General features: G+C 47.9%; 1 long non-coding RNA gene across 1 annotated transcript; it reads right to left on the bottom strand.

Annotated features, from left to right (window-relative positions):
* Positions 1-41,464: 41,464 nt before the first annotated feature.
* Positions 41,465-52,958, bottom strand: LOC135896657 (uncharacterized). Its single transcript, XR_010562769.1, has 4 exons — positions 52,762-52,958; positions 43,936-44,253; positions 42,550-42,608; positions 41,465-41,637 (listed from the first exon to the last, which is right to left on the bottom strand). It is a non-coding gene; the product is annotated as an uncharacterized lncRNA (long non-coding RNA).
* Between the last annotated feature and the right edge of the window lie 19,131 nt (positions 52,959-72,089).

Raw genomic sequence — 72,089 nt, 5'->3', positions numbered from 1 at the left:
GGCCCGGGAATATAAATATCTAGGAGTCTATTTAGCGAGTGATTTCAGGTGGTCTAGGCCCTTTCACCATATCAAAGTTAAGGCTGCACGTGTTTTAGGTGTTTTGAGACGAAATTTCAGCGAACTTTCATTTAACTTAAAATAACAACTGTATTTCACTCATGTGCGCTCATTGTTAGAGTACGCATGCCGTTTGCGGGGATCCGTATAGCTAAGAGCTGGCCGATGCGCTTGAAAAAATACGTAATAGGGCAGTGCGATTCGTTCTAGGTAATTGGCATCGGCAACTTAGTATGAAAGAAAGCAAAAGTAAATTTAAATTGGAAGACTTGAAAGATCGTAGACGAAACCTCAGGTTGAAATTTTTTCATAATACCTACCATTCTAAAACGGGAATCGATAAGGAGAAGTACATCCAAGAGCCGTCCTATATATCCCAAAGAAGGGACCACAGTCTCAAAGTACATGAATTTTCCTTTAAATTTCGCTATTCATTTTTTGTTAGATGTATAAGAGAGTAGAACGACCTTCCGCCTATGATTGTATCCATTGTGTCGAATGATGATTTTTACCACGCTTTGTGTAATTAGCATCTGTATTGGTCTCAAATATCATGCTTATTTTATGTATCCCCCCGCTGGTAAGGCCTGTAAAGGCGAAGCAGGTATTAAATAAATAAAAAAATTACCGACGATTACGTTACTTCCTAATGCGAAATTTGAGCGCAGCAAATAAGCTGTTTCACCTTTTCGATAGATTGAGGCAAAGAAATCGAGCGACACATGTATGCGCTATCACAGAATTTTTTTTTTATTTTTCACACGTATTCCTTTAACAAAGACTCCACTAACAGTTCTTGACAGTCATGAAGGAAGCTTTGTGGTCGGAGAAATAGAGTGATATATGTTCGACTTGGTATACCAATGCTTGATTCTCAAAGACGAGATCTATACAAGTGCCTCGCGAGGTTGTCACAGCCGTGGGACGCGTTACGGGCGAGAGGAACGGGATGTTCTCCCGCATAAGTGTTAGGAAATTGCTGTTTGTCTTTATGTCAACATTAAAGTCCCCCACTACTAACATCGGTGTGGATCGATGGACGGTTAATGCGAGTTGCAGGAAGTGCACGACGTCTTTCGTGAGTGCGGTAGGGGCGAAGTAGGCAGCTACTACCAGCAAGCCGTTGGGCAACCTTGCGGCGCACTTTCGCAGTGGCGAACGGCAGCGGCAATTTCGGCTCGGGCGCTGCACATATACAGATCCGCCGCCACCGATCTGGCTCTCTGATTGCCACCGCACAGGGCGAACGGCAGCGGCAATTTCGGCTCGGGCGGTGCACATATACAGATCCGCCGCCACCGATCTGGCTCTCTGATTGCCACCGCACAGGGGTTGCATTGGAGGAGGAGCGAAGAAAGAAATTAAGTTCGAGCCGGCGCTTTGACAACAGGAGACTCGCAGGAAGGGGGGGGGGAGGGGGCGGCGTGTACACCCAGCGGCAAACGATGGGGGCAGAAGCGCGCGCAGCAAGCGGACAACACGATAAAGGGAGGAGGGAAGAGATAGCAGCGACTGAGTGATGCCGCTGACGCCGATAGTGAGTCAACCCCAGCTGCGGAGTTGGTTTCAGGGACAACGCCGCCGATGCCGACACAAACAATATGATACCCTCGCTTCCGCAGCGCTAAGAACCAGGTCTAGCCGTGGGAATGTGGTCACGTATTCGTCGACGTGCTGGGGCCTACGTGAAATAACCGGCGCGTCGGCAACTGAAGAGCACCCTATTCGCCACACAAGAACAGGGGGGGGGGACCCTTTCCTCCTCTTTCTGCATGGTGGCGATGGTGTTCTATGCAGTCACATTATCTTGACTCTCTAGCGGCGTCAGCGGCATCCAGCGGTATCAGTCGGTCGCTGCTAGCGCTGGGGGGATGAAAGGGGGGTGGAGCTGGTTACGAGGCCGACGACAACGCCGACGACGACGCGAAACCCAGGAACGGACGCCAAAGAGCTGCGCTCTAAAAAATAAATAGTGTGGATAGGCGACCTATCGTGTTGGAATATATAGTCGCCTTCCGGGAACGGGTCGTCAAGAACGTATGGAATCAGTACATCGTCTATGACTGACCTGCACCTTTCAGCGATGAACTTACCTTCAAGGCACATCAGCGGGCGTCGCACAACGCTTAGTAAAGAATACCGGCTCATTTCACGCAGTAAGGATGAAATATGCGCAGTAGCACGCTTCCCGACAATGCGGCCAGCGTGCGCCGCTGTAGCAGACGACGCGGTTCAAAACCCCATAGCTCGAGCAACTGCGCCTGCGCGAACTGCTGCTCCCGGCTAACTCGAGCGCTCGCCGCATCGCGATACAAGACGCTCCGAAATTTCCCCTAAGTGTGAAACAGACTGTACATACAGGATGTGCTGGCCCTCTGTCGCAAGGCTGATAACAACATGAACGAGGCAGACAAGATTGGTCACATACTTAAAGGTATTGCAGAAGATGCCTTCAATCTCCTGATGCGTAATGATTGTGCCACTGTGGAGGCAGTTATAAAGGAGTTCTGGCGCTTCGAACAAGCGAAGGGCCACCACGTCGCTCAGATTTTCGACAGATTGCCCAATACCACCGCAACATCTTCTTGCGAAGACCCACCACGGTTCGTTCAGCCGACAGGACCGGAAGAAATAACGCGCATCGTTCGCCGTGAGCTTGAGGCCATGGCTCCGCCTCCAGTTCATTCCGACTGTCGGGAAAGCATGCCCGCTCTCTCCCTTATACAAGCAGTCGTTCGAGAGGAACTAGCAAGTTTTTGCATTCCATCTCTCTGCTCGGTCCACCATACAAACACTTACCCAATTTATCAGGCCGCTTGCTCCCAGACGCAAAGCTTCCCGCCATTCCGTCGCAACTCAGCTGACTAGCGCACAGCGGATAATAAACCCATCTGTTTTAATTGTTCTAATATTGGACACATCGTCCGTCGTTGCCGTAACCACTGGTCTGCCTTCTCGGTGGTCGTCTCCGGGTCACTACCGCCAAGTGCCAGACAATTGTACTTTCTCGCCCTATACGCCGACTAGGAACATCAACGCTCACAGATCTGCACCAAGATCCAGCCGCCCCCCGTCTCCGCAAGTTCGTAGGCCCCGTTCGTCTCTCGTTCACCGCTCTTCGTACCCTTCTGCAACCAGTCGCTTCGCTTCACGAAACTAGGCGGTGCAGCTCCCGGAGGTGAAGCTGCAACTCCGACCCGGCCCACAAATCCTCTGTTGACCCTGCCTACAAGCTACTGAACATTGAAGTTGATTGCGTTCATGTTACATCTCTCATTGACGCAGGAGTGCAGCTTTCAGTTCTGACGCCCGCCGTACCATGCACTGTGTGAGTCGCCGATGGGAGAACTTCACCTGTTCTTGCAATGTGCACAGCATGTGTGAACATTGGGGGCCATTATACCATGGTTTTATTTATCGTTCTTGAGCACTGTCCGCCCGACATAATTCTAGGTCTGAACTTCCTTTCGAAACACTCTGCCTAAATTGACTGCTCGGCAGGTGTTGTACAGCTGGATCTGCCGCTTCCTGCCGACGCAACAACTTGTGCCCCACACCGCTTATGTTCAGCTGAGTTTGCAAGGGTGTCTCCACAGGGGGCTACAAATTCCCTCCTCACGCCCTGTCCTCCCGTACTTGATAGCCAGTACGTCGCGTCGCCGTTTATTGACGTGGTTTTGTAGCGCGATATTGCCCTACCGAGCGCCTTAATCCGGATCCGCGAAAACTGCTCTCGCGTGCCCATCCTAAATTTTGGATTTTCGTTGCATGTGCTGCCACACGGTATCGCCATAGCGCATATCACTTCTTTGGGAGAATTTGAGATTTCTTTTTTGACCTCTGAATCCTTCCTCAGTACCGACGGATCTTTCTCACCCACTGCTTCGTACTCGACGCCTGCAGACGATGTTTGTAAAATGATTGCCCCTGACATTTCTTCGAGCAAACAACAGCTCATCGTCTCCATCTGTCATCTTATCGCGATATCTTTGATTTGGACGACCGTCCACTGGGCCAGACATCAGGGGTGCGATCTTGTACGCGTTCCGAAATAGAACGGAGGCGGTTCGTTCTTTACGTCACGAAATAGGCGGTATGTTCCGTTCCGTTCGTCCGATACCAGACGACACGGAATGATTGACAGCAGATATCACGTCACAATTGACGTCATGGCGTTCGGCACGGTTCAATTTGACGAATTGTATTTGGCTCGGTGGAACGAACCACCTCCGTTCTATTTTGGAACGCGTACAAGATCGCACCCCTGTTGTCACGCATCGCATCAACACCGGTGACGCCAGCCCCATTCATAGGCGGACATATCGTGTCTCCGCAACACAAAGGGCCATCATACACAAAGAGGTAGACAGGATGATGGACAAGGACATCATTGAACCTCCCAGTAGCTCCTGGGCATCACTGGTTGTCTTATTAAAGAAAAAAGAGAACGCGTGACGCTTCTGCGTTGGCTATTGTCACCTCTACAGGATAACAAAGAAGGCTGGCTCCCATCACGGATCCCAATACTTTTCATTATTTGACCTCCGCTCCGGCTAGTGGTAGATTAGCGTCGATGAGATGGGCCACGAGAAAGCGGCCTTCGTCACACCGGACGGTTTGTATCAATTTAAAGACACGCCTTTTGGATTATGCGATGTGCGAGCTACATTCGAGCGCATGATGGACTCTCTCTTGCACGGCTTGAAGTGGTCTACATGCATCGGTTACCTCGACGATCTCTGAGAGCCCCCTGCGGCGCCTCACAACCATACTGACAACCCTCTCCGTGTTTCGCAGGGCTGGTCTCCAGCTAAACTCTTTCAAGGGCCATTTCGGTCGCCGTGAAATTAACATGCTCGGCCATCCCGTAAACGTCACCGGAATCCAACCTAATCCACAGAAAGTTCACGCCATGCGAAATTTTCCTGTACCGTGTTCAACAAACGATGTCCGTAGTTTTCTGGGCTTATCCTCTTATTTCCGGTGGTTCGTGAAACTGTTTGCCGACATCGCTCACTCTCTCACTTAACTTCTTCAAGAAGATGTATTTTTCTCTTGAGGACAAGTGCAGGAGGAAGCCTTCTCCACCCTGATTGAACTGCTCACAATTTTCCCTATACTTTCACACTTTGACCCGTATGCGTGCACTGAAGTACGAACTGACGCGAGTGGTCATGGTATCGGCGCTGTCCCCGCTGAGCTCCAACAGGACCAAGTCCTTGTCATCGCTTATACCTGCCGCCTTCTTTCCATGGCCGAACGAAATTACCCCATTACTGAGGGCGAATCTCTCGCCCTCGTATGGGCGGTCGCGAAATTTCGACCGTACCTTGCCGGTCGGAGCTTCTGCGTCGTAACTGATCTTCACGCCATCGGCTGGCTTTCCTCTTTGAAGGACACAACTGGACGACTTGCACGTTCGGCATTGCGTCTACAAGAATATACATTCTCTATTAAGTATAATTCATATGTACACTGACCACCAGCTTACGCAATGCCTCATGACCTCGAACGTACCAGAATCTTGGAAGAACGCTAACATAATCCTAATCCATAAGAAACGGGACCCAAAGAATTAAACATTATAGACCGATCAGCTTACTGTCCGTTGCCTACAAAGTATTTACTAAGGTTCTCGCAAATAGAATCGGGAAACCTTAGACATCTGTCAACCAAAGGAACACGCAGCATTCCTTAAAGGCTACTCAACAATATACCATATTCACACTATCAATCAGGCGATAGAGGAATGTGTGAAATATAACCAACCCTTATATATAAATTTCACTGATTAAGAGAAAGCGTTTGATTGAGTCGAAACCTCAGCAGTCATGGAGGCATTACGGAATCAGGGTGTAGACGAGCCGTATGTAAAAATACTGAAAGATATCTGCAGCGTCTTCACAGCAACTGTAGTCCTTCATAAAGAAAACTAAAAAATCCAGATAAAAAAAAGGCGTCAGGAAGGGAGATATGATCTCTCCAATGCTATTCACAGCGTGTTTACAGGAGGAATTCAGAGACCTGGTTTGGAAAGAATTCGGGATAAGTGTTAATGCAGAGTACCTTAGTAACTTGTGATTCGCTGATGATATTGCCTTGCTTAGTAACTCAGGGGGCCTATTGCAATGCATGCTCACCGACCTGGAGAGGCAAGCAGAAGGGTGGGTCTAAACATTAATCTGCAGAAAACTAAAGTAATGTTTAACAGTCTCGGAAGAGAACAACAGTTTACGATAGGTAGCGAGGAACTGGCAGTGGTAAGGGAATACATCTGCTTGGGATAGTTAGACTGCGGATCCGGATCATGAGACTGAAATAATCAGAAAAATAAGAATGGGCTCGGTTGCGTTTGGCAGATATTTTCGGATCATGAACAGCAGGTTGCCATTATCCCTCAAGAGAAAAGTTTACAACACCTGTGTCTTACCAGTACACACGGACGGGGCAGACACCTGGAGGATTACGAAAAGGGTTCTACTGAAATTGAGGACGACGCAACGAGCTACGTAAAGAAGAATGATAAGTGTAACATTAAGAGATAAGAAAAGAGCAGATTGGGTGAGGGAACAAACGCGACGTAATGATATCATAGTTTAAATCAAGAAAAAGAAATGGGCATGGGCAGGACACGTAATGAGGAGGGAAGATAACCGATGGTCATTAAGAGTTACGGAATGGATTCCAAGGGAAAGGAAGCGTAGAAGAGGGCGGCAGAAAGTTAGGTGGGCAGATGAGATTAAGAAGTTTGCAGGGACAACATGGCCACAATTAGTACATGACCAGGGTAGTTTAAGAAGTATGGGTGAGGCCTTTGCCCAGCAGTGGGCGTAACCACTGCTGGGCAGCAGCAGTGGTTACGCCCAGCAGCAGCAGCAGCTGCTGCTGCTGCTGATGATGATGATGATGATTATCGAGGTACTGGAAGTGGTGAAGGAATACATTGACTTAAAACAGGTAGTGACCATGGATCCAGATCATGCGACTGAAATATACAGAATAAGAATGGACTGGGGTGCATTTGGCAGGCACTCTCAGATCGTGAACAGCTGGTTGCCATTATCCCTCAAGAGAAAGGTGTATAACAGCCGTGTCTTACCAGCACTCACGTACGAGACAGAAACTTAGAGGCTTACGAAATGGGTTCTACTTAAATTGAGGACGACGCAACGGGCTATGGAAAGAAGAATGGTGTGTGTAACGTTAAGGGATAAGAAAATAGCAGATTGGGTGAGGGAACAAACGCGACTTAATGAGCTCTTAGTTGAAATTAAGAAAAAGAAATGGGCATGAGCAGGGCATGTAATGAGGAGGGAAGATAGCCGATGGTCATTAAGGGTTACGGACTGAATTCCAAGGGAAGGGAAGCGTAGCAGGGGGCGGCAGAAAGTTAGGTGGGCGGATAAGATTAAGCAGTTTGCAGGGACGACATGGCCACAATCAGTACATGACCGGGGTAGTTGGGGAAGTATAGGAGAGGTTTTTTGCCTGCAGTGGGCGTAACCAGGCTGATCACGATGATGATGATGATGATGTAGATGATGATGATTAAGTAAAAGTCAGGGTGCCGGCATAAAGACGCTGACTGCCTGTCACGCAATGCTGTGGATCAACCTCACGATACCGATGCATACTCGGACATCAGCATTCTATCCCTCTCCGGCTTCCTCCATATTGGCAACGAGCAATACAAAGATCATGTTCTTCGAACAGTTATGCAACGTCTAAGTTCCTCGCACACTGACCCGTCCCTCCCGATGTTCACCAGGCGCGATGGAACTTTATGCCGTCGTGGCGTTCGTCCTGATGGCCCGGAGCTCGTCCTAGTCGTTCGCAAACACCTGCGTCTGGCCGTGCTCCAGCAACTTCACGCTGCTCCTACTGCTGGACATCTGGGCATCACTGGTACTTACGACCGCCTGCGGCGCCACTTCTTCTGACCCGGCATTTATCGCTCTGTGCGCCGTTATGTCGCTTCTTGCGACCTGTGTCAGCGCCCGAAAACGCCTGCTATGCCTCCTGCTCATTTGCTTCAACCAAATAGTATCCCTCCAGAGCCCTTCTTCCGTGTGGGCCTCCACCTCCTTGGCCCCTTTCGAAGTTTCATTGAAGGAAACTAATGAATTGCTGTAGCAACAGATTATGCCACGAGATATGCCATCGCACGAGCGATGTCAACCGGCTGCGCTACAGATGTCGCCGACTTCTTACTATGCGACGTCATCCTGCACCACGGCACCCCTCGCCATTTACTCACGGATCGCGGCCGCTACTTTCTATGGAAGGTCGTCGATGATCTGCTCCGCTCTTGTTCCACAGAACACCAGCTTGTTACCGCGTACCATGACCCTCAAACGAATGGCCTCACCTAGGGCTCAAGCACCCACTAACTGAAATGTTGGCCACTTACGTTTCCGCCGATCACTGCGACTGGGGCGTCGCTTTACCATACATCACTTTCGCATACAAGTCGCCCCGTAACGACACTGCCGGATTTTCACCATCTTACTTTTTGAATGGCCGCGACCCCACCTTGCCCTTCAACACGTTGCTACCTTCCGCATTACAATCACTCAACACTGGTTACGCTCGCTATGCTATTGTTTTAGTCGGCCAGGCACGAGAGGTCGCCCGTCATCGCCTCATAGTCACGCGAGCTTCTAAAAAGCGAAGCTACGACCTTCGGCACCGAGGCCACCATTTTTCACCTGGTTCTCTTGTCCTTCTCTGGACGCCTTCACGGTGGGTCGGCTTGTCGGTAAAACTACTTTCCCGTTATTCTAGTCCGTAACAGACCTTACGTCAAATGTCCGACATGAAGTACGAGATCGCGCCAGTTGGTCAGCCTTCAGTGCCTCCCAACGTCACCAGCGATGTTGTTCACGTCGCCAGGCTCAAGCCCTATGTCCCCCCATTAAGTGAGCCTGTATAACTTGAAACAGGAGATAGCTAACCCCGGTGGGAAGGTGATAGTACGGCGAAGGGAAAGAAGAAGGTGACATGAACTAGAGGAAGACGAAGACTTGCCTGAACGCCATATACACCATTTGCAAATATACGTTATTTACACTCGTGGGTCTGCTTTCTTCCGGCAACAATATCTTACATTACTTCATTACGTTGTGTACAACGGTTCTGCAAAATCTGTATTTCCTTATTACTAAATTTTTTGAGATTCACGTGTAATATATCAATTTTGTGCACTTTATATTTACTGTTAGATGCAATGCACATAATTCTGATATCATTTTTCATTGGCTAAAGACACAGTTATAAGCTTTACAATTTAGTTTCCTAAAAATTTGCGATTTTCGCCAATTTTTAATAGGCAAGTGATGACCTAAATCAAAAATTCGAAACAAGAATAGTCCCTAGATTTTAAGTTTTTTCTCTTAAGTGTAACAAACCTTGTCAAATTTGGTGCAGTGGTTCCCAAGAAAAACGAATTCTTCTTTCGCATCTATTCACATACGAGCACTCGAGCTAAAGCTTCCTCTTAAGTACTTTCACGACTATCGTGTGCGCGTGTAGAACAAAATCCCGAAGATGATACAATTCCCGACCTACCCACGACGGATTTCAAGCAGGCAGTAAGCACTCCCTATACGTGGGCTGATCCCGAAGATGTTGCGATACCGTGCCGACCCGCGGCGGAGGTGATGCAGGCGTTCAGTACTTCCTATACGTGGGCCGGTCTCGAAGATGGTGCATTACTGCGCCGACCCGCGGCAGAGGTGATGCAGGCGTTAAGCACTCCCCATACGTGGGCCGATCCCGAAGATAGTGCGATGCCGGGCCGACCCGCGGCGGACGTGCAGTTCGCCATTAAGGGGCACACATATACATCTTCGCTGGTCGTACTTCTTCACAGAACGGAAGTGAACTGCGTTTTCTTCTTCTTGCATTGATTTTGCTTTTAGAAAGACATAATGCTGTAAACAAAATGTCATTCGTTCTCGTAGATCTAATATGGGTTCAAACTCTCAATCCCCTTCATCCGCAAGAGTAGACGTGAGAGGGAAAATGCTCACTAGCCCGCTAGCTCGGTTACACATACACACGCGCGTTCAGGCGCCCGCACGTTGGCACACACTCACACAAACGCACGCACACAGAGGTATTACAGATTCTCGCCCGCATTCACATTTACACGTGCCCACGCAGACATGAGCAAAAATGTATACGCACGCACGTTCGCGCACACTCTGACAAACGCCGCACAAAGAGGTACGGCACATGCTCGCCCGCATTCACATTTGCACGCGCCCACGCAGACATGCGCGCTCACGCACGCACGTTAGCGCACACTAAAACAAACGCACACACAAAGAGGTGCGGCAATGCTCTCCCGCATTCACATTTACATGAGCCCACTCATGCACGCAGGCACAAAAAATGTGCACACGCACACACACACGCACGCACGTTCGCAGACACTCACACAAACGCACACCTACAGATTACGGCACATGCTAGCCCGCATTCACATTTACACGAGCGCACGCATGCACACAGCTACAAAAACGCACGCACGCACACACACATGCACGCACGTTCGCAGACACTCACACAAACGCACACCCACAGATTACGGCACACGCTAGCCCGCATTCACATTTACACGAGCGCACGCATGCACGCAGGCACAAGAATGTACGCACGCACGCACGGTCGCACGCACTCGCAAAAACGCCCACACAAAGAGGTACCGGACATGCTCGCCCGCATTCACATTTACACGCGCCCGCGCATGCGCACACGCATGCACGTACGCACACACTAACACGAACGCACACCCACAGATTACGGCACGTGCTCGCCCGCATTCACATTTACACGAGAGCCCACGCATGCACGCAGGCACAAAAATGCACGCACACACGCACGCGCGCATGCACGTTCCCACACACTCACACAAACGCACACCAACAGATTACGACACATGCTCACCCGCATTTACATTTACACGAGCCCATGCATGCACGCAGCCATAATAATGTACGCACGCACGTACACACACACTCACACAAACGCACACACAAAGATGTACGGCACATGCTCACCCGCATGCACATTTACATGCGCCCACGCATGCACACAGGCGCAAAAATGCACGCACGCAGAACTGAGCGCACACAAACACGCGCATGCACGCAAACGCATTCAACCGCTTGTGCGCACGCATATTCAAATACCGACACAAACACGCGCGCACACGCAAATGCAAGTACACACGCACCCACGTTCACATACACATCCACATCCACATACACTCCCTTTCCTTCCCTGTTGCCTCACAAAAACATACGCGTGCAAACAGACTTAATGACACTCGCTCTGCAATTACCGTGCAAATCTCCAGCTGTAATAAATCGCTTTACTGTTTCAATTTAGCGCCCCTTCAAGCTGAGAGGGTACAAGACCATTTGGTCCTTTCGTGTGACATAATCGCCCATCCCTGACCAAAACACTGCTTGAACGCACTACCAATATTGGTCAGTGTTTTGCTCGGGGATGGGTGATTAAACATGTATTAAACAGTTGCAAGCATGAAAATTCACCCATATTTCGTACTTGTTGGTACCAAATGTTCTTGCTGTTCAGTTTGGTTTACCGTAGCGCATTTATTTTTGCAGTAGTGAAACGGTGCATCACGTTCGTGCAGAAAAATAATGCATCAGTTCTAATAGCTTCCTGACTTGAATGCATTTGCTTGTGTAACCTGCAGTGTGATCTGTTCTAGTGTATAAATGAATGCACAAATATTCTCATTTGTGATCTTAATAATACCTAGGCTGTTGACATGCATTGTAGTTAGGCAGACATCAATTTTATGGACAATAGCAATATTTCTTTAACATGCTGCTTAAGCACCCTCGAACAGACAGTGTACATTTGCATGTGTTCTGTAGTCGCAAATCATTACAACATATATGTCACACATTTTTGCATTTCATATTGCAAAACTTTGCTTTTTCCTTTTCTGATTCAGTCAAAATTTCTGTTCCAGACATGCAGTAACAAGGACGGCACCAGTATAAAGCAACACACTCCACGCACTAAAGAGAAGCCGCTGCCTGCTACAGCAAGGTCATTATGTGGACGTTGGCTACTACTACAAGGTAGACAACACATGGTTCAGAAATAAATATGTTTAATATACGCTGTATTGGCTTGCTGTTTGCAGCAGATATGAATGTTTGTTCATAGTTATGGTTCAGTATGATTGGTTCGAACATAAAAGAAAACACATATAAGTTTGGCTAATCTGAGCTGTATCTTATGTGTCACCGTTTTGCCCCAACAGAGTCTATGCCAAGTACCTCTTGGTCATCGGAGGAGCTCCTATCTGCGCTAACAGGAAGGGGCTGGAGCCGAATTTGCAAGGCTTTTACACCAAGAACAAAGAAGCGCATGGAGAAGAAAATGGATGAGATATGAAGTTTGCAGAGGACTGTGCCAAGACTGAAAAGAGCTTCAGCCACCAATCCACCAGCACGCACATTTGGCTGAGTCATCCAGGTAACTCAAAAAGGACTTTCTAGAAATTCTTCGTCTTCAGATGCACCTGCAACATCTGACCAAGCATGGACGACGCTGGAGAAAAGATCCAGTTCCGTCAGTTTGCCCTTAATCAGCTTCCTAGCCATGTCAATTCCGTTTGTGCCAAGTGTAATTTTTCTTCTTTAAATGCAAGCTTTCTCATTGCCCATTTTTGTTAGAGATCATTCATCCTCATCCAAACATAAAGGTCAACCGATTCTTCGCTGATACTTAATACCAGTCACTGTCTAGTAGCCTAACATATCTGTAGCAGTATCTTCTAGTGTATGTTGTCATGCGCAATTCCTCTCCTGAAATAGCTGATGCAGCATCGGCATGTGTCTTCCATTAACCTATGCACATGTGCTATGCACCATTTTACTTTTCTTGATGTTTTTAGCCTTGAATGCTTGCAGAGCAGAGTGGCTTTTCTCTTGAATGCAAGCTTTCTCATTTTCCATATTCCTAGTCTCGATGAATGCTCCTGTTCCTTGATAGCCTGGGTGTTTGTGCAAGCTACACTGAAGTGATTAATTGCAGAATCTGGTTTTGCTGCCCCACTTGGTGGTGGTCACTGTGTTACGTTTCTCGGATGGTTTCTCGGGGGCCTGGTCAGTTGCATTGGTAAGCAGTCCCTGAAGGGGAGCATTTGCTCCTACAGTCCGCAAGGCAACATAGACTCCCTGTATACACACACCGTAACTGGTGCACCCCGTTCGTTCTGGCCTGCTGCAGCCATGGGCAAATTCTGCTTTTGGCCTACCTGGGCCATGATTTGCTGAAAACGAAGACCAGCATATGTGCTTACATGGTTCTAAGTGTATGAAGTTGATAGCCGTATGGGTGGAAAGGCCCGCAAGAATGGCTGCTGAAGGTGATGCCCCAAAAGCGACTTGTCCACATTGCGTCAAAGCGGGACACAAAGTGTGAGCCACACATAGCGGCCCTTGAAAGAAAATAACTGTTGCAGGTTGGAAAGGAGTTAACGCTAAAATGCCGGGTAGTCCATGTGGCTGTGATGGTTGCGGCAGCAGATGCCTGCGTCACCTGACTGCTTCGCAATGGAAGTTGCTCATCTTCAACGGCAACTGTTGGTTAAAACAGGTGCGAGGCTCTGTCCAATCTGTTTGTACCGCTGGCCGTCGCTCGTTACCAGACCACCACATGCGACAAAGGCAAGCATTATGCCTGTAAGATGGTTCGTGGCCAATGTATAATGTATTGTCCGAACCTCATGCGGTGACTGCTGTTTAAGTTTGCTGTTATGTCACTTGGTTACGGTCGCGGTGTTATGTTTTTCGAATATTGCGGCCTGGTCGGTTGCACTGGGAAGCAGTCTCTCGAAGTAAGCATTTGCTCCTGCAGTCTTCACAGCGACATAGACTCCCAATTTACACACACCGTGATTCGTGCTCCCCGTTCGCCCTTTCCTGCTGCAGCAATGGGCAAATTGTGCCTCTGGCCTTTCTCGGCCGCGATTAGGCATGAACGGAGACCAGCATACGTGCTTACATGGTCAGACGTGTATGAAGTTGGGTGGAAAGGCCCGAAAAAGTGGCTGATAAAAGTGATGCCCACGAAAGCGACTTGTCCATATTGAGACAACGTGGGACGCCAAGTGCGAGCCAGGCATTAGCGGCCTCCGAAAGAAAAGAAACGTCCAGGTTGGAAAGGAGTCAATGCTAAAATGATGGGTAGTCCATGTCGCTGTATAGGCTGCAGCAGCAGATGCCTGCGTCACCCGATTGCTTCACACTGCAAGTCTGCAAGTTGCTCATCCTTAACGGCGACTGTAGCTGCAAAGAGGTGGGTCACTCTGTCCAATCTGTTTCTGCTGCTGGTTGTCGCTCATTACTAGACCATCACGTGCGACGAAGTCAAGCATTACACCTATAGGTAGGCGGCTGAATGTACCGTAAGAGACCCGTGTTTGTGAATGTTCACTGTTGCCATATGGTTCGTAGCCAATGTATAATGTATTGTCTGAACCTTATGTAGTGATTGATTGCTGTTTAATTTTGCTGTTATGTCACTTGGCTACGGTCGTAGTGTTATGTGTTTAGAATATTGCGGCCTGGTCGGTTGCACTAGGAAGCAGTCTCTCGAAGCAAGCATTCGCTCCTGCAGCCTGCACAGTGACATAGACTCCCAGTTTTCATGCACCGTGATTCGTGCTCCCCGTTCGCCCTTTCCTGCTGCAGCAATGGGCTAATTGTGCCTCTGGCCTTTCTCGGCCGCGATTAGGCATCAACGGAGACCAGCATACGTGCTTACATAGTCGGATGCGTATGAAGTTGATAGCCAGATGGTTAAAAAGGCCCGCAAATGTAGCTGATGAAGGCGATGCCCACGAAAGCGAATTGTCCTTAATGACACGTGTACTTACCTTTACTAGCGACCACGTTTCGCCGCCTTACAAATGTTATCGCACAGCGCAGGACGCGCCTGCATGTAAAAGAAGTTTCTGGAATGTTATCGATGGTCCCGTCCACTGTCTTTCACCGCAACTTGTGTAATCTGATTGCATGTATGCGCGACCTGAAGAGTGTAGAATTTTGTGGAAGACACGCAGGTCCCAGCGGTTAATCTGGAACATTCGATGACGGATCTATAAAAGCCGACGCGCTTAACCCACTGATCAAATTTTCTACAATCGCCGACCGTGTTCGCCGCTATCGTTGTGCTATAAGTGTAGCCTGTTTTTGTGGGCACAGGTTCGCCCAATAAAAGTGAGTTTTGTCCTTCACAGTATTGCTACTGTGTTCTTCAACGTCACCACGACGTGACATCTGGTGGAGGTCCTTTTCGTTCATGTACCGGACGCCCCCGACAAGCCGTGATCCAAGCCCGGACCGTAAAGGGAACACCAACGTCGCAAAGAACCAGCGAGGTAGTCGCAGGCTGCAAGGACTGCTCCCGGAGCACGCTCTTCTGCCTGAGACGACCTAGAAGATTGCCACCAAGTCCAGCCCAATGGCAGCCCCGGCGGCCCCCATCGTGCTGCATCAGCCCAGGGAGCCCCCTACGTTCCGTGGTTCAACGTTCGAAGACCCGGAAAGCTGGCTTGAGACATACGAGAGAGTCACTGCTTTTAACAACTGGAACAGCGACGACAAACGTCTTCTTCGCATCCGAAGACGCTGCCAGGACGTGGTTCGAGAACCGAGAAGCCACCTTAACGACCTGGGAGCTGTTCCGAAGCGGCTTCTTGCAGACATTCGCAAGCCGAAGTGTTGTTATAAACCCGGGTGCAGCTACCTAATGAAACAACCGCAATCTTTACAGAAAAAATGAGCCGCCTATACCGCCACGCCGACCCGGAAATGTCCAAGGAGAAGAAAGTCCGTCTCTGATGCGTGGTGTAAAGAAGGAACGTTTCGCCGGAATTGTACGAAGCCCACCGAAGACCGTCGACGAGTTTCTTCACGAGACCACTAGCATCGAGAAAACACTGAAAATGCGGAACCGGCAATTCAACCGCCGCACGAATTCGACAAACTACGCCGGAGTTGCGTCAATGGCCACCGACGACCTGCGCGAGACTATCCGAGTGGTCGTGCGGGAGGAACTACAGAAGCTGATGTCTTCATCACAGCCTCAAGTGGCTTCGATTGCCGACGCCGTACGTGAGGAGCTCCAACAACAACTCGGAGTACGCCCTGAATCGCCTCAGCCGCAAGCAATGACTCACGCCGCTGTAACCCGCCGTCACGTTCCCCCTCCGCGCCCACGGCAGGGCCCAGTGACGACACAGTTCCGTCGCCCAGCACCACCCCCGCCGCCAGCACGCCAAGCCGTCACCTCACGCGGCGTTGCAAGGAAGACTGACGTTTGGCGCGCCCCCGACCACCGTCCGCTTTGCTATCACTGCGGAGAAGCCGGGCACATCTACAGCCGATGCCCGTACAGGGAGATGGGAGTCCGAGGGTTCGCCGTTAACGCGCCACGACCACAGATTGGCGAACGAATTCGTGATATCGCCGACTACCTGGCCGCCACTCAGTGGAGCCCTCGACGACCGTCCCATTCACCGTCACCAGACCGCTACGTGTCGTCGCAGCGCCGACCATACACCGGCCCAGCCCGGGACCGCTCTGCGAGCCCATATCCGGAAAACTAAAAGCAGCAGCCGATGGAGGTGCAGTTGCTGTTCGTCGAACTGACGAAAATCCTCCGACGCCGACGAAGACCACGAAGAGACCATATCAACGACATAATGACACGCCGCCGTCCCGACGAAGTCAGGAAGTCAAGACAGCACCGACGAAAGACGACTTGACCACGCGACATTCCAGCTTCAGTTCAGCACGACGCAGCCATGATCCTACGCCAAGACCTAACTGCAACGCCAGACAAAGAACCGCCGACCTCGACGTGCTTCTCGATGGCCACGCAGTTACCGCCTTAGTGGACAGAGGGGCTGATTACTCCGTCATGAGTGGACACATCGCCACCCAGTTGAAGAAGGTTAAGACTGCATGGGAAGGCCCTAAAATTCGACCGCTGGAGGACACCTCATCACGCCGACTGGAATCGGCACGGCAAGAATAACCATTCATGACCGGACTTACTCTTCCACCTTTGTTATCCTCCAACAGTGTTCACGAGACGTCATTCTCGGCATGGATTTCCTGAATCAACATGGCGCAGTCATCGACCTGAAGCCGAAATCGATAACGCTGTCGCAAGATCAAGCGATATAGCGCGGGAGAGCCCTCGTAGTCACCACGCCTTGAGTGTGCTCAAAGATCAAGAGAGCATCCCGCCTCGCTCCAGCATTGCTACTTCGGTCGGCACCGAAACACCCGCTGACGTAGAAGGCATCATTGAAGGTGACCAATATATACTGCTAGACCACGGAATTTGCGTCGCAAGAGGGATCGCTCGACTGCACGGAGGGAAAACGGAAGTGTTGCTGACAAACTTCAGCCAGGAGTTCAAGCACATCAACAAGAGCACGACGATCGCGTACATCGAGGAAATTCTGGAAACGAGTAATGCGTGTGTCCTCTCGGATTCCGCCGCATCTACGCCGACGACCATGATCCCCGAACCAGACTACGACATTAATGCAAATCTCCCTATGATTAGGCAACAGCAGCTCAGAAGTCTTCTCCGACGATACAAAGGCTGTTTTTCGACGTCGTCGAGGATTCGACAAACACCACTCGCCAAGCATCGCATAATCACCGAGGAGTGCGCTGGACCACTCCGCCGGAGCCCTTACCGAGTTTCGCCGCGAGAACTTGAAGCTATAAGAGAACCAGTCGACGAAATGCTGCACGACGACACCATCGAGCCGTCGAAAAGCCCGTGGGCATCCCCTGTGGTCCTGGTAAAGAAAAAGGACGGAACCCTACGTTTCTGCGTCGATTATCGTCATCTGAACAAGATCACGGAGAAGGATGTATACTCCCTCCCACGGATTGACGACGCATTGGATCGGCTCTGCAACGCTAAATACTTCTCGTCGATGGACCTCAAGTCTGGCTATTGGCAAATAGATGTCGACGAAAGAAATCGCGAAAAGACCGCCTTCATCACCCCAAATGGCCTCTACAAGTCATTGGGGCTGTGCTAGGCGCCTGCAACGTTCCAGCGCGTGATAGACACGGTTTTAGCAGGATTGAAGTGGCAGACCTGTCTCGTTTACTTGGACGACGTCGTTGTCTTCGCCGGAAATTTTGACGATCATCTTAGGAGGCTTGCAACAGTACTCGAGGCCATCAAGTCATCAGGGCGCACTCTGAAGCCAGAAAAATGCCGGTTCGCTTACGATGAGCTTTTGTTCCTAGGCCACGTCATCAGGAAGTCTGGAGTCCGCCCCGACCCGCGGAAGACAGCTGCCAAAGCAAAGTTCCCACAGCCCGGGCGTCGACTTGAGTGGTCTGTTCAGGATGGGCTCTCATCCCTTTCCGCCTTTTGAGAGTTATCTTTTGCTGTGACCTGAACTTCGAGGACTTCACGAGGTTCGGCAAGCTGTGAGGACACTGTGGACATCAGACTTTCCGGTGAGCACCTCGCCAAACCTTTGTGACGGGCCAAAACGTGTGTGAAGTGTGAACGCTAACGGCGGCGGTGAGACGGCGGCCGCTGGTACGCGGAACGCGTAGGCGACGCGGCCGCGACAGATTGCGACGCTTACGACGAGTCCAGCTACGGAAGCGCCGATAACGCCGACGACAACGTTTAATGAGACAGCAGGCCCCGAGAAAACAGCCAACGCGCAACTCACCTCCTCGGACGTGGACGGAGATGAGATGGAATACCAAGAAACCGTTAGTGAGGATTGCATCGTCCTCCAGAGTACCGAAGAAACTGGCGGACCCCATGGACGCCAAGACGACGATGGAGATTGCCAAACGGTTTTGACCGTGCGCTAGAAGAAAGCGCTCGCACGAGCGGGCAAAAAGGCCACTTATTCCGAGGGTGGCTACGAATCATCGGGCCCATCGTTCAAGCCCCCGGTACAACCAGCTAATAAAAGGAAATTCAAGACAAGGCGGCTTCCACCACTGCCTAAGGACGACTTTAAAGTGATCGTGCGCCCTCACAAAGGTCTCCCTATCAGGGAACTCACGGCGCCACAGATCGCAGAAGCAGTTATAAACGCCTGCCAAGGCAAAGTGAATGGAAACCAGTTCCTGCTGAGATTGAAACCAGGATCAAACATTTTTATTATCTGAACCCCTAGAGAAGAGGTGGCGGATATTGCAAGAAGAATTACAGGCCTCACTTTAAACGGTCGACTGCACGCAGTGAGTGTGTACGCAGCAGTAGGCGAAGACACAAAGAAAGGAGTGATACATGGCATCGCTCCTCACACAAGCCCTGAAACCCTGCTAGCCAACCTGCGTCTTCGTGCGCTAGGCGTCGACATACTAAGAGATAGGATGTTGGGTGAAACGAAAACAGCGGCAATTACCTTCTTTGGCCCCATCATACCGCGATACGTCTATTATATGGGAGGGGAGCGTCCCTGCTTCCCATACAAGAATACCATACAATTCTGCAAGACTTGCAAGCAAACGGGTCACAGAACGGACGTCTGCCCGAACCCCCACCTGCCGGTATGTCACAACTGCGGCACCCGGGAGTCACAACCAGACCACGACTGCAACCCTGTTTGCGCCACCTGCGGAGAAAAGCATCTCACGGGATCCAAGGAGTCTAAACGTCGCTTCAAGCTGCCACCACAGCGACCGCAGCCAAAATCACCAAACCGGATGGCCGTCAAAAGCCGAGCAAGACGATCAAGTCATCGTCGCCAAAACGGAGATGGTCTGACACAGACGATACGGACGATGACGATTGGCCTCCACTGCGGACTCAAGGGAACATTCCAACGTCGCAACCCCAAATTCGAAAATCAAGATCACAAGAACGACAGAAGAATCGAGACCAAGGGCTATCTGACCACTCCGCCTCCAGACACCACCGAATGTCCTCCAGATCCCCTACCCCATCCAGGACTTCAGTGGCAATGGGAGACTCGACCCAACATAAGGTGAGCTGGGCGGGGATGGCACGAAAAGGGGCTCCAATAACCGCCCACCCTGAGTACCAAAGAATCCTTTCTGAAAATTGTCAGCTTAAAAAAAAAACAGTAGAAGAACCAAAAATAGAGATGACAACGCTGAAGGCACAATTTGAGAATACCAAAATTGGGCAAGCTAAACCAGCACAAGGTGATAAACCTGCCGCCCAACAGACAACAATTAGAAACATTGAAAGAATGATGAATCAGGTAGTAGAACAAATTCAGGCTCTGCAAACGTTTCAACAGCAGTTATTTGCTGAGGTGCAGAACCACAAAGTTTATGTAGACGAACAAATGTCTAAACTGCAGCAAACATCACGCAAAAGAGCCAGCAGTAACCCCGGAACACCGACGGTGAGAAAGGAAAAAAACGGGGCTGTTTCCGATTCGACGGATACCGAAATCGTAGCTAACCATGGCCAGTAAAACAAACCGAACCACGGACACCGCTGAGATATGGCAATGCAACTGCCGCTCTTTTCAGAAAAGAGCGGCAGCGCTACAAGCTTATTTAGACGCCGCCATTATTCAACCGGACGTCATTTGTCTTCAGGAAGTTGGAAAGGGAGTAGTTAAGCTTAGAGACTACTATACCTTTGAAAATACCATGTATCCTAGAGTGGCGACGCTGGTGCACAAGAATATCGCGGCCAGTGAACACTATTATCCCCAATGCTCAACGGAGCACCAATTGGTCGAATTACACACTACAAAAAGGAGTAAAACCAAAACGTTTATTGGCAACGTAAACAGCCCACCGAAAGAACGGCAGACTGCGTTTCCCGAGATGCTTGAATGGGCGCTTGGACATCTGGAAAAAAAGACAGGTTTATTTTAGTCGGGGATTTTAATGCTCCCCACACCAATCGCGGTTATAGGACCAATACAAAAAAGGGCAGAAACCTAGTAGAAGCAGTAGAGAAATATAACATGCAACTAGAGACCTTACCCCTCGCCCCCACGAGACTTGGAAATAGCGTCTGCGGAGACACCTACCCGACCTCACCTTTACATTTAACGTAAAAGAGGGACAGTGGAGGAACATGGATGAAAATCTGGGAAGTGACCATTATATTTTTAGTTTCTCCATTACGACTCCCAAATTAAAAAAAGCCTTTCAGAAACGCGAAATTTACAGACTGGACTGCATATAGACATTACCCGACCCCTCAGCATCCAATAGATTCAATAGAAGAATGTGCAGACGAAATGATGAAGGCATACCAAACTAACACAAAGCACGTCGCGCTAAGCGAAAAAACACCGGTAGTGGATCCCCACCTCGTTCATATGTGGGAAGACAGGCGAAGTCTTACTATACGATGGAAGAGACAGCGCTTAAACAGAAAGCTCAGAGCTAGAATAGAACAACTGACAGAACAAGCAAATGAGTATGCTAGGCAACTACAAGCAAACAACTGGATACAATTTTGTGACTCGTTACGAGCAACGCTCTCAACAACCAAAACATGGGCAATTTTACGGAGCATGCTTGATCCGTAGAATACAAAAACAGTCACTACTAGAGCATAACGCACATTGGTAGGATAATTTAAGTGGGATGACGCATCCTTAATCCAAACCCTGGCAGACAGATACATCGGGACAGGAGGAGATAACATCGATAAAAGAGAGTACAAAGGCATGGGCAATCTCCAGCTTGATGCACCCATAACGAAACAAGAAGTATATGCAGCCGCTCTAGCATTAATACGTAACTCAGCCTCAGGCGAGGACGGCATCACGAATGCTATGTTAAGAAATATGAGTGATCAGCAACTGGAACGCCTAACCCGGTACTTCAATGAGAAAATCTGGGAAACGGGAGAGCTTCCTAATCAATGGAAGGAAGCGACCATCATATTAATACCTGTCTTTGGTTGTAGTTTCTTTTCTTGTTACTGTTGTCATTGTTATCGGTATACTTTATAGTTCTTGTATCCAGTTTTTCCATATGTATAATGCCAGCCAATATTTTTTATTATTATTTTTTTTCTCTCTTCGTGTTATCCTTTTTCCCGCCCGACCTTGTACTTGCCGCCATACCACATTATCATCGATTCCTCTCCTGTATGTTAACCTGCAAATTTGAGCCGTACGTTGTACACCGACAAGTCCCTTTGTACTTTCTTTATTACCCCCCTTACTCAATGCCCTGTAAAGGGGCCTGTAAGGTATGTTCAATAAATAAATAAATAAATAAATAAATAAATAAACCGCGGAAAGCAAAAACATTGCAGAATCTCAGGCCAGTATCTCTAACCTCCTGCTTAGGCAAACTTTTCGAAAAGGTCCTTCATATCAGGCTTACCAGCTATATTGAAGGGCACGAACTTTTCTCGCGCAACATGTACGGCTTCAGACAACATCTTTCTACACAAGACATATTCGTAAGGCTACGAGATGACGTGCTGCAAAATGTCCCTACAGGGGGAGAGAACATCATAGCAGCGCTTGACTTAAAAAGCGCTTTTGATACGATCTCCCATACCCTCATACTTGAAGAGCTCGAAAGAATGGGCTGTGGAATTAAGATCCACAATTACATCCGCTCTTTCCTTACTGAACGTAAAGCCACAATAGGTATGGAAAATATTCGATCTTCCAAACTCCCAATGCCTAACACAGGCACACCACAGGGTTCCATCCTCTCACCACTTCTATTTAATGTCGCAATGAACCGCTTGGCCCGACAACTAGAGAAAATTAACGACCTCAACTTCACGTTTTACGCAGGCGACATCACGTTATGGGCCTGCAAAGGCTCGTTAGGGCAAAAAGAACAAACTATCCAGGAGGCTATCGACTCGGTGAAGGACTTCGCAGAACAAAACGGTATGCAATGCTCTCCGGAAAAATCTGAGTTTATCCGAATCCACGGGCGTAACTACAGAAACAAACCGAGCATCTACCTAACTATGGGTGACCAGACGTTACCAGAAAGAAATAAGATCAGAATACTAGGACTATGGTTACAAAGCAACAAAAGAGCCACTCACACCATTGCGACTCTAAAATCAAGCACGAGGAGCATCGCTAGACTAATAAGGAGGATTACAAAGAAAGGTAAAGAGCTCCACGAAAACGAAACCATAACACTAGTCCAGGCTTTTATTCTTAGCAAAATAACATACGGACTACCATATCAAGAGCTAACCCCGTCGGAAATCAAAGAAATCGACCTACTAATACGTGGTGCGTATGAGGCAGCGCTTGGGCTTCCTAAGAATGCGGCAAAAGAGAGGGTGCAAGCTCTAGGCATATACAACACATTTGAAGAGTTAAGAGCAGCCATTCTCATGACACAAAGAGAACGGCTATGCCTCACAAGCACAGGTAGAAACGTTCTGTCGCGTTTAGGCTACCCATTGCGACCGCAGCACTCCAAGGAACAAACGACCGCAATGCCGGATCCAATACGCAAGCGCATAGTGGTCTCCCCAATCCCACGCAACATGAACAAAACTTATCACACAGCGAGAAGACAAGCAAGAGCTAAACATCTTCAGAAACCCTTCGGCAGTAATCAAGACGTAATGTATACTGATGCAGCCAGATTTAGCAAAGGACATGTAATAGTGGTAGTTCAACCCACACGCCACGGAACGCTTCACACATCAGCTTCGATATGCACTAGGTGCACTGCAACAGCGGAAGCAGCGGCGATTTCTCTCGCTATCGCATACAAGAAAAAGCAAAACAGCTCAGCTTTAATAATGTCCGATTTGCAAGTGGCATGCAGAATGTATCTACAAGGCAACATACCCCATGTCGCCCTTAAGATCATAGGCGACACATTGAAAGATCACGCAATTTTATGGTGTCCTGGCCACGAGGGTATCTCGGGAAATGAACAGGCACACACTCTAGCTCGAGGCTTTACTAACCGAGCTGGAGATACGCACAACGATGAAAACGATGACCGCCTTCTGGTCCGCGATAAACTGGAGCACCAGCGAAGAACCCGGCAACAGTACGCCCCACCCCACGAACTCCTCAATGTAGAGGAGGCGCAGAAATATAGAGGAATACAGACGGATACCTACCCACATTTGGGTAGATACCATAAAATAAACCCAACCTTGTACACTAACTCTTGCCCGTGGTGCGGGTAATGGCCTTCATTGCCTCACGTAACATGGGAGTGCGCCAAAAGACCTCATGCCATTAATTCACCTTTGGGACTCACCTTGCTAAGGGAGCCCTGGGAGGCCATCCTCGCTCTTGCTGACCTCGAGGCCCAGAAAGGCCTCTTGGACCAAGCTGGGCGGGTCGCGATGGCCACTGGAGTCTTGAAATAGGGGCCCACCCTGCACCGGTCCCTTCCGCCATTTTTTTTGCCCCATCAATAAATGTTTATTCCTCCTCCTCCCACAGCCCATCGACAAGAAGGCAGTGCGTAGATTCCTTGGCATGTGTGCCTACTACAGGCGCTTTGTCAAAGACGTTTCACGCATCGCTGAGCCCCTAAACCATCTAACCAAATGTGATGTCGAGTTAAAGTGAGAGAGAGAGAATCAACATTTATTGATCCCTTAGTAAAGGTTGGTGCGTGCTGGCACCAGACGGTGTGGAACCTTTTTCTCAGGTCCCATATGCGCCCAGCAGTTCCTGGCCCCTAGCCGCCAGCGCGAGTTGTGTCCGTAGGTAGGGGCTGGACTACAAGGTCTCCCATCGCTCGGGGGCGTTGGGGCTGGGGAGGGTGGGGGTTAGAGATGGTGGGGGGTTGTTGAGCTTAGTTCACTCTGCAAGGATGCGTGCTAGAGTGCCTTCTGATCGTCCGCAAAACGGGCATGAAGTGTCATGCTCTGTTGGGGACATCTTGTGCAAGAGCACGGGATGCGCTAGCGACCCCGCTTGCGTGCGTCGCACGATCGTTTGCTGCCTTCGGCTGAGTTGCGGATGCGGACGGGGAAGCCTACATCTGCCGCTTCTGTACATTTGGGTGATGTCCTTGTAATATGTCACGTGGTGCGGCAGCTCTGGCTCGTCCTCGGCCCGGATTTCCAGTGCTCGAGCACACTGGTCGGCGAGTGTTTTGCCTTCCACTGGCGAGTGAGCCGTGACCCACAGGAGCTCAACGGCCCGTCCCGGTGATTTGCGTTTGATGAGGATTGCTAGTGCCACGGGAGAGATGTTCCCCTTTCGGTAGCTTGCGTAGGCGGTAGGAATAACCGAGAGTGACAGGCGGCGAATGAGTTGTCTTGAGGTGTTCGTAAAGGTTGGCTGTTAGTGCGTTGCCAAGGATATCCCGGATCTCGTTGGCGTAGCGGGCATCGAGGTGGGTGACGACATAATCGTACGGGGTCCGGTCTTGCGTGATATGCGCGAGGGAGAACTGGGCCTCGACTTTGGCGAACCGTACCTCGGACGAGTCGGCCCAAAACTGCGGAAGCTTGAAAGCTACACGCCAGACGTCATGCGGGGCAGCGTGTGGGATTACATCTGCCGGGGTTTTGACATCCTCGATGGAGCCGGCAGGATGTTGCTGCACAGAACCATTGAGTTGGTCGTGCCGTTCCTGAAGCTGTAGCACTTGCTTCTGGATCACCTCTTGCTGCGTGTGAAGGTGTATGTTGAGAAGTTCCAGCTGTCGTTGAATGGCGTCTTGTTCTTTCATGGCGATGCGTTCTGGTTCGTTGTCCGGGTCACATGATTAGGCATGTCGTGTCTGCCGAAGGACGAATCGCAACATGAAAGCGCAATGACTCCTTATTCGACTAACGATGGCAGCGGACGGGTATACCAATGCTACGTTCTTCTCAGTAGCGGAAAGTAGAAAGCGGTCCATCCCAGCCGGGCAGCCTGTTTTTATAGCCACCGTTGGTGAGGCATACCTCGAGTGACGCGGCGGTGGCGCTATGTTTTATCGGCCACGCAGTCCAGCGTGCAGCTGTGTTATGCTGGACCGAATGATTAGAAGGCGGAGGGTATGCAGAAATATGCGCGGAGTGTGTCGCCACATGACCCCTCCGCGGAGTGGAGCGCCCTCAGGGCCTGTAAATCTGGGTAGCATACCCGACGCCCATTGAGCGTAGTGATAGAAGCAGGCTGGGGTGTCGGCGGTCGTGAATGGACGTTTCTGGGTGCACCGGTGTTTCCTGATTCGGCGGAATCGGTGTAGGCCGGCTTGAGCCGGTGGATATAGACGCGGACGGCGTTCCCGTTAATGCGCAGGGTGAAGGTTTTGTGGTCGCGACGGAGAACTGGGTTGGGTACGTCCGCTGTAAAGTGGCTGTGAAGGCCGGCGGACGGGGTCGTCGCGGAGAAAAGTGTGCGAGCACGTTGCCAGATCCTTGAAGACGAAGGGGGCGGTGCCAGATCCTTGAAGACGAAGGCGGAGGGCAGCGATATTGCGCCAGAGCCGGTCGATGAAATCGGTGCGATCTGACGTATCGGTGGTGGATGGCGGTGCAGCAAGAAATTAGCCTGGGAGACGGAGGGGTTCCCTGTAGACGAGCTCTGTGAGTGTAGCCTGAATGTCGGGCTTGAAAGTGGCGTGAAGACCTAGGGTGACGGCTGGGATGGGTTCAGGCCAGGTTGAGTCCGGGTGGCACATGATGGTTGCTTGAACTGTCAGTAGATACGCTCAATCACTCCGCTGGCGCATGGGTGGTAGCTGGTGGTCCGCGAGCGTTCGAACCCGATGGTCAGCCCAAGGAGCCGGAAAAGGTGCGATTCAAACTGTAGTCCTCGGTCGGTGGTGACGCGGCGAGGGGGCCCGAAGCGGGGAATGTAGTCGGTGAAGAGGGCCGAGGCGACGTCTTCTGCAGTGATTCCCTCGAGGGGCCATTCTTCAGGCCATCGAGTATACCGATCGATGGTGGTAAGGCAGTAGCGGTAGCGTCAAGCTGGAGGCAAAGGCCTTATGATATTGCTACGGGATAGTATTACCAATGACGAAAAGCCGAGCAGTAAGAAGACGACGACGACGATTGGAAGCTAGCGCGGGCTGTTGCCTCTTGGCCAACTGCGGCGTATTGCCTTGTGAATATACTTGTAAATAGCTTTTCGTCGGTGTCTTCCTGCGTAACATATCTGGTGGAGGTGGACGTTCCCTGTACCTCGTCACTCAGCTTCGCAGTGGACGGTACGTCAAGCCTTCCTTCATGGCTCCCGGCGACGACAACTCGACTCCACCGGCTCCGACACCCACTGCCACTTCGACGACCTACATCACTCTCCCCGCTCCCCATGATCCTGGCGTATTCTCGGCAAAAGATGGGGAAGACGTCGAGGACTAGATCAGCCTGTACGAACACGTCAGCTGCAATAACCGGTGGCACCCTACTATCATGCTCGCCAACGTAGCCTTTTACCTCGGTGGCACACCTCGAGTTTGGTATCGGACTCACGAAAATGAGCTCACCATTTGGGATTCGCTTAAGCAAAAGCTCCGGGACTTCTTCGGCAACCCCTACGGTTACCAACTTGCCGCGCAGAAGGCGCTTTCCGGTCGTGTGCAGACGTCAACGGAGCCCTACTTCACGTACATTCAGGACGTCTTGGCTCTGTGCCGCAAAGTTGACGCACACATGACTGAGTCCGACAAGGACTCCCACATCCTCAAAGGCATTGCCGATGACGCCTTCAACTTGCTCGTAATTAACAACGTGGCGACGGTCGTTGCAGTTATAAAAGAGTGCCGCCACCTGGAACTCGCTAAAAGCCGACGTATCGACCAACAGTTTGCCCGTCTGCCCAACACCCCAGCGACATCTTCCTGTGCTGACGCTCCTCATTCCAACAACACTGGCGATGTTACCAGGATTGTCCGGCGTGAGATCGAGGCCGCCTATCCGGCTGCCTTCGACTCCACGCCCTCCAATGCACCTGCAGTCACTGTTTCCCTGATCAAGGCAGTTGTCCGCCAGGAGTTCGCCAACATGGGTATTCGCCCCATCTGCTCGGTCCATCGCCCTGATACCCACCCGGCTTCTTCTATCCCGCCCAGTCCCACACCTTCTTACCCACCACGTTTCCGCAACCCCTCTCAATGGCGCACTGCAGACGACAAGCCAATTTGTTTTCACTGCCATCGAATTGGGCACATTTCTCGGCACTGTTGCAGTCGCTGGAGTTCCCCGAACCAGTCTACATATACTGCCTACTTCCTACTTCCTACTATACTGCCCAACATTCGCTACGCACCTCGAGCACCTCTCAGCAGTCCTGGACGTTTTTCGGCGAGCCGGTCTGCAACTCAACGCATCGAAGTGCCAATTCGGCCGTCGCCAGATTACCGTACTTGGACATCTCGGTGACGCGAACGGAGTGCAACGGGACTCAGGCAAGATCCATGCTGTTACGCACTTCCCTGTTCCAAAGTGTGTCACGGATGTGCGCAGCTTCATCGGCCTTTGCTCGCACTTCCGCCGTTTCGTGAAAAATTTCCCGGCCATAGCAAGACCGCTAACTGAGCTTTTGAAAAAGGACGCCCCTTTCCAGTGGGGCGATAGAGAGGCTTCTGCATTCTCACTTCTAATCGACCTTCTCTCAACGCCTCGCGGTCTGGCCCATTTCTATCCTTCTGCGCCTACCGAAGTCCGTACGGACGCCAGCGGTCACGGAATTGGCGCAGTACTGGCACAACGCCAGCGTGGCCCCGACCGTGTTATCGCTTACGCCAGCAGGCTCCTCTCGCCCGCGGAGCGCAACTATTCCATCACTGAGCGTGTGTATGGCCCTAGTTGGGGTGGTTGCGAAGTTCCGCCCATACTTATATGGCCGACCCTTTTCCGTTGTCACAGACCATCACGCGCTTTGCTGGTTATGCTCATTCAAAAACCCTACAAGAAGACTTGGTCGCTGGGCCTTACGCCTCCAAGAATATTCGTTCTCTGTCGCCTAAAAATCTGGCCGACTACACAAGGACGCTGTCTCGCTACCCGGTAGACGAGCCTGACGACGCCGACAGTATTACCGCCGACGGCATTTTCTCTTTGTGTGCCTTCGCTAACATCGCTGATGAGCAGTACCGAGACCTATCGCTGCGAGTACGCATCGAGCGTCTGCACTCTACACCTACCGACGCATCCGTTCGCCGATATGTCCTCCAGGGTGGCATTCTGTACCGAAGGAACTTCCTCCCTGATGGCCCTGATCTTCTTCTTGTCGTGCCAAAGCACCTACGACAAACTGTGCTCTTTGAGATGCATGACGCACCCACTGCAGGACATCATGGGGTAACCCGCACGTACGATCGCGTCCGCCGCCGCTTCTATTGGCCTGGTCTCGCTCGCTCCCTCCGACGCTATGTTGCTGCCTGTGATCCCTGCCAGCGTCGGAAAACACCTCAGGTGCTACCTGCCGGTCATCTCCAGCCGATCACCGTCCCTGTGGAACTATTCTTACGTGTTGGATTAGACCTCCTCGGTCCCTTTCCCACGTTATCCTCTGGGAACAAATGGACAGCCGCCGCAACTGATTACGCCACCCGATACGCTATCACGCTGGCTCTCCCTACCAGTTGCGCCACTGACGTCGCGGACTTTCTCTTGCGTGACATTATATTAGTGCATGGCGCCCCGCGACAGCCGCTTACTGACCGTGGTCGTAACTTCCTCTCGAAAGTTATCGCCGACATTGTGCGTTCCTGCTCTATTCAACACAAGCTGACTACCTCATACCATCCTCAAAACAATGGCCCGACAGAGCGGTTAAACCGTACTCTTACCGACATGCTGTCCAAGTACGTTTCGAAGGAATTTCTTCCCGGCACGACACCACCGCATTTTCTCCATTTTATCTACTCTACGGTCGTGAACCAACCTTGCCCCTTGACACGGTACTTCCTCCTGCTGCGACCTCAGCAACAGAGTATGCGCGCGACGCCATCGCCTTCGCCGACCATGCACTCCAGCTTGCCCGTGCTCGACTGACGGACTCGCAAACCACGCAGCAGCGTCAGTACAACGCCCACCACCGTGGCGTACAGTTTTCGCCTGGTGCACTCGTGCTCCTGTGGTCGCCCTCTCATCACGTCAGACTTTCAGAAAAGCTCATTTCGCGATACACAGGGCCCTAGTGCGTGCTGCGCCAGGTGACGCCTCTGACGTACGAAATTGCTCCTGTGAGCTCAACCTCGTCATCTACTCTGGCATCTAGTGATGTCGTGCACGTCAGTAGGCTCAAGACCTACTACACTGCTTCAGAGTCCGGCCTTTAGTCGCTCCGGGACGGCGCTTTTGCCGCCGGGGGTAGTGCTACGGGGTAGTATTTCCAATTGCGAAGAGCCGAGCAGTAAGAAGACGACGACGACGATTGGAAGCTAGCGCGGGCTGTTGCCTCTTGGCCAACTGCGACGTATTGCCTTGTAAATATACTTGCAAATAGTTTTTCGTCGGTGTCTTCCTAAGTAACAATATCAAGGTGGACGTGCTGAAACTGACCAGAGGTCTGGGGTAATGCGACGAGTGGTGAAGGGATATGCCTGGCGTCTTTAGCGTGCTGGCATTGAATGCAGGGGCACGCCCAGGTGTGGCGATCCCGCTGCATGGAGAGCCAGACATAGCGGTCGTACACGAGGCGTGCAGAGGCGCGTATGCCGGGATGACTGAGGTTATGTAGCTGGTTGAAGCGGCCACGGTGATGGGAGAGGGGCACGTAAGGCCTGCTTCGTGCTGTTAATATGTCGCAGTAGATAGTCGTTGTCGATTCAGGTATGGGGACTTGCTGCAGCTGTAGTGAGGACCCACCCTTAAGAACCTCCTGCAGTTCGGCGTGCGTAGTCTGAGCATCGGCGTGGACATCAGCTGTTTTTTTCGAAGGGCTAATAGCTGCCACACGTGCGTCGGCGACCACGTTGTCCTTCCCGCTGACATGTTGAATTTCGATGGTAAACCGGGCAATGAGCGAGAGCTTGTTCTGCTCGACCGGCGGGAGTTTGCCGCAGCGTTAAAACATGGCCTAGGTTAGAGGTTTATGGTCGGGGTAGATAGTGCAGTGCTGCGCTTCGAGAATGTGGCTAAAGTGCTGAACTGCTTCGTATATCGCCAGAAGTTCTCTGTAGTAAGCTGACGAACTCGACGGGGCGGGAGTCGTGGTTTCGGTGGTGGGACTGGCCGCAGAAGGGGTCATTTTTCGAGCTGAGCATTTCTTGGGGATGAACGCCAAGGGATGCCAGGTGTTGCCTACGTGCTGCATAAGGGCAGCGGTGACGGCGATGCTAGAGGCGTCCGTGAAGAGCCATAAGGAGCGTCTGGCAGAGGATGGGAGAGAAGTGTGGCAGTGCAGAGAGCAGCTTTGCATTTTTCGAAAAGTTGCGTTAAAGCCGGTGTCCACGTGACGGGTTGGTTTCCTCGTAAACCAACCAAGGCATCATGGAGGGGAGCCTGGTAGTCGGCTGCGTGTGGCAAGAAACGCCTGTAAAAGTTCAGCATGCCGAGGAAGCGGCGAAGGTCTTTAGCGGTGGTTGGTTGAGTGTAATTTTGCATGTCTGAGATGCGTTGAGGTAAGGGTCGAGTTCTCTCTGATGAAACTTCATGACCGAGGAATTTGACGACTGAAGCGCCGAGCGTTCTCATTGGGACATTGACGAGTAGGCCGTGGTCATCGAGGCGTTGGGAAAGCAGACGAAGGCGCCTGTGGTGTTCGTCGGTGTTTCGGGAAAATACCAATATGTCGTCAAGTTAGACGAAGCAGAATTCGAGGCCGTGGACGACTTCGTCGATGAAGTGTTGAAAGGGTCGTTCAGCGTTCTTCAGGCCAAATCTCATGAAGGGAAACTCGAACAAGCCGAAAGGAGTAATGATTGCAGTTTTCGGGACGTCGTCCGGATTGACGAGTATCTGCATGTAGGCCTTGACCAAGTCTATCACGGAGAAAACGTGGCAGCCAGAAATGCAATAGGCGAAATCCTGTATATGGTAGGCGGGGTACCTGTCCGGAATGGTGCGGGCGTTGAGGGCACGGTAGTTCCCACAGGGCCGCCAGCCTTCGGTCTTCTTCGGGACGAGGTGAAGTGGCGACGCCCATGGGCCGTCGGAGGGACGGGCAATTCTCTCGCGGAGCATGACTTCGAACTCTGGTTTGGCTATGCGTATGCGTTCCGGGGCAAAGCGACGGGCGCGATAGGAAACCGGGGGGACCTGGGGTAATCCGGATGTACTGCACAGTGGTGTGCTGTACATCACGTGGACACCCGCTGGGGCGCGTCAAACTGGCAAATTCGGCGAGGATGGCACGGTACACTGAATTATGTTCGACACTGAGTACTTTGATGCTTGGCTGGTGGGTAGCCGTTTGCTATCCTGGCACAGAATGTCCCGTTCTCGCGTTGATGAGATGGTCGTGGCGGCAGTCCGGAAGGTCGTTATAGTGCGCTAAAGAGTCTGAGCCGATTATTGGCTCGGTGACGTCGGCGATGACAAAATTACAATGAAGATCACGGCGTAGGTTTTTAAGCTGGATGTGCAGGCGGAGCGAGCTGTAACTTTTGATTGTGGACCGGTTTGCAGCGCTGAGTTCGAAAGACATAGAAGGACGGGGACCTTGAAGATGGGCTCGCGGGTAGCAGCAAATGTCGGAACCGCTGTGGACAAGGAGCCGCTGCTTTGTAATTTCGTCGGTGACGAAGAGTCGACGGCCTCCAGGTTGGCAGCGCGCAGTCATGGCTACGAGCTGCCGTTGGCGTTTCCCTGATTTCTAGCGAAGCAGGGTGGTCGACAATGTCGTGCTCTGTCCCCGAAGCGTCGATGGTTGTAGCACCGGTCGTCGTCACCAGGCTGCTGCGACGGGGCAGTGTTCTGGCCACGGCTTTGTGAGTGGCGCGTCAGCAAGTGTTGATCACTGGCGTCGTCGAATGGAGCTGAGCTGTCGGTTGATATCGTCGATACGGCGCGCAAGCTCTCTGGTGTTCAGCGGTGCCGCGACAGCCTGAACCGTGGGCGACAACGGCGGCAAAGGGACCTCGATGACGCCATCAGCGATCCCGGCAAGTTGGTCGAGATGTAGCATAAGCTGAGCCTGCAGAATTTCCTGGACGTGTGGCGGAAGTCGTTGAAGCCAAAGTGTTCGCAGTAAGGAATCCTGGACTTCCATGTTGCCCGCGAGAGCACGCACGTGGCGGAGGAGCTGCGAAGGCTTGCGCTCGGCAAGTTCTGCGGACTGAAGTTGTCGCACCTTCTGGTCTACCGAGAGTGACAGGCGGCGAATGAGTTGTCTTGAGGTGTTCGTAAAGGTTGGCCGTTAGTGCGTTGGCAGGGATATCCCGGATCTCGTTGGCGTAGCGGGCATCGAGGTGGGCGATGACATAATCGTACGGGTACGGTCTTGCGTGATGTGCACGAGGCAGAACTGGGCCTCGACTTTGGCGAACCTCGGACGAGTCGGCCCAGAACTGCGGAAGCTTGACAGCTACACGCCAGACGCCATGCGGGGCAGCATGCGGGATGCCATCTGCCAGGGTTGTGACATCATCGGTGGAGCCGGCAGGATGTGGCTGCACAGAACCATTCAGTTGGTCGTGCCGTTCCTGAAGCTGTAGCTCTTGCTTCTGAATCACCTCTTGCTGCGTGTGAAGGTGTCTGTTGAGAAGTTCCAGCTGTCGTCGAATGGCGTCTTGTTCGTTCATGGTGATGCGTTCTCGTTCGTTGTCTGGGTCACATGATTAGGCATGTCGTGTCTGCCGAAGGACGAATCGCAACATAAAAGCGTAACGACTCCTTATTCGACTAACGATGGCAGTGTACGGGCATACCAATGCTACGTTCGTCTCAGTAGCGGAAGGTAGAAAGCAGTCCTTCTGAGCCGGGCAACCTGTTTTTGTAGCCACCGTCTGTGACGCATACCTCGGGTTACGCGGCGGTAGCGCAATGTCTTATCGGCCACGCACTCCAGCGTGCAGCTGTGTTATGCTGGGCCGGATGATAAGAAGGCGGAGTGGGCGCAGAAATATGCGCGGAGTGTGTCGCCACACAGTTAGAGAATACCTTAGCAACTTGCTATTCGCTGATGATATTGCCTTGCTTAGTAACTCAGGGGACCAATTCCAATGCGTGCTCACTGGGCTGGAGAAGCAAAGTAGCAGGGTGGGTCTAAAAATTAACCTACAGAAAACTAAATTAATGTTTAGCTATCTAGGAAGAGAACAGCACTTTATGATAGGTAGTGAGGTAGGCATTACGGAATGCGGGTGCAGACGCGCCGTATGTAAAAATACTGAAAGATATCTATAGCGGCTCCCCAACCACCTTAGTCCCCCATAAAGAAAGCAACAAAGTCGCAATAAAGAAAGGCGTCAGGCAGGGAGATGCGATCTCTCGAATGCTATTCACAGCGTGTTTACAGGACCTATTCAGATACCTGGATTGGGAAGAATTGGGGATACGAGTTAATGAAAAACACCTTAGTAGCTTGAGATTCGCTGATGATATTGCCTTGCTTAGTAACTCAGGGGACCAACTGCAGTGCATGCTCACTGACCTGGAGAGTGAAAGCAGAAGTGCGGGTCTAAAAATTAGTCTGCAAGAAACTAAAGTAATGTTTAACAGCGTCGGAAAAGGAAAACAATTTACGATAGGTATCGAGGCACTGGAAGTGGTAAGGGAATACATCTACTTAGGACTGGCAGTAACCGCGGATCCGTATAATGAGACTGAAATAATCAGAAGAATAAGAGTAGGCGGGGGTGCATTTGGCAGGCATTCTGAGATCATGAACAGCAGGTTGCCATTATCCTTCAAGAGAAAAGTGCATAACAGCTTTGTCTTACCAGTGTGCACGTACGGCGCAGAAACCTGGAGGCTTACGAACAGGGTTCTACCTAAATTGAGGACGACGCAACGAGCTATGGAAAGAAGAATGATGGTTGTAACGTAAAGGTATGAGAAAAGAGCAGATTGGGTGAGGGAACAAACGCGAGTTCATGGCACCTTATTGGAAATCAAAAAAAAGATATGGGCATGGGCAGGGCATGTAATGAGGAGGGAAGATAACCGGTGGACATTAAGGGTTACGGACTGGCGTAGCAGGGGATGGCAGAAAGTTAGGTTGGCGCATGAGATTAACAATTTTGCAGGGACAACAAGGCCACAATTACTGAATGACTGGGGTAGTTGGATAAGTATGTTGGAGACCTTTGCCCTGCAGTGGACGTAACCAGGCTGCTGCTGCTGCTGATGATGGTGATGAGATACGTGTAAGCCGTTAACCTAGTTCTAGGAAGTGCATGTTTTAGCTTATGTCTGAGAAAGCAAAGTTTCCTGAATGAAGAGTTACATATGATAGAGATGTGAGTACTCCAGCTGAGGTTGTTGGCTATTGTGATTCCCAAGTATTTGTACTCGGTGACTTCCGCAAGCAGTTCCGTACCAATTTGTAGAAACGACAGTTTTTTTTAATTTTCTTTTTGGTCGTTGACATGTATGCTGTTTTACTGGTATTTAATTCCATGCTCCATTGACGACCACACGACAGAATGCTTTAGAGATTAGAGTTTAGTACTAATTGATCTTCCCCGCAGTTAACTTCATTATACAGTTCACAATCGTCTGCATATAATCTAATTTCAACCGGAGATGCAATTTCATTTGTAATGTCATTAATGTATATCAAGAATAGTAAAGGGGCTAGTACGCTGCTATGGGGCACTCCCGTTAACACTGGAAGTTTTTTGGATGATTGATCAATAATTGAAAGAAACTGCATGCGGTTAGTCAGCTAAGCAGCCACCCAATTCACTAAGTAGGTTGGAAGGTGAATCGATTCTAGTTTAATAATAAGTTTGCTTTGTGATACGAGATTGAACGCCTTTCTAAAATCTAAAAATATTTCATCAATTCGACCGGTTTTTTTTCTCATATATAAACGATATTGTCACTAACTTCTCTGTTAAAATCAGGCTTTACGCTTACGACTGCGTTCTGTACGATGAAATAACAACGGAAGACCAACTTATGTTAAACAGGAACTTTATTAAGGTAGTTGAGTGGTGTAGACAATGGCAACTGTGCATTAATTTCTAAAAGACAGTATATATGCGGATAACTTTAAAGAAGAAGCCACTGGTATATCGCAATGGCACAGAAAAGGCCTTTTTGTCAGAGGTAGCGCAATATAAGTACCTTGGCTTGTGCATAACTAAGGATATTTCCTGGTCAAAGCACCTTGACACAGTAATAGCAAACTGTCACCGCAAGTAATTTTTTCTAAGACGCGTATTAAAATCTTCCACACCAACAGGACGTCTATTGGCATACAAAACACTAGTCCGCCCCGTTTTAGAATATGCTATAGTTTTATTAGACCCGTTCACTAAAAGCGATATTGCAAAGCTAGAAAGCTTACAGAAAAAAGCAGCTCGATTCATCTGCAATACATGTGGGCGTAGTTCTATTACTAACCTTTTATCTCGGAGCGGCTTGCCTTCTATGAGTGACAGAAATCGTGCATGTCGTCTAAAATTCTTTTTCCATCTAATAAATGGTCACTACAACATCGACATGTCTCACATTATCATTTATGCAACAGGTTACTCTACCAGACAGCGAAACTCACTAGCTGTAACTCCATTTAGAACACGTGTCAACTGCTTCAAATATTCCTTTTTTCCGAGAACTGTAGTAGATTGGAATAGGCTGGCCGATAAATCTGTAAAAAAGGACTCATTACGGCTTTTCCAAACATGTCTTTAACTTTTTTTTGCACTTGCTGAGATTGTTAGTGATAGCACTGTTTGACTGTATGATTGGGAAAGATCGCTGAAGTAACGTTGAAGTGCTTGTTCTTGCACCAGTTTTTTGCGCCTGTTTTTCGCGCTTGTGTGAAGCGCTTGTGTGAAGCGCTTGCGTGAACAATTGTTTGAGCGCAATTGCCCATCTTTGCATTTATTTTGTATTGTGAACGTACTCGTGTACCACGCTGCTAAGATCTTGTTTAAGATCGCAGTATCTATAAATAAAAAAATGAACCCTAGAAAAATTTTGGACAACTGTTGTTGATGGTGTCACTGTACAATAACCCTTGCGAAAACCATGTTGGCTAGAAGAAAGTATGCTGTTATCCCCTACAAACTTATTAATTTCCTTAGCTATATGTTCCAGTAGTTTGCAACATTCTTCTTCTTTTTTATTAATGCTATTAACCCTCGCTTCAGGGTTGTTACAGGGAGGGAAAATAGTAGAACACAAGCAAATTTGACATTTCATAGCATCAGGTTGGGTGCTCACGATACAAAATATCAATCAGGCATTCAAATTTGTGCACATCCGTCTGATCTACAACATCAGGTAAGGCATTTCACATTTCAATTACATCCGGGAAAAAAGAATAACGAAAAACATCAACACGTGTGTTATAAGGCTTGACGGCTCTGCTGTGGTTTATTCTCTCGTTACGATTTGCAGGGAACTGGGCATATTTTTCATATTTTATCTTCCAACCCTTTGAAGTATCTGAAAAAAATATTAAGTCTGGCTTTTTTCCTTCGGGTTTCCAGCAACTCAAGCCCACACGAACGCAGAGTTGTTGTTACCGAGTCCGTCATTCGGTACCTTGAAGCAATAAAACGAGCAGCCTTTCTCTGAATTCTTTCTAGTTTGTCTATTAAAATGTTTGGTGAGGGCTCCAGACAACGCAAGCGTATTCTAAAGATGGACGTATGAAAGTGTTATAAGCAATTAATTTGGCATCCTACGTTGCATGTTCCAGCTTTTTCTGCAGTGAATACACTTTTGTGAAGCCATCGAGCACAGGTTATCGATATCTTTACGCCAGTCTAAATTATGTGAAATTGTGACCCCTAAATACTTGAATGTATCTATATTTCTTAGCCTGTTGCTCACAATATTGTAAAAGAATGGTGCCCCACTTTTTTGTTAGTAACATGTTTAAAAGTCGACTTGTAATTGATTTCCATGTCCCATTTTTCACGCCAAAGGTGAAGGGAATGAAGAACCTGGTTAATTCTGATTTGCTCGTCAATGTGTGTTACCGTAGAATAAGAAACAGCCGTCAGCAAAAAAGCTTCAATTTCACAGGGAACTCGACAATCTCTGTAATGTTATTAACATAAACCAAGAACAGCTACGAGGTGAAAAGAGACCCCTGGGGAACACCAGAAAGCACTTCTAACGCAGGAGACAAGCACTCGTCCACAGGCACAACCTGCCTGCGATTGTGTAGGTAGGCTTCAATCCATTTAGAATAGTGTCATTTATTCCTGCTTTCTGCAACTTGAAAAGTAATTTGTTGTGTGAAACTATGTCGAAGGCTTTCAAAAACTCTACGCAGATGACGTCAATTTGTTCTTGGGCGTCTATAGCTCAAGTAAAATCATGCATAGTTTCAATGAGCTGGGTTTCTGTAGAGAGTCCCTTTCGGAAACCATGTTGGTGCTGTTAAAAAAAGTCGTTATTTTCAAGAAAAACGAGAACATGCTTACTTATAATATGCTCTTAGACTACAATTGACGGTAGTGAGGGAAACTGGGCAATATATAGTTATTTATTAGCAATCCGTTACCGCTTTTAAGAACAGGAGAATTTCCTAAAAGTGAAGATTACCAAGATGAAAGCAATATTATTCCGTACTAAAAACAGAACGGTGCGTGCAGATCTCGACCTTTGGTTAGCAAACAAAAACATTGAGGTCGTGCCAGTTGTGAAATGTCTTGGTGTTGCTTTGACCAAGTCTCTTAATTGGGATAAACATAGTGAGAATATCTGCGCTAAAATAAACAGGATTAATGGCATCCTATGTCGCCAGATGCACAAGCTTTCCCCTCAAGTGAAAATATTAATTTACAATGCATTTATATTGCTACATATAATTTATTGTCTCATGGTCTGGGGGACAACCAAGCAGAACCAAATGAAAATTCTAATTGCTCAAAAACGAGCAATTAGAGTATTAGCGAATGTACCCTGGTGTACCCATACGGGTCCCTACTTTGCAAGGTTTAATATCATGACAATATCAGAGTTATTCCCTTTCAAGCTGATCTCTATGTATAAAAACGCTGTTTCCACTAAGAATGAGTTCCTTTTATCAAGTCTGAACCTGACTTGTTCGATTCTATCCTACAATACACAGAACAAAATGTCATGGAGTGTACCGTTCTGCCGCACAACATATTGTAAGCAGTCACTGACATGTAATTTATCACATTATCTCAATATTCTGCAAAAGAACCTCGTACTTGAAGAGACTTCATGGCATAAATTAGCCAAACTTATTCCCATGTTTGAATGCACATAGTTTGGGACTAGAGCATATATATAGCTTCGTGTACCTTCATTTTACTTGCATTGTATCTCGGGTGATTGTAAATGAGTTTCCTGTGCATAGAATATGTGGAGTAGTTTTTGTCAAATAAAGTCCATGTGATAGTAGAGGTGTACATTCACGCAAATGTCAGATGTAGATATTTTTGTGGCTGTATTTCTTTTGTGCTTGTGAGTGCGCTCTTCCACTGCTGTTGGGATGAGCTGCTGGGCTATGCACCCCGGCAGAGGGCGCAGGGTGGCTCTCATGCTGCAACAACGCAGCTTTTTGCCTTGCGTCCTCTCTCCTGTGTTGGTGGTGTAACCTTGAGAGAGTTAATAAAATATATTGTATTGTATTGTATTGTATTGAGTTATGACTGCGCAACGCCAGTCTTGTGGCAACGAGTGAGTTTGCAATGACCTAATAAAGATTTTATTTAAGAAAAATGACACCCACTCCATGTATCGCCTAATAAATTGGGCTGGTATTCCATCCGGCCCGCTAGCCTTCTTAGAATCTAAAAGTAGCAGTTGGTTAAACACACCTGCTTGAGTGATGACAAGATTTTCCATCCCACATGAAAAGGAAGATGGCAGGCAGGTGTCTGCGCAATCGCTGCTAGGCGCTGAAAAAACTGATTGAAAGAAATGATGAAAATGAGTCGCAATATTTGCTTTTTGCGTTACTATTACATTGTTGACTTGGACTTTGTTTATTTGTTCTTTTTTGTCATTCAGACAAAGTAAGAATTTTGAGGTGATGTTTTCATAAAGATATTTAATGTTTGGTTAAAGAACTGCTCTTTTGATTTCTTCAGAGCCGTTTTCAAGGCCCTTCGCAATATCCTCACCTCGGCGGATATACCTTGCTTTTTGCGTAAGTGCTTTATTTTACGCTTAATATGGATGATATGTCGATTAATCCAAGGGTTCCGTCATTTTATATTTTTTAGTCGAATTGGGATGAAACTATCAACGCAATGTGTTATGATTTTTTTGAGGCGCTGCCATAGTTCATCAACCGATTCACAATCGCAGACAAGTTCAAATTGGTTAAATGACAATTCTAAAAAATCGAGAATAGATGTGTCGTCTGCCCGACTATACTCCTTAACTTTCACAGGTATAAATGGCTGGGAACGAGTGCTTGCGCTCGACACTATGTGTACAAGAACCATCTTATGATCTGACGGACGATCTTCCACAGACACTGTATAGTTGCCTATTTTATTCGAAAAAAACACCAAGTCCAACAATGACCGAAATTCAGGCGTTACCCTCGTGTTTTCTTTCACGATTTGCTTTATATTGTGCGAGATCATTATTTGAAGCAGCTTTTCGCTACTAGAAATTTCTACGTGCCCGGGTAGTAAACTGTCTCAGCTAATGTTAGGTAGATTAAGGTCTCCGGTCACTATTAGTCTGGTATTACGGTCCGAATGATTGCACAAGAAATCATTCAGCTTATCTAAAAACTCGGGTGCAGTGGCAGGTGACCTATATATTGCGCCAACAAAATATACAGTATTTCAAGTAGTAGCTTAGCGGGAATAAAACCGCGGACACAAGGAAGACAGACAAGGACAAGCGCTACTCACAACTGTTTGTGAGTAGCGACTCATGAATCAGTTCATAATTGACAGCTGCCCTCAAGTTCGCCTCGAAGTCACCGCTTTCCTCCGAGATTCCAAAAAGCAACAAGTTGTTACGCTAGCTGCGGTTTTGATACTCAAATCAATTGTTCAGCCTGGTGCTGAACTATAGCCTCAAGATGCCCAATTCTCTTGTTCGTTTTCTGAATCACAACAAGAAATTCAGTCAGTCGATCTGTTTTTGCGTTTAACTGCACGACGTTCTCGCTTATAATTGTTTGCAGCAGTTCGGTCGATTTAGGCCCAGGATTTTCTTCTGTGTCTCCTGACAATAATAGCAACATCATGGACCAACAGTCAATAAGAATGCAACAAAACTTCCGAGGGCACGGCAGGATAACCAAAAATTTGTTGTCACTTCGGTAGGAACAATCAGTGCACTGAGGACCAACCTGCACAAACAGCAGAAGCGGGTGAGCCATGATGTCCGCAAGCCAGGGGCCGTGACCTCTGATCCGGTCGTAGTCGCGTCGCTCCTTTAGTAGGTATGTTGCTGATGACGTCACACCTTGCAGCTCGTATCCCACGAATGAAAAGTTCGTTGCACGTGGTCAGAGTGAAACACCAAAAATGGCATCATTCCAGCGCTAGTCTTCGTTATCCTGGCTGGCATTTCATGCAGGATCCACGGCAGTACCTGCACAAACAGCAGAAGCGGGTGAACATGATGAAGTTAGTGAAATGGGACGATAACGTGTAACTAGTGTGGCGTCGCCTTTCTTCAGTACAGGTACAACACGTGCCAAGAGCCAATCTCAACGCAGGGTAGCTGAATACAAGGACACTTGAAAATAATGACTATAAAAGGTGCTAATGCTTCGGCATGCTTCCTCAAAAAACGTTGGTTATGTCATCTGGACCTGGAGAGGATTTAGTTTTAAGGTTCAGTAGCATCGAAACAACACCTGGTAATGACACAATATGTACAGTTATGAAGTGTAGTAGTATCAGAGCTAGAAAATACACTGTGGAAGTATTCACTAAAATATTGCGAAATATTGTGATTTTCATTGATGATAATCCCACGGGTACAATATGGCTAATTTCCTTATTCTTTTTTCTTAGAAAGGCCCAAGTTTTTTTCTGTGCGAAGCGAATAAATTTAGCAGTGTATGCTGGAAGTAGGACGCTTAGCATGCCCCAACTTTTGGTTTAAGTTATTTTTGATTTCTTGGATTGCGTCACGTGAACCACACAGCCGTTTTAAGCGCTTAGCTCTTCTTTTAAGGTGTAAGACTTCTCTTGTAATCCAGGGAGTAACTTTAGATGTTCGCTTAGTTCTGCTCGGAATAAAATGGTTGAGGCAGGGATTAACAATTTGTTTAAAAGTCTCCCAAAGTACAGTATTATCATGCCCGTGGAAATTGCCAAGGCATATTTCAAGGTAATCTAGAACGCTTCCATCATTGGCTCGAGATAAGTCTTTAATAGTAATTGTCTTGTTTTTACTGACTTGACACGAGTTCAACGAGCATGTGAAATACACGATTTCATGGTCAGAAATACCAGGTTCAACAGGGACAGAAAAATTTTCAATGAATCGACTTACAAAAACAAGATCAAGGACCGTCGCCGACTGCCGTGAACGCGTGTCGGATGTTTGACAACCTGTTGAAAGGTGGGAAAGCATAATATTGCGTAGGTAGTTCACGTGCAATTTAAACTCGTTGAAGGAAGATACATTCTCCCAATCAATGTGTGGGAGATTAAAATACCCTATCAGGAGCACATGATCCCTTGTAAACGACGCAATATGTTTACGAAGATCACCGAGGAATTGCGCAGGTGAGTCAGAGGCTCGATAAACGGCAAACATTAAGAATGTTTTACCGCAGCAAGAAAATTTAAATGTAACAGCTTCTAGGTTACTGGCGTGAAGTAAAGGAAGAGAAGTTACATTTTTGTTTACCAGAATTGCTAGTCCGCCACCCCTCGATGACCTATCATGACGATAAGCCTGATAAGACGGGGGAAAAAGAACTGTGTCACCAATGCGTAATGCAGCCACGTTTCGGTTAGCAGAACTACATGAGGATTGTAAATCAAGATAACCGATTCAATTTTTTCAGTTTTGTTAACAATGCTGCGAGCGTTAATGTTTGAAACCCGTAATTTTTTTACTGCAACCGTAGTGTGTCAGCCATTCTCTGGAGTAGCTTGATTACCATGAATTTGTCATCAGAACTTATCATCCACTCGCAGTCTCTCATTAATTAAGCTGACTTTCTTGCCCTGTTCCTTCTCAGCTTTTGCGCTGTTCCAAAGAAGTGTTCGCTTACTCAGAGTACTTCGCGAATAGTCATTCTGGATAGATATTCTGGTGCCTTTTAATTTGTTAGCATTTTTCAACACAAGCTGCTTTTCATTAAAATCTTCGAAATAAATTATTACCGTCTTTGTTTCCCTTGCCTTCCGAGACGATGGATTCCACCAACGGCTTTACATTGAATGTGAAGCTTTGCAGCAAAAATTTCGTCAAGAACTTGCATTTTAGGACCGATTCTGTTTCATGTGGACCTTCAGGAATACCGAAGTCTACCATGTTTGAGCGCCCACTCCAATCTTCTAGGTCAGTTAATTTCGCTTCCGAATGTTTAACTGTTTGTTCAAGGTCGTCGACACGCGAAACTATCTTTTCCAACTCAGCAAACCAGGTTCAAAGATCAGCCACGAGTTTTGCCATGCTAGTCTGTTGTTTCCTAAGTGCTGTTACATCCGTTACCACTTTATTTTGACCTGCAAATTGTTCCTTGAGCATGGATTCAATGGAAGTGTTACTGCCGCCAGAGGGGCCGCGATTTAACTCAATATCTCCGCACACTATGAGCAAGCACACACAACGCACATTTTTGCCAATAGAGATGCACTGTTGGGGTCACGGCAGGACCACAAGACCAGGATAATCACTCTTAATTGTGCTATAGTAATCACTAACCTGCATGAAGCAGAAGAATGGCTTATAAATCCACATGCTTGTTGATGGTCCGCCCTGCCCACTGAAACTGCGCAGCTGGGATCAATGCTTTCTAAGGCAGCGCGCCGACGTCGCGTGACGGCCAGGTGACTGCTGTGTCAGAGTATCTTGAGACTGCGAATGGGCGTTATCACGAAGGCTGTTATGCGGCACTAGGGGCATCGGTGAAGCAGTTGTGATCCGGGGGCATACTTGACGGTTCGACAAATACGGCGTGTGCAGTCCTGCGCTGGCTGCATGTTGTTGCAGAATTGATGCGGCCAGACCAATATTGTGCACCTGCATGAAGCGGAGGATTGGCTTCTAAATCCACATGCTTGTTGATGGTCCGCCGTGCCCACTTAACGCGTGCTGTATTCTGTATATGCTGTATTGTGAAAGTAACATGGTGTTGGATGTCATTTTCATGGCGTTTTCGATGTACAGCTTGCATACTGCAGCCCTGAAAACTTAGCTCACCTCATTAAGGTAACAATGTCACCGGTCGCTGCTCGGGTCATGTTCGGAACACGAGCAGTGGCGCAGCTACGCGTCCGCGAGAGTAGAACGAGATGGCCGACCCAGATTGCAGGCGCGCCAGCGCTTTCCTCTCGAAGCGGATTCTCCGGTCGAATGCTTTTCCTCAGTCGCCGTAACGCCCTGTGCAGTTCTTACCGAGCCCCTTCTGTCGTTTGAATTTCTATCTTTTTGTGCACCGCTTCCTCGGCCCCCTTTTTGCCTTTCCCGGTGCATGTTCTTTGTTGCCTTGCTTTCAGGGCATTCTTGCTGCCATAGACGAAAACGAGAGGCACGTCCCCGTCCTTTATGCGGGTCAGAGGCACGTCCGATACACTCCCTCTTGCGATGCATGTGATGCAAGACCATCTTCAAAAGAGCGGGTACATTCTAGAGCCGTGCATCATGGGGCTTAAACAGTGCTGCAGTTTCACAAGTTTAGGCTCAGCGAATTGTGTGCACGGATGAAACAAGGCGCAAATTGGCTATGTACAAGTGACCCACTGGAGCAAAGCAACCCAAAAATACTACAGACAAATTTTCTGATGAGCAATAAAACTCCTGTGCTGTTGCATAAGAGGCGAGACATTGCTTATTTCTCATTTTCAAAGTAAAAGCGCGAAAGTAAAACTCGGACGCGAAAGACGAACAGAAAGAAAACACAGGGATAGTTTACGCTGCAGGCAATAGACACTTTTATTCGATTTAATAACAATGTACATCTAACAAATGATAAGAACAAAATATTAAATTGGTGTGTCGTCTTCTTTCACGTCCGTGTCGTTTTTTATGTCACGCAATATCATTTGAGCAATGGATTACCAACTTGCCCGGAATGCTGCTCTCATTAAAAATGAAAAATCAGAAAAAAATATGAAAGAAATTATTCTAAGGCCACAAAGAAAGTAAGAGACGCAGGGCATGCTAATACCATTGGCTTCCACGTTCTTCATTAAAAATAAGAATTCTCACGGTGAAAGCGCAATTGAAGGCACGATAACGTATTTGGTGTTGCAATGTGTCATGTACGATGCTTCGCTGGTATTCCTTCTTTAGTAAGTACTCCTGCCTCCAATCAAGCACCACTGCAAGTTGGTGAACTTTCCACAGTGAGCGGGAGGATGGCTTTTCATGCTTTAGCCCCCTCGTTTGCCCGAATTAACTCTTTTTTCAACCCGCCGTGGTTGCTTGGTGGATATGGTGTTGGCCGGCTAAGCGTGAGGTTGCGGGATCCAGTCCCGACCACGGCGGAATAATTTCGATGGGGCCGAAATGCAAATGCAAATGCTTGCTTAAGCAAAGCAAAGCAAAGCAAGCCTCGCAAGCAAGCACGAGCAAGCGAGCGAGCGAGGAAGCAAGCAAGCCTCGCAAGCAAGCAAGCAAGCAACCAAGCAAGCAAGCGAGCGAGCGAGCGAGCGAGCAAGCAAGCAAGCAAGCAAGCAAGCGAGCGAGCGAGCAAGCAAGCAAGCAAGCAAGCAAGCAAGCAAGCAAGCAAGCAAGCTACCAAGCAAGCAAGCGAGCGAGCGAGCGAGCGAGCGAGCAAGCAAGCAAGCAAGCAAGCAAGCAAGCAAGCAAGCGAGCGAGCAAGCAAGCAAGCAAGTGAGAGGCAGGCGAGCGATCAAAGCAAAGCAAAGCAAGCAGCAGCAGCAGCAGCCGGCGCCGCCGCCCTGCAGGACGAAGGCCTCGTCCTCCAGCAACCACTGTAGGTGCACCTTAAAGGACCGCAGGTGGTCCAAATTATTGCGAAGTCCCCCACTACGATGTACCTCACAATGAGATCGTGGTTTTGGCACGTAAGAACCAGGTCAGTCTTTTTTACCTCTTTTCTTTTTATAACGTAAGAATGTTTGTCTGAAAGGCTGAGATTGAAACGGTTGTCAATATTCGTAATGAAAATGACTAATATTTGTTTGATTTTTTCTATTACCGTGGCTACCATAGTTCACTCTGCTAGCGATTTCGTGAACAAGTGCTTAAAAATATTGACAGTCTTTGCTCTCGTCTGTCATTGCATACTTCCCAGTTTCATGTTATTTCTACCTCAGAAACATGGCTCCGTTCAAATGAATTGCCCCGTATACCCGGATATTCATTCTTTTCCACTCCTCGAAGTACGATAAGTAGGCGAGGTGGCATTGCATTATTTGTGAGGTCGTCTATCACGTGCTGTCATGAAGGAGTACTTTTACTCATACGCGAATGAATTTGATATGTTTGTTGTTAATTCGCAATGCTTTGTTGCAGTTGTAAATTGTCGTGCTCCTAACAAGAACAAGTCAACTTTTATGTAACATTTCTAACATTTATTAGTTTACTTAACCAATTTAAATCAACGAATAAACATACGTGCAGACTTCATTATTGATGCAATAAATGAACATGACAGATAATATTATAATATTGTTAGATCATATGGATTCCATAACGTCATTAAAATCCCAACATGTATATCTCGATTGACATCCACGCTGATTGATCATATATTGTTCAACATTAACTCCAATTCAAGCTGGTGCAATGTTTATGATTCGGCTATAATGTATCATTCTGCTGCCACCATCTTTTTCATTAATCCGCTCATTCTCAGGGCGATTATAATGTTTCTCAACGAGTTAACTATCCAGTAGTACGTGTGGGCCTCTCCTCTTTAAATATAGATCAGCATAAAAATGTAAATAAGCAATTTGACAGTTTCAGCAAAGCGTTGTGTGATGTGATGAATTAGTGCAATCGTCAAACACCTAAGAAAAAAGATATTAAAGCTTCTGTATTAATTAGATAATAATTATTCTTTATTAAAATATTAAATCATCAACGTAACGAAATATCTTGATAATGCTATCACCTAAGGCTTTCTCTAAGCAGTTGTCAACCTTACTCAGGTAAATGTTGCTAAGAATAGGGGCCACCTTTGAGCCAATACAAATGCCTGATTTCTGCAGAAAAATGCCATTTCTCCACCCAATCAGCGTCGACTTCAAGTACATTGGAAGAATTTCTAGAAAAGCTCCCGTGGAAACACCGCATCTGTCAATAAAAGTCGACTCTCGCACTTGTTCTTTAATGCACTCATTTACGGAATTTAGCAAGCCGTCATGCGGCAAAGAATAATACAGGTCTTCGATATCCAGCTTCGAAAGCTGTACAATCACCAGGATTTTCCTCTCTCAAATACTGAACTAGGGCCTGAGAATTACTTAGGCAAAAGGGGTCTTAAAAAATTAGTGAAGCTAGGCAGTTCTGTAGGTGATTCCTGGTGACCACCCAATCACCAGTACAATCACCAGAGCAATTGCAAACCTTTGTCTAACAAATGCGCTCAAAAAATCGTGCATTCACGCAATGGAACAAAGTTTTCGTCGGCAGGGTGACCGGCCTACAAGGGCTGGTTACCCGTCACACCTTCTTGTGTTCGTTGCACAAAAAATGAGCAAGAACGTAAAACTCGAGCGTGTCCATGGCGAGTCAGGTGGCGAGAAGCCAAAAATGAAAAAAAAAGCGAAGGACCGTGGCCCTGCCATACGTGCACAACTTATCTCGCCGCTTGAAAAAGATTGGGCACAAAGCTGGAGTTAATGTGGTGCTTACTGCCCCGAAAAAACTAAAAAGCCTCTGCCGACGCGTCAATGCTGAAGAGCCGATAAACCAGCAAGGGTGCGCGATGAATCACCAGAATCATTTTGTGGAGTGCTCAGAAGCCGTGGTGTATTCAATACCTTTGAAATGTGGAAAAAGGTATATAGGGGAAACTTCGAGATGCACAAAAGAAAGACTAAAGGAACACAAACTTAGCGTCGAACAGGCTAACAGGAATCTAGGCATCCATGTCAGGGATTGCCCCTCAAAAGGTTGCGCCACAGAATTCTGACGCTGTGAAGTGCTGAAAAAACACAATGACCAGCTGGTCCGGGATATTATTGCGGCAGCCGAGATTACCAGACTTCGTGACCAATGCGTTAGCACGCCGTCCTTGTTACTGACACAAAATAGAACTTGAGCTTTTGCATGTGCAACCACTATCTTGAGTGCAAAAAAGAAAAAAGTGCATGTTTCGCATGATGTGTGATCACGTGACTGCGACACGTGTGGGCAATGGTTATAAGAAGCCGTGTTTCTTTCAAAATACACGTTGTTGAAAGCAGCGCTTGTGGTGTCTCCTTGTCTCGTCTCGTGCCTACATTTTGCGCTGCTAACAGCAGCTAGGAGGGAGCTGCCCGTCGCGCGTGCCGTGGCTCCTGAGCAACACCCTCGAGAGGTGTTGGCCGGAGCCGCGCCGAACAGGTGTTTCTCGCCGTTCATATGACGACCTCCCCGCCTCGGACTCGTTCCGTGGCGGCTTCACTGGGCTATATAGCGGTGCGCTACGCGTTGGTTGATCATTCTCGCCATGGAACTTACCCACGAAGTGTCTATATCTGAATCTAGTTGCACTACTCCTTCGGAACAGTTAAATTCTAAGGCGAAAGCTAAGCAAGCTAGGGAGAATGAGAGAAAGATGTTGCAACGTGAACAGGAAACGTTGCTTTCGCAATTCAACCAGGTTTAACGAGAGATAAGCCATTGCCAATTTTTATTCGTAATGACACCAGGAAATTATGCCTGATGCCAGCAGCGCTCAGAAGTGAATTCGTTAGCGCACATAATGTTCTCGCTCAACTTCTCTGATGTACCGTACCACTGAGGTGTTTCGTGTATAATGTAATAGAATCCATTGCAGAGGCAGAAGTGCACGGCTTGGCACGTGCGTTTAAGCTCATGAACTTGACTTGCACCAAAAAACCTGTCCATGCTTTCACACTTGCTTCATAGGAAGCCTACTGCACTAACAATATGCCGGCTGTTTTTAACTGCACCAAATAAAAATACTAACCAAAATATAAGTCTTGGTGAGATCATTTTATCATTCGAGTGTTCATATTGGTAACCTTTAGATACGGATAAGTTGAGACATTGCGTGCGTAATTAACGAAGCTACGTTAATTATATTTACAAGTATTGATCCTAAATGACTAAAGAAAATGAGTAGTTCGGAGCCCGTCCTCGAGATTATCTTGCCGGGCTAAGACATTTTGATTAAACATGCTTCTGTAAGGGCTATGCGAACAAATATTTTCCAATTAAGCGGTCTCAGAAAACGTAACCGACGCAGAAAAAGAAAGTCTGTAAAGTCAACCTGACCGCACGTAGCCTTTTGTGATGTCATGAGAATGTGGCTCCGTAGGCGTGTTCCTGGTGGCCAGTCCGCATTCGATTTTGATTAAGAGGAAGCTTTAGCTGAGGCACAACTCTGACGCGGCCGATTCAAATACCTGCACAACGCAATAACTTTTTTCTGGGATAACCCCTGACCAATTTTAATCAAATTTGTTTCATTTGAGAGAGAAAGTTAAATTCTAGTGGCTGTTGGAAGCGGAATCTTGATTTAGGGCCTTAATTTTCAGATCACTGAAAGCGGACAAATTTTATATGTATTTTGATATTTTACGTGAATTTCTTGCGTTGTGTACAAGAGTTCCGCAAAGGCTGTATTTACATATTACTAGTTTTTTTTAGATTCATGTGTAATGTACCAATTTTGTCCGCTTTAGATGTACTGTTAGATGCAATTCACATATTTGTTACTCATTTTTCTTTGCTGAGTTACCGCGTTGTAAACTTGATAGTTTCGTTTTCTGAAAATTTTCCATTTTTGTCACTTTTTAATAAAAAATTGACGACCTAATTCGAAACCAACAGTCACTACATTTTAACTCGTTCTTTCAAATGCAACAAACCTCGCCAAATTTGATGCAGTGGTTGCCCAGAAAAACGAATTATCCTTTTACAAGAATTGAGATACCGGCACCCGAGCAAAAGCTTCCGCTTAAGGCTGTTTATTTGAAGGCAACCAGTTCACAGATTTAATATCAATATACCAGCGAACGTGTGCCGCCGGAAGCTTGCTTGGTCGTAGAAGCGACGCATGACGCAATGATGGCGCAGGTTTAGCTCGTCGCTGGCTTGAAGACGGTGAGCTGCCGGTAGCGGCTCACGTCGCCGTGCTGGTGGTGACGGTGCCATCGTGACGAAATCTGAGGCGGCGATATTGACGGCTGAGGCGTCTTTCTTGCTTCTTTTTCGCCTTGAGTTTCACTTTCAGAAGGAGATAGTGCTATAAAAGCAGAGTCATTCGTTCTTGTCTCGTAAATTTAAATACGGGTTTAAATAAACACTATGTCAAACACTATGTCCCATTCAACACACACACGCACACACAAAGAGAGAGCGAGAGAAAGATACGACATATATTTGTCCGTATTGGCGTTTATACGCGTCCACGCGTGCACACATGCGCAAAAATGTACGGACGCAGGCAAATGGAACTGCATGCATACACAAACGCGCGTATGCTAGCACGCGCATACACGCACTCGTGCGCGCGCAGATTCAAATACGGAGACACAAACACGCGCGCACACGCAAATGAAATTACACAAGCACGCACGCTGAAGGCGTGTACACGTATATACGCTCCCACCCCTTCCTTGCTGCCTCTCAAAAACATGCGCGTGCAAACAGTCTGAATGGCGCTCGTTCTGCAATCACCGTTCCAACTTCAGCTGCAATAAATGGCTTTACGGTTTAAATTTGGCACTTCTTCTAGTCGAAACCATTTGCTCCTGTCGTGTGACCATAGCCGCCCATCCGCGGAGCAATACACTGCTTTAGCGCACCCCCAATGTTCCGACTAAGTGCCATTAATGCATATATTGTTACAAAAGACTACCCTCTTGGCGCAGACAGTTGAAACTTGTTGACACTCGGCTATTATAATAAAATTGTATGGAGTTTTGCCCATTCAGTTACGCATGTGAATTACACACAGGATGGTCAAGGTGCAACGCCCAGAATTCTTGAGTATGTCCATGCTACAAGGCACGATAATGTATATTTTTTTAACGTAACACAAAGACATGCGCATGCTTATTGTTATGGTGTCCAAGGAATAAAACATGAGCATAAAAGCAACGACTTAACAAATACGCAACCCATTCCTACGTTTTAGGAAGTCAAAATAGAATATATAGTATTTGAAGAGCCCTCCTGAAGAAACCAAAACTGGAACCAAATCGTGAGTTTTCTCTTTCGGCCATCAGGTGGAAGACTGCCGAACTCAGTCCTAGGCGGCGTTAAAGAAACAGCATCATGGCGTCGAACCGCTGCCAGCATGACGCGGAACGATAGGTGCTAGCAGTTAAACGACTCGGCCATGGTTTGCGACCTTGCCGAAAGTGATACGCTCGGTTATTTATAGATACCACGTGAACTTGCCCGACGGTGTTGTAAAAATTGTTTTTGGGAACAGTGTTACGCCATGTGTAGAGAGTCAAGCTAAACATCAATCAAAAGCTGAGTGTCCGGACTACACACACTGCACTGGGTATTACGATACACGCCATAGTTTTATCACAGGCATCGTTCTTGCCTGAAAAATCGAGTACTAATTTTCATCGTTTCCATAGGCTTCCATTGCTAAATCTTTACCGCTGAGTGAAAAAAAAATTTGCTTACCATAGCGAGATCATTGCATTTGTCTCGTGTGGATTGTCTTCCAGAACACGTCTGTCACCTGCCTTTTTCAATAATCGACCTGCAGCGTTTGTTATTCGCGAAAAACCAGCTCGTTCCATTGAAGACGCTCTAGCTTCGTGCCGGGCCCGCTAGTTGGTACGTGTCCAGGAAAGCTGGATATGCCACGTTAAAAATGTTTCAACCAGCTCAGATTTGCACGACAACTTTGAACACAATATAGTTTCGGCTATGTTTAGCGAATGTCTGAGTTCTGATTTATTATGCTCGCAGAAATCGCGTACTCAAGATATAACTGTCGTTACTGTGCCTAGGCACAGTAACTGCCGAGGTTGGTAAAAACCCCGCAAATACAATTACGCGCAGCAATGCGCGCTACATAAAAGCTAGACCTGCACCTCGAGTGAAGCGCAACTTTCGTGCCTGAGCCCAGCAACGGTATCAACTACAGCGAAAGGAGTGCGCCAAGCAATGTGCGGAGACGTCATAATAGATCTAGCCTGCCAAACCAGAAGCGTGAACGGCGATGCTCAGACAACACGAAGCACGGGATTCGTAGCAGCGAGTGGACTTGTCCAACTACAACCATGAAGAAAGGAATTCCTTTCTCTATGCTACAACCATGACGAACGTTATTTAGTGCGAAGCAAGGGTGCAGGCGCTCGCGCTTCTCGCCAAATGTTCCGAAAAGATACGAGTGACTTCAGCATAATAGCCACTTACCTCACAAAGACGCAGGTCCCGCACATTTTCAAAGTTTTTTCGAGCCGATCCAGTGCAGCCAAATCTTTCAGCGAGCCGCGTTACTTCTTCCGACGAACAGTCTTTTCCCCTTACCTCCTCAGTTGTTGCACCCATAAGCACAACACAGGCTGGGCATCGCTGCAATACGCGCACGGCGCCAGCGCTAGCGAAACGCTCTCCGCAAAAACTCCACCGCCAGAAATGAACCAAAGCGCTATTTTTATACCCGGAAGTGGCGCTGGCGTCTGCTACGGATCGAAAAAGCGCGCACTATTACGTGACCACTGCGCTTCGACCAATAAGAGGGTCGACTCGCCGGAGGCGCGGCAGACGAGAGTGAAAGCGGCAAATTTCAGAGGAATTCGCTACCTTTATGTTTTATTCAGGTGCCTTACGGTGATGGAGTATGCAACGTTACCACTCCCCAGGTTGGGTGGCCGGAGATTTTAATTGCGAAAATAACATTGTGAACCTTCAAGTGGCATTTCCTCGCAAACTAAGTCTTTTCTTGGCACGAAACAAGCGTTGTGGTGTTTCTGGAATGGTTTTTAAACAGTTCACGACGACTTAGTATGAGCCTTTAGTGGGCCTTTAATGAAGAGACTAGTAATTACGTAGCGTCAATTCAACAGGAATTTACACTTATATTCAAGCAATATGAATACCTAGGCGTATCCATAAACGAAGGAAAGACTTACTCAAGACCCCACCAAGAAAAACTGAAAATAATAGGGAAGCGGAATTCTGCAATAATGAAATACATAGCACTGTGGGTCCACAATAACCAAAAGGTGGTGCGTGAAATGTGCAAAGGAGTATAGGAGGCAGCGATAACGTACACAACCACCATTCTATGTTTAAAAATGGGATATCTTGTTGGGGTTTGAAGTTAACCGAAGATTGGTAGGCGGGTTGGCTTTGGGAGTCCACAGTAAAACCACAAATGAGGCAGTGCAGGGTGACATGGGTTGAGCCTCTCTTGAAGTCAGAGAAGCGCACAGCAAAAGTAGTTTTAATGAAAGGCTCAGGAACATGGATGAAAGTAAATCGGCAGCTAAAGTGCACAAGTAAATGTATGTGAAAAGCATAGACAAAGAATGGAGGAAGAGTTCAACAAAGTTGGCAACCACGGAGAGTAATTGAATCTATAAACAGATGACCAGGAGCTATAAGAAAGAACGGGAGACGTACGGAGACAGGTAATTGAATGCAAAGACTGAAAACAATAAGGACCATGGAGATTTACAAGAATGAGACGAAATTAGAAATAAAAATTTGTAGGATAACACAAAGGGCAGTGCCTTGCTATTTGAGGCTCGAGCCGGTTGCCTAAGGACAAAAACATACTGGAGAGAATATTTGGAAATGAGTCAGGCATGTGTATGGTGCAGGAAAAATCCGCATACCACTCAGCACATTCTAATGAAATGCGAAGGGATTACGCAGTGACACCCGTGGGTAACGTACACATTCCAGAAGCGCTTGGCTGGGTGGAAGACTTAACCGGTCAGCTGTCGAGATAAGCAAGAGACGTTTAGAGTATTCGTGGAAAAAAAGAAGGGAAAAGATTGTTCCGGCCGGACCTTTTACCATCACAGCTAGCCATACAAAGTGGACATTGGAGAGAAAAAAAAAATTCGGGAAATGTATACAAAACGCTAGATGGGGGATGTAGATGTACAGCATACGTAATTATCAAGCGAGCTATATTTGTCACCATCATCGTCGCTGCCGATTGGTACTCATTTTGCGGCTGCCGCAATCTCGCACTCACTCGAGTAGCTGCCGCTTTCCGTTCGCGACAGCATCGCTCGCCGCGCAGGGCGTCAACTCGCTGGTGTTTTTGTCGCTACTGCGGATGTCCCCCTTAAGCGGGTTGCGAATTCATCTGGTGAAGAGGTGTTTTTTCCCGCCCCCGCATCACAAAGCGAATTTTCGTCTCTTCAGATGTAGGGGTCGGCTTGTCGTAAATGGCTACTTATTTCCTCTATGAAGATCGTCAGGTCGTGAAGATTGAGGTTCCACCGCTGCGGTGATGAAATGTTAGAGCGTCCATCTAGCTTGCGAGAAGTACTAGGTTGGAATCCGGGTGTCTCCGGAAATGTGCCGTTTCGTTCTAATGGGAAGAGGTGTATCACGACCTGGCACTGGGTCTTTGTATGGGTTCTTATGTTGAACGGGGGCCCTATAGATTTTTCGACGGTATCGGGGCACCCTTTGTCCCGACCACAGCTGTGGGTCGGGCATCTGCCATGGTTGTGCGGTTGTGAAAGGCAGACGAGTTAATAATAATAATAATATATCGGGTTTTACGTGCCAAAACCACTTTCTGATTATGAGGCACGCCGTAGTGGGGGACTCCGGAAATTTTGACCACCTGGGGTTCTTTAACGTGCACCTAAATCTAAGTACACGGGTGTTTTCGCATTTCGCCCCCATCGAAATGCGGCCGCCGTGGCCGGGATTCGATCCCGCGACCTCGTGCTCAGCAGCCTAACACCATAGCCACTGAGCAACCACGGCGGGTGGCAGACGAGTTCCGTTGCTGGGTACACATCATTACAATAGGGGCAAGCGCGCTTACGGCCGCGTGCTCCGCAACTGCGGGAGTTCCAGAAATTTGGAAGGACAACCACCTATTGGGGAGTAGGCAGGATGGGTCCGCCAGAAATTTCTTGAAACAGTCTTGGAGTTTTGTTTCCAGCAAGCGTAATGGTCTGACCCTCTCTCAAGTAACGCAGTCCTGGAAAGTCCAACGCCGGCACAAAGGACTGCTTGTACCCGTCTTATAAAACGGTGGGTGCCCGGCTATGGCGGGTGCCCGGCTATGGCGAATTAACGACGCACGTCCCGCAGCTGAGCTGGGCATCCTACACATTGTGCCACAGCTGTGATTTGCGCACAACGCTCGTGAAGGTGGTCAAAAATGGGTTGAGGAAGAGCTCCCATATTGTGATGGTGCACAGACTCACCATTCTCGAACGATGTCCTGGCACTGTCTTCCAATGAGAAATAAGCATGTCGTGATTTTCCGTCGTAGTTACAGTTATTAAATAAAGCGATCCTTTCGTAGTTCTGCAGCCAGCCACTACGGAAGATGGGTTGATCGTTTGGTTCCTGCAGCGCGGTCGCTGCTGATGTACACGACACCGAGGCTGTAATTTAGCAAACTACTGTGTTTGGCTAGTTGGTGCATGGATTTCGATGACACTCTTTCTGCCCGTTTCTTCATTTCCTAACGCTTTGCGCCGCCAACGTCTACGCGCCGTTATTATGGTTGTTGACTGCAGCGTCATGATATTCGGCGCCTTCTAGGATTGAAGTGCATACTCCGGTGGTATTCATAGCCTGCGGCTAGCTCAATGATACGCGGCGACGGTGATATTGTCGTCACTGTTTGGGTTTTGTTTTACAGAGAGAGTCCGGCCCACAACGAAGTGCCTTCACCAGATGTTACATCGGAGTGACAGTGAAAAAACAAACTGGCAAATGTGCAATCCACGAAATTACCTATTACTTGGCGAACTTGGGCCCTCCAAAACAGGCGCTACTCAGTGCATAATGAAAAGTCTAGCACGATCGTCGAAATTTGATCTGCTGGCCTGATGCGCCGGCAATTTACACGACGTTTAGAAGAAGTTGTTGGGCGAGTTGCTAGATATTAGCGAACATTGTTTAACTGCGCGAACAAACGGACTACAAAAACAGCATGGGACATGGACGGGCGCAGTCCATGTCCGTCCGTGTCCCATGCTGTCTTTGTGGTCCGTTTGTTCGCGTAGTTAAACAATGTTCGCTAATTTACACGACTCCGCGCAGACTACCGCGTAATCGCCTGTGCTCGCCTGCCTTCAGGAAGGTACAACGCCATTTACGTTGCATATTCATTCTCATTACATGGTTTGGCGAGAATGTATACACAAGATCAAATCGGCGACAGCAATCGAGAATGTTCCGATAAACGCGGGTGGGCCTTGCGCCAAGCGACAACTTTAACGTTTGTCAGCAGGTGAATGACGGATCACCAGGCAATATGTAAACCGACGTATGCATGTAAATACTAGGCAGCACAACACAACAGCTCCTCAGTTATTGTCAAGACTTCGACTACCGACACAGGCACGCACGCAAGCACATATTCGTTAGACTGCGAAGGACCCGCGTAAAAAAATAATTGCAGTGTTGTGCGATCACGCTCAAATTTTTGATTAAGTCGTTAACAGTTTTTATTTCATCGACACCCCGTTAAAATTTGTTTAAAAGCACCAGATGTTTTCATTATGCAAAAAAGAAGTGAAGCATGCAAACAGGACACTAGAGTAGAGAAGTGGACAACACGAACGCCGACTATCAACTGAAGGGAGCACGCAGGCGAAAAAAAGGAAGAAGACACAAAACTAATCTGCGCATGCTCAGGAATGGTAATACCACGTGTTAGTCGGGTACACGTACCGGTCTTCGTGAGAGATAACTTTTAAGGCACTTAATCTCTTCCTTATGTAAGGTAATCGAAGGGTGACTCACGCACGCACCTCCACCGTATGTCATGCCTCTACCATAAGACGCGTATCTTCATTCTCATGCCTGTACAATATTGCGCATTCATCTAACCCTGGCGTGCAGTTACAATCTCGGGAATGTAGCGAAAGATTAGAAGGTGATCCACCGGTTAACAACCTTTTATGTTCCATTAGCCTCTGATTGATACACCGTCCCGTTTGCCCTACGTAGAACTGGCCACAGCTAAGGCGAATTTATAAACCACACCCATACGACAATCAGTAAAACTGTTGTTCTTATTGTGCTTCACTGGACAAATATCTGTTCGTTTTTTGCCTTTTACCCGCTCCTTTTTATTCTGTACGGCAGCGCATATCTTACCTAGTTTATTGGGAGCAGTGAAAGCAACATTAACATCATATCTACTAGCAAGTTTTTAAGCCTGTGCGACACTGAATGAATATACGGAATAGCCACTACTCTTCTTTTGCTATTACTGCTTTCTGTAATCACGTCCGTCCCTCTCGAAACCGACTTCTTTAGGCGCTCAGCCGCAGAGGCCACCGCTACACTAGGATAACCTGCTTCTAATAGGCGCCGGACCTGCGCATTAAAACTGGCGCTCGCTTTGTGTATGCAGGATCTGGTGAGATAATACTTGAGGCATGACATGGCAATTCCGTTTTTTACTAATTTAGAATGCTTGGATTGAAAGTTTAGCAACGGCTTCGAAGATCTTGGGGAGTACTGCCAACAAACATGATTTTGTTCGAAGATCAAGGAAATGTTAAGAAACTGAATTACGCGTCGCTGAGGAAATTCCTTGGTAAACTTTAATCCTCCCCATAAAGTTTATATTGCTCACTTATTGAGGTAGCAGCGGAATCGAATTCTTCCCTATTGCAGAAAATTAGGTAATCATCAACGCAACGAAATATCTTGATAACGAAATCCCCTAAGGCTTTCTCTAAGCAGTTGTCAACCTTACTCAGGTAAATATTGCTAAGGATGGGGGCAACCTTTGAGCCAATGCAAATGCCTGATTTCTGACAGAAAAACGCCATCTTTCCACCCAGTCGGCGTCGACTTCAAGTACATTCAAAGAATTTCTAGAAAAGCTCCCGTGGAAACACCGCATCTGTCAATAAAGCCAACTCTTGCACTTTTTCTTTAATGGTCTCATTTACGGAATTTAGCAACCCGTCATGCGGCGAAGAATAATACAGGTCTTCGATATCCATACTAAAAGCTGTACAATCACCAGGATTTTCCTGTCTCAAATACTGAACTAGTGCCTGAGAATTACGTAAGCAAAAGGGCTCTGAAAAAGCCAGTGAAGCTAAGCAGTTCTGTAGGTAACTAGCGACACAGACCTGCCACGTCCCTTTCTCTGACACTATAGCACGAAAATGAATTTCTTACCACGATTACCACCCTACCACGATTATGTCTTGACAATTGGCAGCAGCAGCCGTGGCAACAAGGACACACCACTAAGCAGTACTTTTTTGGCTACGCAGATCGGAGCACAGTAATCGGCAAGCGCTGATTTCAACCGCCGTTGTGCTGACAAGCATACGGCTATCTTGGCACGTGGACTTCACGCCTACCATCCCCGCCAGTCGATATCACCGTGGCCACCTGGTGACACCTCGCAACGCTACCACTTAACTGGACCGCTCCGTGGCGCCGCCAGCACTATAAAAAAGGGATCCGTTTCGTCCTGCGCTTCACTTGGCAGCAGCAGCCGTGGCAACAAGGACACACCACTAAGCAATACTTTTTTGGCTACGCAGGTTAGTCTTCGCTTTTATACGGCATTAACCATTCTGTTCTTAACTTTTGTCACGCCTGCTGCTGCCAAAGTTACTCCCGTGGTTTTTTTTAGCAATGCCTAGTAATGCAGAACTTGCTCGCGATGTTGACGCCCTTCGGAAAGAAATCGCAGAAATGCGTGAAAGTTTGCGCATGATGAACCACCTGTACGAAGAATCAAGGGGAAAATGTGACGCTGTGAATGCAGAGAACAAAACACTCGCAACGGAAAATGAAAAGCTGGCTAGAAGGGTAGCGGACCTCGAGCAGTATTTTCGTACAAACAATGTCGAGATCTGGGGTGTGCCGTCCTCACAGGGCGAGAATTGTGTCGCTGTTCTACAAAAAATCGGCGACAAGATTGGCTGCCCTGTGGCACCATCTGACATTGACATTGTTCACCGCGTCCCTGCGAAGAAGGATAAACATATTATGCACGCTTCTGTTCCCGCACTAAGAAGACTGATTTCATAAATAAGGCCCGAAAAGCACGACTAAACACTACTACTCTCGGCTTCCCTCCATCTGGAGAGGCGAAGGTCTTCATTAACGACCACTTAACACAATACAACAAACGTCTGTTTGCTCAAGCCCTCGAACTAAAAAAGCAGCACAACTGGAAATTCCTATGGACGGACAACTGCCGCATCAAAGCACGAAAGACAGAAGGAGGCCGCGTGTTCGTTATTTCTAGCACACGCGACCTTTCGCTAATCGCCTCGTAGCTGTCCAAGCCTTCCGTTTTTACATCTAATCAAATAAATATTCCAAACAATGTATTTTTCTTCAGAAGAACTAAAACGTTCACTAAATAACAGCAGGCTCACCCATAAATCCCTGATACACTTCAACATACGTAGCCTCTCAAAGAACTATGATAACATGATAGATTTCTTTTCTAATCTAAATAACCCTTTCACTATCATTTGCCTGTCAGAAGTATGGCTGACAAACGCTGATAGCAAGCTATTTGGTATACGCGGATACACAATGGAAGTATGTGTCCGTAAAGATGCTCGGTATGGTGGTTCAGCAATTCTTGTCCAAGATAACCATCCATATCACCGTCGCCATGATCTATCTTTCTCGTGCCCTAACGTTGAATCTGTATTTTTGGAATTCGATAAAACTTTTCTTTCAGCTAACAGTCGAAACACAATAATTGGATCAGTATACCGTTCTCCCTCATCTTGCTCTGCAAACTTTTGTTCTCAACTAGATGCTATCTTGAACATCATTGCAAACGAAAACAAAACTGTTGTCATCCTCGGTGACATAAACATAGATATTACTAACCGCAATGATAGTCATTGCTCTAATTATACCAACTGCTATGCGGGATATGGCCTAGATTCATTAATAACCGTACCCACAAGATGTCCTCCGTCCGGATCTCACACTTTAATAGATCATGTATTATCTAACTTACACCTAGAGCATTGTGCTGGCGTAGTCACTGTTCCCATAACAGACCACTATCCCATATTCGTTCTATTAAAGTCTATTAACACACCGTACCAACGAAACATAAAAACGGCAAACTTTCACACCACTAAGATCATTAGTCAAATTGCTGAAATCGACTGGAACCCGATTCTTTCTATAACAGACCCAATCCTAGCATTCGAACAATTTAACAACAAAGTTAAAAGCGTGTACTCGGAGTGTACTAACCTAACACAACATACTCACTGGTTCTCCGCCCCTAGAAACCCATGGATAACAGGATCCCTCTTAAAAAGTATTAAAAAACGTGACAACCTCCACAAAAAATTAAAACGCCAACCTTTTAATGTAATTTAAAGTCGCGGTACATAACTTATTCTAAAACACTTACCAGACTCTTGAAAGAAGCCAAGCGTTCCTACTTCGAGACAACGGTTGTTAAACACACAAATAACACCCGCAAAACCTGGGATACCATTAGGTCATTTCTTCATCTGTCTTCACCAAACCACGCACTGAACCAACTTAATACAGGAACAAGGGTAGTAACGGAAGCCACTGACATCGCAAATGAATTCAATACTTTTTTCTGTCCTACACATGATCATTCACTGGACTGTATACCACAGCCAGTACTCAGGCAAACCCCTTATTCATTTTACTTGTTCCCTACATCACCCAAAGAAGTATCTGATTCAATCGCTAGTTTACGAACTACAGGTCCCGGCCTTGATAATTTACACCCTTCTAAATTCAAATTAGTATCGTCCCATATCGCCGATGTACTCGCGCACATTGTTAACTGCATGTTCATAACAGGCGTTTTCCCCGATGAATTAAAACACGGTAAAATAACTCCCATATTAAAAAAAAGGTGACAAAGAATTAATTTCAAACTACCGTCCTATCTGTATGCTATCTTTTTTTAGCAAAGTCATTGAGAAACTACTTGCAACATGCTTAACAAACTACTTTCACAAATTTAATCTTCTCTCGCCTGAACAACACGGGTTTCGTAAAGGTTATTCGACGGAAACAGCTATAACATCATTCAGTGACAAAATAAAACATGCCCTTGACAACTCCCATATTGTTGGTTCAGTTTTCATTGACTTCAGTAAAGCATTTGACACCATCTGTCATAACATCCTTTCTTACAAGTTAGAAGCTCTGGGCATTCGTGGCCCAGCTCTTACGCTCATCCGCAGTTATTTGACTAACAGAACTCAAGTTGTAAATTTCGGAGGTTCACTTTCACGTACTAAACCAGTCACTAGGGGTGTCCCACAAGGCTCACTTTTAGGCCCTCTACTTTTCCTGGTGTACATTAATGATCTTCCTCACTGTTTAGCCAGTACTTCATCTATTCTATATGCTGACGACACGACTTTATTGACTCATAGCAAATGCATAAATACTGTAATAAAACGACTAAATTCTGACCTAAGCAACTTATCTGCGTGGTGCACAAGTAACAAACTTCACATCAACCCTTCGAAAACTCAGTTTATGCTTTTTCAGACACATAAACGCGTCATCGCACCCGCGCCACCACTCGTCTTACAAACTCATGTTCTCTGACCTGCACATGAAGTTGTCTTCCTTGGCGTCAAACTTGATCCCCAACTAAAATTTAACTTGCATGCTGACATGGTCTCAAAAAAAATTGCCTTTGGAATAAGAGTACTAATCCTAACGCGCTCGTATTTTCCACAAAACGTTAGAACTTCACTTTATTACGCATTTATTCACTGTCACTTGCAATACTGCATCTCAGTTTGGGGAAACACATATTGCTCGCACATAATACATCTGCAGCATTTACAAAATCAAGCCTTGAGGATCATTACTTTCTCCAGTTACATGTCACATGCAGTACCAATTTTCAGTTCCTTAAAAATACTACCATTACGTTACATGCTCCAGCTCAAATTGGTTTTACTAATATACCGCACACTAAATCATGAAATAATTTTAGATACATTTAATAACTCTGCTCTTACCAACACTAACAATACGAGAGTTTCCTCTAACAACAATTTTTTACTCCCTCGAATACACACTAATTATGGAATGTTTACTTCGCTTTTTACGGCCATTAAATACTGGAACAAACTACCACCCCATATTAAAGCCTGCCGTACAACATTAACATTCAGGAGAGAGACGAAGAAATATTTACTAACGACACTACTGGCTACTGATTCATTACTATAAGTATATATTGTGTACAAATCTATTTCCCAGTTTTCAATGATTCTGTACTTACCTATTGTATCGACAGCCTTTATTTATTCGTTATTCTATATCTTCCTTTGTCTTCTTTTTTAATCCTTTCTTAGACATTTCAAATTTTTTGTCGCATAGCCTATATAACATTTGTACTTTGCGTATTGTAAGCATATATTTATTTTTAATTATCTGTTGCAATAACCCCGTGTTCTTTGACATGTGTGGTTTCCTGTGTTTCATTAACGTGTCAATTACCACATATTTATTTATGCATACGCTGTATCTGTTTTATTTGCTGTGTTTTGAACTTCAATTATTGTAAGCAACTTTTTTGTATTTGTTTATTTTTTCATTAACTTCGTGTTTTCTGATGTCTGTCGATGCTATGTTGCCAAAATGTATTAATTCATGCAATGTGAAATTACTAATAGGAGGTCCCCCTGACAGTTCTTGTAATTCCGGGACCTCCTTCTGTACTAATGATGAATGATGAAATAAATAAATCATCAAGACATTATAAAAAAGGTCAACCGCACGTTGCTTAACTACCCAAGGCTTGAGTTTTACTGGCTGTAAATTATTTTCTATGGCTGAAATCGCTTTTTCTGAAAACATGTCATCTGGCACAATTACGAAATAACCTTCCTTGTCAAATATTACCGGTCTAAGTTTATGATCCACAAGATAATCAACTAACGGTCGGACACGGTCAGACGTCTTAAAATGAGAATTTGATTGTTTAATGCTAGCAATGCAATACGAAATAGAGCGTGAGCGTTCTTCTTCTGGGACTAACTGGGTTATGCAGTGCGGTATGCTTAAAACGTCAACGGGTTTCATGTTAGGCTTAAAACAGTGCTTAGGACCTAAAGCAAGAGTTCTTCTATGGTCATCACTTAGGATGGCGTCTCCAAGAACCAGTACGTTATTTGACGGTGAATTATTAGAAAGGTGTTTCCTCTTACTTTGTTGAAGCTCCGGAAGTTTCATCCTCCATAGGAAGTCCGCGTGTTGGACGGCTAACTTATTCCAATCGGTGTAGGGGCGGTTCCAATGGCGACCGTCTCCAAGGGCCGTGCAATGGACCCTTAGACACTCCTGGTAGAACCTAACTTAGCGCCACGATTCAGCGGAATGAATAGCTCCAATCCTCCTAGCATTCCCAGTTGATGGTTGAAGGAAGCCGCACATCATTTGAACTTCCAATGGGACGACACGATTACGACTAAACCACGACATGGTTCTAGCGCGAAACATACATATCGCAATTAAGGAAGCTAACGAAGCAGGATTGTGCAGATAAGTAGGGGAGCATGGAAAAAGGCTCAGAGTACTAGAAATGAAGCTTAGAATGACAGAAAGCTGAGCTAGTTGGTAAGGATTCATTATGCAAAAAAAGAAGTGAGGCGTGCAGACAGGACACAAGAGCAGAGAAGAGTTCGAGCTATATGTGGAAGCAACGACAGTAAAGAAGGTTCCGAAAAGTGATCCTTAAGCTGCACTCTTGCTGAGCTACGCAGGAGACGAAGCGCTCGACATTTTCAGCAATTTCCAGTACGGCCCCGGTGAAAGCAAGGAAAGCTACGAAACTTTGGTGCAGAAGTTCGACGCTTATTTCTCCGAGGTGAGCAACGAAATTCATGAAAGATATGTTTTTGTACAAGGAGCCAGATGGAGAAGGAACCTTTTGAGGAATTTGTGCGAGACTTAAAGAAACAGGCAACCCAGTGCGATTTTTGGGATCAGCACGATTCACTGATTAAAGACCAAATTGTATTTGGTACGAACGCCCAACGCTTCGTGAAAGAATGCTCACCGAGAAAGACCTAACGCTACTAAAAGCTGAAGAATTGTGTAAGGCTGCAGAATAAGCGGCACTAAGGAGCCAAGTTTAGAAAAAGTCGGAAGACGAAAAAAACAGCAGCAACGCGGTAAAAAGCGGTGTCGCGATAATCAAGAGTACTGCTGCAGGAAACGAAACCGTAAACATAGGCTTAAGCAGTGTCCAGCGTTCGGTAAGGTATGTTATTTTGCCGCCAGTTCAACCAGTTTGCAAGTTGTTGCCGGAAGTCGACCGCCGTCAGTGAAATCGGTAAAGTCAACGAGAATGACTTTGAGATTCTTGAACCCGACTTGTTGAGGCGTTCAGCCTCAGTGGCCACTGCCTATTAGAAGGAGGTTATCCTTGCGTAACAGTGGCCACTGTGGCTGAATGCCTCAAGACGTCGGTTTCGAGGGAGACGGACGTAATTAGAGAAAGCAGTAATGGCAAAAAAAAAGAGTAGTGGCTATTCCGTACGCGAGTAAGAGCTTCAAGGTGGATGTTCTTTCGGAGCATTGGCCTAAAGCTTTTAGTACTCTGCACATCACCTGTCTCTGAGCACTGTATCGCGGGTAGACACAGGTAATATGTGCGAGCGTCTCGTGGATGTTACATGTGTCGCACGTGGGGCTATCGGCCATTCCAATGAGGAAAGCATATAGGTTCGTAAAGGCAACGCCTAGCCACAGACGGTAGAGCATGGTCAGTTCACGTCATGGTAACACAGGCGGGAGGTGTATCCGTATGTCCGGAGACAACGAACGCAGCCGACACATGGTGAAAACATTTGAGTCCCACAGGGGCAAAGTGCACTCAAGGGACATCACTCGCAGCGCAGCCGCAGCGTCTTTTCGCGAAAGCGGAATGCAGACTCGTTGACCACTTTCATGTGCAGATCGGGCGGCTTCGTCAGCGTGGTCATTCCCGCTGATGTTACAGTGTCATAAGCTAGGTAAGGTATGCGCTGCCGTACAGAGGAAAAAGGAGCAGGTAACAGGCAAAAAACGAACAGATATTTGTCCAGTGAAGCACAATAAGAACAACAGTTTTACTGACTGTCGTATGGGTGGGGTTTATAAAATTCCCTTTAGCTGTGGCAAGTTCTACGTAGGGCAAACGGGGCGGTGTATCAATCAGAGGCTAATGGAACATAAAAGATCGTTAACCGGTGGATCGCCTTCTAATCTTTCCCTACATTGCCAAGATTGTAACTGCATGCCATAGTTATATGAATGCACGATATTGTACAGGCATAAGCATGAAGATACGCGACTTATGGTAGAGGCATGGCAGATCTATAATGGTGGAAGTGCGTGTGTGAGTCAGCCCTCGAATTTCTTACATAAGGAAGAGATTAAGTGTCTTAACAGTGTCTTAACTCAACTGACACGTTGTTATACCAATCCAGAGCTCAAGCAGATTAGTTTCGTTTTCTTTGTTTTTTTTTTCGCCTCAGTGCTCCCTTCAGTTGATAGTCAGTGTTCGTGTCCACTTCTCTACTCTTGTGTCCTGTCTGCAAGCCTCGTGTTTTTTTCATAATGAATCCTTACCAACTAGCTCAGCTTTCTGTCATTCTAAGCAAAGCTTTTCAAAGGTTTTCTTCTACCTTCCCGACATTCTCGTTGCAGGTCGCCCAGATGAAGAGCACAAACACCACCTTCGTCTTTTATTTGAGCGACTGGATGAATACTACCGAGTCATAAAGGCCCAGAAATGCATTTTCCGAATTGAAGCCCTGAATTTTCTCGGATATCGCACTTCACCCCAGCGCATCAAGCCACTGGAATCACGGGTGCAGGCAATCGAGGTCTTCCCCTCTCCAACCTCCTTACGCGTGTTGTGCGGGTTTCTGGAGCTCGCAAATCTTTACAGGTGCTTGATGCCATCCTGTGCGCAAGTTCTTCAGCCACTTACCGACCTGCTGTGTCGCGACTCGAAAAATAACGCCTATCTGTCACTGGTCCTCGGAGCACGAACACTCCTTTCAGGAAGCCAAAACGAAGTTGGCGGCTGCAGTGTTATTGATTCATCCGTTGCTCGACACGCCAACTCACCTTATCGTTTGTGCGTCGACCTCGACAGTGCGGGTAGTACTGCAGCAGCACGATGGCACAGAGTGTGGCTTCTTCTCAGGCGCGTCAAAGTTACAGAAGCTCGTTTTAGCGCCATCAGGATGGAGATATTCGCCATCTGGTGCACTGCACGTCTTTTCATTCCGTGTTCACACAGGATACCTCTTCAATTCCACCTTTTAGCTGTGACTCATACCCTCCTATTGAAGACATCGTCGTCTCTAGTTCTGGTGTTCTGAACATTATACTCCATTTAGATACTAAAAAGAGCTGCGGCCCAGATGACATACCCAATTCCTTCCTCGTTCACTACTCACTTTGGACAAACAGGTACCTCTCCGTTATGTCCCGCAAATCATTATCCACCGCCACTGCTCCTCAATCCTGGAAGCTTGCTAAGGTCATTCCGATATACAAATCCGGTAACGGTCAGCTTCTGCGGAACTACCGACCCATTTTCTTAACTTCCCATTCATGCAAGTTACTCGAGCATATAATTTTTAAACACATCACAGAATTTCTTGCAAGCCACAATATTCTATCCAATTACCAGCATGGTTTCCTTCGCGGATATAGCACTGCTACCCAACTAATCGAATTCACGCGTGATATTTGTCAGTCATTAAATTTAGGCGGACAGATTGACGGCATTTTTGTTGACTTATCCAAAGCTTTCGACACTGTTCCACACCCAAAACGCCTCTACAAGCTTAACTCCATTCTAAATAACCCTTCTCTGGTTGGTTGAATACATAGCTTCTTAACCCAGCGTTCTATGTCGGCGCAGTTTAACGGCTCTATTTCCTCGCATGTCAGTGTTTCATCCGGTGTCCCACAAGGTTCCGTTTTAGGCCCGCTTCTTTTCTTATTATATATTAATGACTTGCCGCATTGCATGTCCGTTAATATTCGTCCTTACGCTGATGATTGCGTCCTCTATCATAATATTACCACACAAATGGGTCATTATTTACTTAATGACTCCTTTTCAAAATTTTTGTACGTGGTGCAAGGAATGGCAAATGAGCAACAATTTCTCTAATACTGTGTCCATGTCGTTTTCCAGACGCCCATTTCCATCACTTTTCACGTACACTTTCCATGGTCAAGATTTAAAAAGAGTAAGCGAATTTAAATTCCTTGGTCTTCATTTTTCTCATGACATGTCATGGTCGAAGCAGATTGATATCATATGTAACAAATCTTTTAGACGTCTCGGTTACCTCCATCGTTCATTGCGTAAGGCTCCAAAGCATACCAAACTGCTGACGTATAAAACACTTATTCGCCCCATTCTTGATTATGGCTGCATCATATGGAATACTCATATGAAATCCGATATTAAAAATTGGAATCAGTCTAAAAGAAACCAGTGTGCTTCGTTTTTCGCAACTATACCCGAGATTTTTCCCATTCTTCCCATTACACAGCTACAGGTCTTACAGTTCTTTCATTTCGTCACCGCTTAGAATGCATGAAACTTTTACACACGCTGGTTCATTCTGGGCACCTTGTTACACTTGTGGGATGTTATGTCTGCCGAAGGACGAATCCCAACATCAAAACGTAACGATTCTTTATTCGACTAACGATGGCAGCGGACGGGCATGCCAACGCTACGTTCGTCCCAGTAGCGGTAGGTAGAAAGTGGTCTTTCTCAGCCAGGCAGCCTGGTTTTATAGCCACTGTCGATGACGCATACCTCAAGTGACGTCGCGGTGGCGCTATGTTTTATCGACCATGCAATTGAGCGAGCAGCTGTGTTATGCTGGGCCAGATGATAAGAAGACGGAGGGTGCGCAGAAATATTTGCGCGGAGTGTGTCGCCACATCACCCCCCCCCCCCCCCGCGGAGTGGAGAGCCGTCAGGGCTTGTGAAAATCTGGGCAGTGTACCCGACGTCAGCTGCGTGAAGTGACAGAAGCAGGCTGTGATGTCGGGGGTCATGGATGGACGTCTGTGGATGCACTGGTATTCCCTGGTTCGGCGGAATCGGTGTAGGCCGGCTTCAGCCGGTCCATAGAGCCGCGGATGGCGTTCCCTTTAATGCGCACGCGGAAGGTTTTGTCGCCGCGACGGAGAACTGGGTAGTGTTGCAAATGGGTCGCACGCCCCAAGGGTAGCGTTGGCCTGGCGGCCTGGGGCACAGCTGGAAGCATCCGAAGGTCCTGGCAAAGGATGAGTCGAATGCTAACAGAACAAATTGTTTATTTTAGCATCGCAAAAGAGCGACCGGTCAGGTCGACCGAAGTGGAGAAACGGGAGACCAGGTTACTCGACGGAAGAAATCGAAGCCTCTCTCTTGGCGTCCGGGGGCAGCTGCTTTTATACTCTCGGAGTCGAGGGCAAGAAGGAACGGCTTGGGAGAGGCGCCCGTGACGGCGGCGCACGGACACGTTGAGACAAGAAGTGACGCATCCGCCGGGCCGGCGCCGGTCAGACCTCCTCGCTTCACAGTTGGGGAGCTCCTCTCCCCGGCTGCCGCAATTTGAGAAGCGTGGGCACCAACATGCACACACACTCACACACACACACACACACACACACACGAAGACACGTGGCATTGAAACATGCCTGGACGCGCATAGCAGGAGGCGTTGGGACAGCGATGAACTGGCCAAAATGTCCGCCGCTGTGAACGAAGCCCCAGCGTCCGTTGCATCCGCGCCGGCTATACCGCACGTCAGAGGCGAAACGTAACAGTAGGGTCCACTGTGAGGTGGCTGTAAAGGCCGGCGGACGCTGTCGTCGCGGAGAAAAGTGTGCGAGCACGTTGCCACATCCTTGAAGAGGAAGGGGGTGGTCTTACAGTGGTGAGCTGCAGGTGACGGGCGGAGGGCAGCGATGGTGCGTCGGAGCCGGGCGATGGAATCGGTGAGATCTGACGTCGCGGAGGTAGATGGCGGTGGAGCAAGAAATTCGCCTAGGAGACGGAGGGGTTCCCCGTAGACGAGCTCTGCGTGTGTAGCCTGAATGTCGGGCTTGAAGGTGGCGCGAAGACCTAGGGTGACGGCTGGAATGGCTTCAGGCCAGGTTGAGTCCGGGTGGCACATGATGGCTGCTTTGAACTGTCGGTGGAAACGCTCGATCATCCCGTTAGCGCATGGGTGGTAGCTGGTCGTCCGCGAGCGTTGGAACCCGATGGTCAGCCCGAGCAGCCGGAAAAGGTGCGATTCGAACTGCCGTCCTTGTTCGGTGGTGACGCGGTGAGGGGGCCCGAAGCGCGCAATCCAGCCGGCAAAGAAGGAACGTCTTCTGCAGTGATTCCCTCGAGGGGCCATGCCTCAGGCCCTCGGGTGTACTAATTGATGGCGGTGAGTCCGTAGCGATAGCGTCCAGCTGGATGCAAGGACCCTATAATATCAAGGTGGACGTGTTCAAACCGACCAGAGGTCTGGGTGAATGCACCGTGTGGTGAAGTGACATGCCTGGTGACTTTAGCGCGCTGGCATTGAATGCAGGAGCGCGCCCAGGTGCGGCAATCCCGCTGCACGGAGGGCCAGACATAGCGGTCGGCCACGAGGCGTGCAGAGGCACGTATGCCGCGATGGCTGAGGTTATGTTGCTGGTTAAAGAGGCCACGGCGATGTGAAAGGGGCACGTAAGCCCTGCTTCATGCTGTTGATATTGACACGTGTACTTATATTTATCGGGCGACCAGGTTTCGCCGCCTAACAAATCTTATCGCACAGCGCGGCACGCGCTTGCATGTATCCGAAGTTTCTGGAAAGTTATCGATGCTTCTATCCGCAGTCTGTTATCGCCGAACCTTGCGTTAGCTGATTTATTCGCCTGACGCGAATGATGTAGAATTTTATGGAAGGCACGCGGGTCCCAACGATTAGTCTAGAACATTCGACGACTCTGTATAAAAGCCGACGCGCTTGACCCGCTGATCAGATTTTCGACGATCGCCGACTGTGTTCGCCGCTATCGTTGTGCTTTAAGTGTAGCCTGTTTTGTGGGCACAGGTTCGCCCAATAAAAGGTAGTTTTGTCTTTCAGAGTACTGCTACAAAGTTCTTTCTTCACGGTCACTACCACGTGACATCTGGTGGAGGTGCTAGTGCGTTCATGTACCGAACGCCTCCGCAAAGCCGCGATCCAAGCCCGAAGCCCGAGGACAGAACCAACATCGCCCAAGACCAACGTGCTAGCCGCAGACTGCAAGTACTGCCCCCAGAGCACGGACTTCTACCTGAGACGACAAAGAAGATCGTGGTCAAGACCATCCCAATGGCTGCCCCAGCGTCCCCTGTTATCCTACAACAACCTCTGGACCCACCAACCTTCCATGGAGCAGCGACTGAAGACCCGGAATCATGGCTGGAGACCTACGAACGAATCGCAACATTCAACAACTGGGACTCCGACGAGAAGCTGCGGCATGTCTACTTCGCCTTAGAAGACACCGCCATAACTTGGTTTGAGAACAGGGAATCGACCTTGACAACGTGGGACCTGTTCCGTAGCGGCTTCCTACGCACCTTTACAAGCGTCGTGCGCAAGGAAAGGGCCGAAGCTATGCTGGACGCCCGAGTGCAGCTACCAAACGAGAACGTTGCCATTTTTACGGAAGAAATGAGCCGTTTGTTCCGCCACGCCGACCCGGATATGGCCGAGGAGAAGAAAGTCCGCCTACTGATGCGTGGTGTAAAGGAGAACTTTTCGCCGGGATGGTAAGAAGCCCACCGAAGACCGTCGAAGAGTTTCTTCGTGAGGCGACGAACATCGAGAAGACACTTGAAATGCGGAACCGGCAATTCAACCACCGTACAAGCTCTACCCACTACGCAGGAATTCAGTCACTGGCCACGGACGATCTGCGCGAGACCATCAGGGCCATTGTGCGCGAAGAACTGCGCAAGGTCTTGCCTTCGTCGCAGCCTCAAGTGGCCTCGATCGCCGACATCGTAAAAGAAGAGGTGCACCGATCGCTTGGAGTTCCTGAGGTGCAGCCAGAAACGCCGCAGCCTCAGCCGCAAGCGATGAGCTACGTCGCCGTCGCCCGCCGTCAAGGTCCCCTTCCACGACCACGCCAGGGCCCCGTAACGCCGCAATTCCGTCGACCACCACCGCCAGCACGCCCACCCGTCGCCGAGCGCAGCTACCCAAGGAAGACAGACGTTTGGCGCGCTCCTGACCACCGCCCGCTCTGCTACCACTGCGGCGAAGCCGGCCACGTGTACCGCCGATGCCCATACCGCGACCTGGGATTGCGAAGCTTCGCCGTGAACGCACAGCGTCCGAGGGAAGGTGAACGCCCTCGTGACATCGCCGACTACCTCGCCGCTACTCAGTGGAGCCCTCGACGACCGTCCCGTTCGCCGTCACCAGGCCGCTACCTGTCGCCGCAGCACCGACCATACACCGGCCCAACCCGGGGCCGCTCTGCGAGCCCATATCCGGAAAACTAAAAGC

Source organism: Dermacentor albipictus, chromosome 8 (genome assembly GCF_038994185.2).
Source record: "Dermacentor albipictus isolate Rhodes 1998 colony chromosome 8, USDA_Dalb.pri_finalv2, whole genome shotgun sequence".
Taxonomy (NCBI): Eukaryota; Metazoa; Arthropoda; class Arachnida; order Ixodida; family Ixodidae; genus Dermacentor; species Dermacentor albipictus.
The sequence above is the reverse complement of the archived record's forward strand: the minus strand, read 5'-3'. Positions and strand labels throughout refer to the sequence as shown.